The 72,089-nt window shown below is 44.0% G+C and overlaps 1 protein-coding gene, 1 long non-coding RNA gene and 1 pseudogene across 2 annotated transcripts; 1 reads left to right on the forward strand and 2 right to left on the reverse strand.

Annotated features, from left to right (window-relative positions):
- Positions 1 to 2,521: 2,521 nt before the first annotated feature.
- Positions 2,522 to 38,996, reverse strand: LOC146175535 (uncharacterized). Its single transcript, XR_014701422.1, has 4 exons — positions 38,921 to 38,996; positions 9,207 to 9,309; positions 6,759 to 6,881; positions 2,522 to 3,688 (listed from the first exon to the last, which is right to left on the reverse strand). It is a non-coding gene; the product is annotated as an uncharacterized LOC146175535 (long non-coding RNA).
- LOC146175536 (cytochrome P450 3A8-like) lies at positions 6,449 to 32,595 on the forward strand. The gene is made up of 6 exons (XM_084581925.1): positions 6,449 to 6,505; positions 11,188 to 11,377; positions 14,718 to 14,926; positions 19,757 to 19,942; positions 26,700 to 26,957; positions 31,735 to 32,595. The coding sequence occupies exons 2-6, from the start codon at positions 11,275 to 11,277 to the stop codon at positions 32,317 to 32,319; spliced, it is 1,341 nt and encodes a 446-aa protein (XP_084438051.1). The 5' UTR covers positions 6,449 to 6,505; positions 11,188 to 11,274; the 3' UTR covers positions 32,320 to 32,595.
- On the reverse strand, positions 34,792 to 35,686 carry LOC146175537 (uncharacterized; annotated as a pseudogene).
- Positions 38,997 to 72,089: the final 33,093 nt, after the last annotated feature.

Raw genomic sequence — 72,089 nt, forward strand, 5'->3', positions numbered from 1 at the left:
GCCGAGTAGCCTTGAACCGACGGGTACGAAGCTACTTGGGCACGCTCGAGCGTTTCACTCTGTGCAAGTGCCGCTGCTCAAGTTCTCGCTGTCCTCTCTGGCATTCTGCCCGGACGCCTGCCTGCCGTTTCTCACGTCATTCTTGAATCTGTGGCTGTATTTGCCGAAGTCACGCAAACTCACAAAATCGGAAGATTTTGCCAACAATATATCTTCGAACAAATGTGAGTCGCCCTTCAGCGCCATTTTTTTCTGGCTAATTTTTCGCGTCTTCTGAGCGATTTGCAAAGAAAAGAAAAAAAAAGAACGAAACTTTTATGTCCTCCCTAAAGTTAACTAATACAGTGTATATGAAGAGAGCTAAACCTGATTTGTGAACTACTTCAGAGATTTTTCAATATTGCCAATAATTGTTTTCATGGTGCGGAAAAATGAAAGAATAGCACATCTCCTTAAACATTTCCTTGAATATAGTTCACAAACGGCAGCATTGCTGACCTCTCTCTTACAAACATTAGGAAAATCGTACATTTAATGAATATACCTCTCTTTCTTCACCACGTACGGCACTAGCAAATCAGAATATTTTGTCAACACTAAATAATTCGGACAATGTCTCAATCACCTTCAGCGCTGCATTTGCTGGATTGAAGCTTTCGCTAGTTCTCAATATTAACAGAAAACGCACAAATTAAGATCTCGATAAATTTATCTTGTTGAGATTATATGGAAGCAGTGAAGTGCTAAATCGGGACTCGTGGGAAAATTCTGTGATGTACCAGTAGTGGCTAATGTTTTTTTTTTTTTTTTTTTTCCTTGTGCGAAAGAGGAAACGAACATGAAAACTCTCAGAATCGCTTCCCTTTTTTTGGAAAAATGACGCACTAGTAGCAGTATTGAGGAGCTCTTTAGTACAATCACTAGGACTATTATTTCATTTATTGTTTATTCACCAATACTTAGGTATTGACTGCGAGGCAGAAATAAATGAGAGAAAACGTCTCCTGACTATGACTCCGCAGGGCACAGCAGCAGTAATGTATTAGTAAAAAGAACATATTACATGCATAGAGTAGAATAAACTACTCCAAGAAGCATTAAGAAACGCTCATAACATGACATAAATGGAAACTAAATAAGTTTGAATTTCGGCTCATAAAGTGGGAATATCATTTCTTTAAGAATGCAAGACCAAATTAAAGTAATACAGGTCGAAAAACGACTGACCAAAACCCATATATTTAATCTGTGTACCTCACTTTCCGCAGCACCTACGGCACTACTCTGGTTGATTTAGAAAATTTGTCGATGAGGATTGGCGCGAGACGAGATATACGGTGAAAGGGAATCTCTGCTCCATGTTCGAAGTAGCATAGCCGGTCCAAGAGTCTTGCGAAAGAGAGAAAAGGAAGTCTGAACCATCTCGAAGGTCGCAGGAAAGTCTCACTAGCAGAACTTCACTGGCAAAACACATATACGGGTGATGTCTATTCACTTACACCTCTCATGAAAAGGAGTACGGCGTAGCAAATTGGGCCAGTGAAGCAAACGACGCGGAGGAGAGACTGCCCATTCACCCTTGAAACAGAACAAAGGGATATGCACTGTTACCACCACATTTACCCCGTTATAGTAATAAATCACGCCGGCTAGCACGGTAAACTACCCTTGGCTTTACACAATCACCATGATCGCTTCTGCTCGTGAGGTCGCCATGAAGCGTCCAAATCGCACGCCCTCTAAATCTGTCTCACTTCGCATGCATCAGAATAGGTGCGAGAAAGGAGGAATCAGGCGATCTTGAATGCTATTGGGAGACCATGATCGAGGTATGGGCTTTTGGTACTCTGCGAAGCAATGTTCGAAACCCAGATAGTTCATTTTTGAGCCGCATCATGTGGTTCGGAATGCATTCCCGCTGCTCCAGATCTCCTAAAGGGAAGACGATCTTCGGCATCGGTGGCATCGTTCAAAGCGTGAAAGAAAAAAGTATGCCAGTCATTTCCTATCAGCATTACGATGTAGCCGTTCCTTGAGCATCGTTCAGGTTTGCGGCATATCATTTATACTCTTCGCACTAGGCATCCAGACGCTAGTCAAGTTGGAAGAGTTTGCGATAGAGTTAGGAACCTACGACACGTGTACTACTTCTAATTGTATGCCGTTAATTGCAAGTGCAGGTGTCCACCGAGAAGGGAGGCAGATGCTGTGCCTTCCTAACAATCTAAACAAAAATGTAAACAATTGTGGAATTAGCACAATCGTAGTTTCTTAAGGCGAAGCTTGATCATCCTCTTAACTATTTGTTGTCGTTGCTATTTGCTAACTTCGAACTGAAAAATCAAATTGGTAATCGCTCATGGGTGCATCACTAATTCAAGAACGTTGTCGACTTGGCTTAGTGCAAGCGGTGCTGACAACTGTCACCATTTTTACTTTGACTCCGTTTTGCTCTCATTTGCATCTCTCATATTTCCTACTTTTTCTGTAGTTAAACCTGCCTTAAACGAAACTGAGTGAAATAATGCCGGTAGGCATTACTGAGACTATAAAACAAGGAAACATGGACCGCCAAAACTCGACAGCGAGGAAACAAGCATCACTGTGCGCCAGGTTGCAATGTTGGCCCCTACTAACGACAGACTAGAATGCGGTTACGCAGGGACAAATCGCAAAAACAAATGCACAGAATGCATTTTCGACTTGAGATAAAGGCTCAGAAAGTCGCCATCACTGCCTGCGCTTGGATTTGAAATCAATGCATTCATTGTTTACGCAGACAGTTTGACTAACATTACTACTATAACTTTTAGCAAATTTAACTTTTCGGCACACCTTATTAAGCATGACTCTCCATGAACACCCTGAGCTATCCTTCTTTCTCCTGAACTTCATGACCAAAATTTTCAGTGCACAAACAATATCCTTTCAATTTCATACTACGCTATGCCCACCTGCAGACTAATTTCTCTGAACAAAGTGTTACCCGCCCCCACACGTGTTTTTATTGTTATTTGTTCGCCTCTGTTAGTTTTGGTCCTGACGCACCTTAACAGGATAATGAGAGACCGCGTGGGGTGGGAGTGACGTGAAAGCCAAATGGAGAAGCTTATATACTAATCGACGCACAAAGCACAAGAGAGAAGCGGGCAGCGGTCACGGCCAGTAACCACTTGGATTACGAGTTAGGCGATCTAACCGGGGCAAGCATTCCTCATCCTGCCTGTTACAGCAAAAAATTAAGAAAGAAAAAACAAAGTCGAATGTTTGCCTGCGCATCGGCAGCGTATCTATTCTCCGGTTCCTTCCTTGTAATCCCCGAGCCAGTCAGCCAACCGACCACCGCCATCAAATGTTCCCTGAAGTGTCGTCAGATCCGCCTCGAGTGCCTTTTGCAATCATAAATCTTTCTCGTTAGGCAACTTGTATGAGCGTCATGTACTTCGCTCGAAAGCTTTCACAATTGGGCGAAACAAAAAAGAAAATAAACACACGATGTTTCCCTTCACTGCTTTTAGCACGCTTTTATGAAAATGTTCACATATTTTTCAACTGCTGCCTGGCTCGTTTTACATTTGCATTTGCATTTTACAGCTTGCACTTGTGCAGACGTCTCGCCGACGAGAACTTTCCTCCACTCGGTGTGGTCTTGGCGTCACTGTCTCGCGACAGCACTTCCTTCCTTCAGCTCCGCATAAAAAAAAAAAAGAAAGAAAAAAAAAAGAAAAGAAAAAATAAAATAAAAACATCTGGTTACTTCAGAAACACAAGTTTGCTGACAAGCGGCAAACATTAGGTGGCCCCGGAAACGAATCAGAGCAAGATCCTTTTTTTTTTTTCTATCCCTGCCAGTGTATTCATGTTGTTTTCTGGAATAGTTTTTAACGTGAACCCACCCGAAACGCATTTGGAAGGAGTGATAGATAAGTCGTGTCTTGAATCGCTTTGTCTTTCACCTAAAGAAAACGAGGTGCCCGCCTTAGTTAAAGACGCCCTCAACCCTCGTTGAGCTCTCTAGCCCAAGATATTTGTCACGCCAGCCAAGTTAGTTTTACTGTGTAAGCTCCACGTATCATTTAGGGCGGTTTACTTAGCCCGGATTAATAAGGTATGTGGGCACACGGCTGGGCCGTCGGTTTATTCCCCAGTGGACGTCAGTGACGTCTGATATTTTAGCATTGGCCTTTTGTAAGCAATTCATTTCTAGCATATTAATTTTAACGACTTTGATTATATTCGTTTTATTCCTTGAATAATAGATTTTGCAACAACTCAGAATTTTTCTCTTCAAATAATCTGGGTTAGCTTTAATGTTGCTGGTGAAAGGAAGTCCTACTTGTTGAGAAGGGTAACATTATTGGAGGATGACATTGCAATCACTGGTTTATGAAGTTAAGCTGCCCATTGCTTCGCTGATCGCCCTATATGCCTCCCTCCCTGAAAAAAAAATTTAATAAAAGCTTTGCTTTTTACAGAACGCACTACCATTGCTCAGTGATATGCACTTTATTTTCTCTGGCTTCTGCGAAAAGAAAGGCGCCCGGTGTCTTTTAAGTCTGGTGGCTGTTGTTTGTTTTTCGCATTGGGTTCATTCATTCACAAAATGCCTGCTAGCAAGAGATATGTGTTTTCCTTCCTTTTAAGGTTGCCCTAGTGGTTGTTTTCTTGAATGGAGACCTGCATGCCTATATTTGGTTCCCCTCGCGGCTCGTGACGCCGTAACAAATATGCTCACTTTACAGTCTGACATTTTACAAAAGCGTGAAACCAGCACCATATTATACTCTTTAGTTAAAACTCGATTTCCCGAAGTTCAGAGAAGCCGCGCAATAATTCGTTAAATAGGGAATTTCGTTATATCGAGGGAACATTCCTTAGTCATTTAATCCGAAAAAAATTTGATTATTATAAGGTGCAGCGGCGTCAAGAAAGTACCGCGGCATAATATTTGCGAAGCGTAAATTCGATGAAAATGAAATTCCGTTTTTAAAGCACGCAACCGCGCAACTTATAAGAATGACCAGGAAAGTGTGTACTGTTACGTCTTTCGAATTGTAATAGCAGCAACTTCCCACTATTATATGTTGCTACATTGAAATTGGGGCATGCGTAGACAAGAGACACCGACAGCAAGCGCGTATGGAAATAAGCAACGGATATTTTGTCGGCAAGAAGGGTTCCAAGGGTCTGCAAACTTCTTTCCTGGCAAAGAAGTGTGAATTTACTGGGAAAAAAACGTCTAGTTTGTGAGCAAGAACTGCATGGAAATTTCGTGTGTTCCTTCGACAGATTGTCGCAGCAGATCAAGGGCATCGAAAACTTTACCCGGTGTCAGCAAGCAGCACCGCTGCCGACATCGGGACAACAGACGCGCTTCTTAAGGTTTGCAAAATCTCCTGAATTCTGATCAATTCTCCTATTTTGCACTACGCAGTTTGGGAAATGCGGGACGAAGCTTCTCCACGAGTTACCGTTCGCTCGCAGTCAATAGATTTTTGGGCGCTTTCATAAAATGCACCACAAATATAATATTCGACCTTTATTTTTCCCCAAAGAGTTCGTTAAATCGGGACAGAGATTGGTTTCCTAATTTTCTTCTTGTGGCAATAATATGACCATGAGCTGTTCATGCAACTTTGTGTTTTGAAAACTAATTTCTGACCGTATGGCCGTGCTTGCAGATAACGTAACATGACAATGACTCGATGAGTTTCTGTGCAGTCAGTTGTATTTCGTTCTTTGAGACAATTTTAGTACATTGTTTTTCTGATATTTCTGAATTACATTGTCGCCAAATAATAACGAGGTATAAGGTCATACAGGAAATGTGAATATAATGTTCTGTGGGAACGAAAGGTTGCTCATTATATTTAGATAATGGCAATGCAGGCACCATTGCTTTCATGAAATTATAGCGCATTGAAGTTTGTGGTATCCTAAGTGTATCTCTGGGATTCTTGTTAAATTTTGCAATTGTTCAATGAATTATCCATTCAGCAGGTTTTCAATGTTCGTCAGTATGCGCCAAAATTTAAAAGTGGTATTATTTAGATCCCTACACCTCCACAAAGATGGCCCAACCACAAAGAAGCCGCGTTCAGCGTAAAGATGTAGAAATTGAAAGGCACAGGAAAAAAAATTGGACATTTGTAATGACCTTCATTGTTCTTGAGGGTGAGAAAAGGCCTCTCATGACTGGAAAGGTTCTCCGCATTTCAAAACAAATTAACGGAGACTTAGATGTTGGCAGCGAAGACGAACAATGCCGCCTACTTATAAGTGTAGAGAAAAAACTAAGCGCGGTCATTGAGGTGCATCATTATAACAGCAAGAAAGAGCATGTTCCAGTCAGTTTGCTGGCGCTGTAGAAGCTAGCCGAGACGATCGAATGCTAATGACTTGCACAACCGTCCACGTGATAGTTTGCTTCATTTCTTGCCGCAGGATATTCCCGATCCGGTGGCCAGGTAATAGAAAGGGGGAATGCACGTGCCTCTTGAGAAATGTGAGGATTAAACCTGTTTCGCCCTGCATTACTCTAAAGAAACAGTCGCCTGTCCGATGACGTTGTTGCATCCAGTGGTTAAGAACCTGTTAAGATTTCCTCGGCGTGCAATTGAGAAAGCACTCCAAGGCCACATAATATGAATTTAGCTGCGCTCACTCACTATATTTCAGAATCTGTAGAGTCATATGAGGAGCCATTCTATTCCCATCAAGCAGTGTTCCTTACAAGGGTACCCGCCTAATATACTTACCACACTTCATAATGCTTCCGGGCTGGGTGCTTTGTTTTGTGTTAGTATTAATCGTGGGAGTCGTTTTACCCTGGGTGGTCAAAAGAAAGCGCCAACTTCGGATCTTTCGGAGGCTTGGCATTCCTGGACCAGAAGGGAGATTTTTCAGCGGTAATTTGTCTGAACTAAGGGAGGATCAAATCAAGGTGAGTACTTTGATTGACTATCGTCTCTCTGGGTATTACGTGCTGTTTGGTTGCGAGCTTACCAGATTAAGAGTGAAAGAATGATAACTGCTCGTAGAGACAGCCATCAAGTATTACACTTATCTGCAAGGATAACATAGCAGTGAAGTGGGAATTCAAGGCTTGAATATTAAAACAATAGTTGCAGCTAGAAGGGGACTTAAGCAGCGATATCCTTTGTAGCCACTTCTATGAATGATTGACATCAGGGAGATTGAACGGATATTAAAATTGAGCGATATGTTAACGATGTCAAGGTGACAGAGGAGAGAATTGGAATCTTTCTGCATAACGGGACTGATATATCAACCCCATCATACCATATATATATATATATATATATATATATATATATATATATATATATATATATATATATATATATATATATATATAGCATAAGTAAATAGACGTACTTGGTTGCTAGAGGTTACATACAAGTGAAAAATTGCTTCATACTGTTTCCAAGTTTATTTGTAGTCGACGTTTCGGCAGGAGCCCTGCCTTTCTCAAGTCTTGAGAAAGGCAGGGCTCCTGCCGAAACGTCGACTACAAATAAACATGGAAAGAGTATGAAGCAATTTTTCACTTGTATATATATATATATATATATATATATATATATATATATATATATGAGAGTGGGCACTTCTTAGAGACACATTTATTTGTTGTCGACGTTTTGGTCGGAGCCCGACCTTTATCAAGACTGTTACATCACTTGGGAATGCCTTTTTAAAGAGTCACAGCTGCAAAACAAACAAAACAATAAAGCAGCCAGGAGTAAAGACGGTTCACGACAAATTAAAAAAAAAAAAAAAAGAGAGAGACAAAAAGGGGAGGGATAAAATGTGGAAGGAGGGCGGGTTTGAGGACTGGGGGACGCTCGAGACAAGAACAAACAAGAGCGCACGGACAAACGCAGGGCGTGGTGGCTTCTTCGGTCAGTGTAAGGTCAAATTGATGTTGTAGGGGATGTGGCGTGTGCGGTCGCGGGCTTTCGTGAGGGAACACTGCTTAGCACTCGGAGTTGGAGTGAATAGTCACCTCTGAGTCCACTGAACACTAAGCCCGTCGTATTTCGTGTTTGTTTTTTTTTTTTTTTTTTTTTTAGCCGGGCTTCGCAGTGCGGACCACAGAACGGGTCAATAGCAGCGATGTGTGGAATTCGGAAACGCTCCAACCTCTCCCCTCTGGCCTCGCCTTTCATTGCTAAAAAAAAAAGGAAAAAAGGAAAGCGGCCGAGAGACTGTAGCGTGAGCTAGACCTCTGAATCTCTCTTCAATTATCATTTAACCGAAAACTCAGGAGGCTAGAAGTCTTCGGTGATAAGTGAATAATAATTTTGTATAAGAGAGAAACCATTTTAAATAGATTTGAAGATTATTTGGTTTGGGGAGCATGTATAAAGGAAAGGGTCCTAGGTTTCTCGTTAAGAGCCTGTTGAATGGCATTAAATTTGTGAATAAAATAAGATTCACGCTGTTCACGTTCTCGAGTGTTCTTGAAGCCCCCTTGGAGAATAGTTACATTTAGTGAATCGAACGAGTGATGTTCTATATATATACATATATATATATATATATATATATATATATATATATATATATATATATATATATATATATATATATATATATATATATATATATATATATATATATATATATTAGTGTGTGTATATGTATATGTATATGTCAGAACAATGATTGTACAATTGTTCTAGTGCATGCTCCAATCATCTCAAGAAAGTTGCGGCGTTTCTAAGATGGATATTTGAAGAGAAAATGTAGAGTCGTAAACGTATTTACCCACAGTGCTGTAAAGGCTCCTCGCTATTTGCATAAAAGATGGCGAAAACGGCTTGAAGAGCCAGAGATAGTGAACCGTAAAGAAAACGAAAAGGACCACAGCTATTAAAAACTTCTGGAGTTCTGGGGACATAACAAGTATGAATTAATTCGGATAATCAGTAGGCTTGATGTTTGCCAACGTTGTTTTGTATTAGAAACTTACATAAATTTGGAGGTTGAACTGGGGCGGAGGACAGTAGGCAGACCTGCTTTGGGAACGCAGAGAGCCACTAATAACGAGGCCGTACAAGATGATAGGGATCGCCACTATAGAAGCACGTGAAGAAGGAACGCCAGGTGCAATATAAAGAACGGCAAAGGTAAGTTCATTAGAAGTGCTTGGCACCAGTGAGTGTAGGACAGTACCGTACCTCACTCGATGTATGCTCTCGGGGTGAGTAGGTTGTATCCGATGTGCCGTGTCACTGCTCAATTTTAAAGCGGTAGAGTCAATGATCCAGGTCTTCATGAAATCTGGTGGTGTCAGAATTGTGAATAAATCTTTATAACTAAATCTTCCCGGTAGAACCAGCAAAAAAGAATCATTCTTCTTCTCAAAAAGTATGACAACCTTATGACATATACTGCTTTCTTAAATGCAGAAGATGGTCTATTGATCCATTCTTTACAAATGTTGATACCAGACTGGCAAGTACTATAAGCAAACTTGTTAATAAGGTTAGCATAGCGGCTTGTATATGGGGTTTATGTTCGAAAGCAAATCAGGCTATGTATGAGTGGAGGTCCTGAAAATTTCGACCTTTTAGTTTTCTTTATTCTGCCCTGCACTGCGAACAACACGGCTACCTTGACGGTATCGCTACTATCGAGACAGCTGGAGTCGAACCCGAGAGATAATAAAACCCAAACTTTGCAACTTCGCGCTCCTAGCTGCCGCCCCGTGGAAACATTTATTTTAAATACTAGTACTAAACTCCAGTTTTCTTCGGCACAGAAGGAGATTGTAATTTTATATTCTTTAATATACATGCTGGCTGTTTGTAAAAATTTTCGTCTAAAACCGCTCTTTCAAATTAATAATTCATGGAGCGAAGTTCCTCTGATATTGGCACGCTTCTCCAGTTCAGAACTACAAAGTGAAAATGAGGCAGTCTCTCGCGTTGCGGGAGTCTTTCTTTCATGTCATGTGCTCTGCGGCGACGCTCTCGCCGCAGGCGAGCTGCTTTCGAAACGCTGTAAGTGACAGTTGCGACGACGCCAAACTCACCATCCCTACCCCTCACACACAACCTCCTGCCACAGATCGCACTTAGTTGAAATAATGGCATAAATTTAAGGGAATATTAGGCTTTTTAAAGGGAATATAATTTTCTCCTTCTCTAAATTTTCTTTAAAGAGGGTCAGTTTTGAAAGGGAATGATTTTTTTTTTTTTTTTTTACCGTTCTCCTGCTTCTGTAGATTAAATATACATGCCTGATCTTTTGACCAAAACAAAAGGCTCCAAAGTTAACCGTCCCATTGTTATAACATCTATATTGCATGCACCCACACTTAATCGATGACTTTCTCAGATACCTCTTCGTTATCTGAAATCACTCGCCATTCACTGCGTCTATATACAAATTTCACAAGCAGTTCAAAATATCACAAAGAAAAAGCAAACAATCCAAGCTGTGGTGAATGTGGCTCATAGGTGAGAACGTCCGCCACATTTCTATTGGAAGGCTGAGCGTGCATGGACTAGCGGAGAGGTGATTATAGAGGGATAGATGTAATGATAAAACGCGTGTACATGCTAACATAAATACTCTTAAAAATAAGATGTCTCGCTTCCCCGCGCAACCGTTCACTTTATTGTCGCGAATTGAACGTTTGGCATCTCATGTGCTGGATATTCGACTACACCAAACAACGAAACGTGACAAACTGAAAAACATTTTAATACCCCCTTGATGTAGGCAGTCAGCCATTTTTTAATTATCTAAGATACTTTTTTGTAAAATATTTCCGCGGCATTCTTTTCCCTCCTAGCGCTCTCTTTAACCAATCCGCAATGAAGAGCAGCATGTCTGTTCGTTTCTCTGCGAGAAAAAGAATTTGTCTCGATGATAATTGATAATTGTCTCTGCAAATTTTATAATAGATTATAAAATAATTTGCCAGCTACAATCAAGTCCCTAAATTTATGGACTCATTTCCAGTTCTCTACAAATACGGAGGCATTGTGTCGATTCAGACTTGCTTGAATTTGTATCTCACCGGGAAACAAAATGACCCAACCAAACAATTACTTTGCTGGAAATTGAAGATCAATTAGACACATTTGTAGTGCATTTATGACTTCAAAACTTGAAGTTCCGCTATTCTCTTTCTTCTACAATGTCGAGCAGATTACGGGACAATGGATCCAGGAGTACGGAAAGGTGTTCGGCATCTTTATCGGCAACAACCCTTACGTAATAATCACTGAACCAGACATGGTGAGGGAGTGCCTCGTTAAGGAGTGTTCCGTGTTTCGAGATCGATCTCAATGGCCAATGGAACCTGAACCGATGAAGAGCAGCGTCATTTGCCTCAAAGGTAAGAATTTCCCCTAGAATTTTCTTTCTTTGATTATTGTCACTTTCACGGTTTACTCTTTCTGATACCTGTCTTTTTATTCTTCTTGGTACCTGCAAAACTTCTGAAATAGGTCTTACAGCTCCATTCACAAACACTGTGTTAATGCATCGTATCCTTAAAGCAGAGAAAGAATACAGCAAGGTACTGAGAAAAAATGCAGGGTTGATTACGGTACTCCTTAATGCCAAATTTGAGCACAACTATTCACACATTTCTGCGATATATTGAGGCAAATGTTTTCAGAGATGCTCTTATGTATGTATGTATGTATGTATGTATGTATGTATGTATGTATGTATGTATGTATGTATGTATGTATGTATGTATGTATGTATGTATGTATGTATGTATGTATGCATGCATGCATGCATGCATGCATGCATGCATGCATGCATGTATGTATGTATGTATGTATGTATGTATGTATGTATGTATGTATGTATGTATGTATGTATGTATGTATGTATGTATGTATGTATGTATGTATGTATGTATGTATGTATGTATGTATGTATGTATGTATGTATGTATGTATGTATGTATGCATGCATGCATGCATGTATGCATGTGTGCATGTATGCATGTATGTATGTATGTATGTATGTATGTATGTATGTATGTATGTATGTATGTATGTATGTATGTATGTATGTATGTATGTATGTATGTATGTATGTATGCATGCATGCATGCATGCATGCATGCATGCATGCATGTATGTATGTATGTATGTATGTATGTATGTATGTATGTATGTATGTATGTATGTATGTATGTATGTATGTATGTATGTATGTATGTATGTATGTACGTACGTACGTACGTATGTATGTGCAGTTACAAAGCACACTATCATTCTCACAAGCCAAGAAAAATTTCCCCGAAAAAAAAAAAAAGAAATAAGAGCCACGAGTGAGCGGCGCAGAGCTTATGGCTCATCTTTTCTTCTGGGACTTTTTCACTTGTGCTGCCCAGCTTTTTTACTACGGCTTTCGTACAGTTGGAAATACGTCATCCTGACCTTCGGAAAAAGTATTCGTAATATGAAATCCCGAGCAAATGAATTGCTAAGGAATCTGCTATTATTTTCGTTGCTCGAAAGAATGGCTGCCAAAAAGGTGTTCAATTTTTGGACAAATTAGCTACAAAACACGATTTAATTTAACAGAAATTAGTCTGGTTCACATCTGCCATGTTCTCTGGTACAACCCTGCAGTCACAAAAAACAAAATGTGCTAAACGTTGTGCGCTAGCCGAAATCTTCTCATCAAAAACGACCGCCGCCGTACTGCGCTCAACATGCTGCCCCAGAGAGAAATGGCGCCCCCCTGAAAGCGCAGCTGGATATTCATGCAGCCCACACTCAAGATTCGGTTAAAGGCAACATTATTACTCAAACGTAGACGCCTGAACAGCCGTAGCAATAGCTCAGTTAGTGGAAGAACCGGACACGAAATTCGAAGATCGTGGCTTCATTTCCGCTTTGAATTTATTCAATTATTTTAAATCCGTAATATCACCACAGTACTAATTTAAGACAGTTGCACGAATTCTAAAAATCCCCTATGCTTTTATTACCATAGCCGACTATCGAATTCTTCCGGCTTTGGAAGATATGTCATTTTCAACCTTGCAATAAATTAGGATCCCGAATATTTACGTGCCCATTAATGTTAAATTTGAGGTAATGTGAAACGTGTGGAATGTCGCAGCTTCATTCTTTTGATAAGGTTGTGAAATGATGTGCGAATTCACATTTTGAGTGAAGTAAGTACGCCAGAAGGTGGTGTATATTACAAAAATGTCTCCATGGCAATGGGTCTTAGGCTGTATACGTGCACATTGCCTTATCCAGACTCCATCTTCAGCCTGCGGACTCCTGACAACTATAGTTTGCAGTTCCAGGAGTACCACCTTTCGGGATGTTGAAGTACCCATTACCACGCCGTACACTTCTGTGTCCCATCTTTGCCTATAGCTCATTCGATGTAGGAAAGATACGGAATCTCACTAGGCCTTCAAGGAGTTGTATTGCAAAGGAACTGTGAGTTGAGCTAGTTGGTGCTTCATTTTTTAAAAATACACAGCGCAACAAACATAGGACAAGCGAGTAGACGGGAACAGCGCTGACTATCAACTGCATGATTTATTGAAAGAACACGAATATATACAAAAATGCTCTGACAACCAAGTGCGCATGTTCGCAGATAAAACAACATTTCACTTTAACCAGTTTCGTCAAGATATGAGATTTCTCGAGGATGAATGATAACAGATGGGGTGCTTACGCATGTGTCAGAATTCTTGTGAATGAGATAGGCTTCTTTTAATTCTCGTGTTAATTTCTCTCTGTGTTTGTACAACACTGAAGTTTCTTTGAACAGGGGAGTGCAAGGAGGATGCAATGGGGGCTTTTGGCTACATTCCTTGTGCTGTAGTGCCAGGTTCGATGACGGAGCTTTTTCTAGGGAGTTTTCATGTTCTCTTAGCCTTATGTTAAGGCACCTTCCTGACTGACCAATGTAATCTTTTCCGCAAGTAAAAGGCACTCTGTATACCACTCCTTCTGTGCACGGAAGAAAAGCTACATTATATTGTACCTGGCATCCCCCCCGGCCTCCACGTCTTTTTTTGTCTTTTATTTTTCGGTCTACTTTAGCGCAAATGCTGCCTAGTTTTATGGGCGCAGAAAACATGACCTGCACTCCATACCTGTATAAAGAAACTTCAGTGTTGTACAAACACAGAGAGAAATTAACACGAGAATTAAAAGAAGCCTATCTCATTCACAAGAATTCTGACACATGCGTAAGCACCCCATCTGTTATCATTCATCCTCGAGAAATCTCATATCTTGACGAAACTGGTTAAAGTGAAATGTTGTTTTATCTGCGAACATGCGTACTTGGTTGTCAGAGCATTTTTGTATATATTCGTGTTCTTTCAATAAATCATGCAGTTGATAGCGCTGTTCCCGTCTACTCGCTTGTCCTATGTTTTTTGCGCTGTGTATTTTTAAAAAAAAGAGTTGTATTGTTTTGCCGGAGTGCAAAATAGGGCAGTTTAAAGTTATCTCCAGATCTCAGCTCAAATTACAAATTAGGCAGTGTTTGTTCTTTTGCTATGTGCTTCTGTTTCTTTCTGCTGCTTACTCAGTAGCTGTATCGAGCACCAGTGTTTTCTGTATTTGATTTCATTCCGGTGCCCGCCTAAACTAAGCGTACAGCGCTAAAACCAAACCACCGGAGTGCTATTAGGGATCCAATAATCACCAGCATATTTGTCGTGCGTGCTGCAGGGAATGATTGGAAGCGTGTTCGGGGCGTGCTCAACGGCAGCTTCACGGCGGCCAAGATCAAGCTCATGATGCCCACCATGTCCCGCTGTGCACGTGTGACCCTGGAGCTGCTGGACGAGGTGGCGGACACGGGAAAACCCGCCGACATAACAAGCATCGCTAAGGGATGCAGCATAGACGTCATCGCAAAGTGCGCACTCGCCTGGCAGGTGAGAATGTCGGCACAGACGAACTCACTGTCTCGGTATACATCACAGCGGCCATTACAATACTTTCGAAAAGGCAATTCAAATGACAAGATATTTACAGAGCCATATTTTGCACATTTTGACAGAATAACCGGTCTAAAACCGAATAAATATCATGACTGCCATTACAGTCACTGCAAATCCTTCTGAGATAAAGTAGACACCTCGTAAAGATTTTATTGATACCTAAATAAATGCCTAACCATCATACCAACGTGTAAGCTCAAAGAGTTCAATGGCCCCAGTCTGCTTGGTTTACCACATGTAAATAAAATGATTCCGTTTAATCTAGAGCAGAGCAATAAGCACATCGTGCACCACGGCCCCTATTGAGGGACTGCTCTTTTTTTTTAATTATATCCTAGTACAGTTGACCGACATACAGTGCGGCGAACCAAGCAGAAACACGGACGGAGAAAGACAAGTGACAACAGGGCTGTCATTCTCCTCTTCCGTGGCCGTTTTCAACGCGACAGTGTTGATAATGTCCTGCCTCAAAAAGCCTGTGTCGGCAGCAATGGCCAAGAGCGAAAAACCCCGATTGGTCGAGAGGGCTATGACGTCAAAGCAACACGACCTCGCCCGGGAATTTGTAATGCACCACAACGCTCAAGTTTGACGTGACGTCATGTTTAAAAAAGGGGGGAAAATATATTAAGGCGAAAGCCTTTAATGGCTCATCGTTGTCAGCAAAAGTGTCACGCTTTTGCGGCGCTCTGATTGGCTGAGGTGGGGATGACGCCATAGAAGTCTCGACCAATCACAGGGCACTATCGTTTGGCAGGCACTGCCAACTCGGGCCTCTTCTTTCACTTGGGAGGATGATATCAGAATCAGCCTGCCAAGACCCTTAATTGCATTCACGTTATCACTAGGCCACGCAGGCACACTCATACGGCTTGGTTGAAACGGGGCTTTATATGTTGGCTGGTAGCTTACGCTATCAGTCATACCGATTCAGGCATCCGTGTTGCGCCTTTCACTTGGCGCTTCCTCGAACGCCACCCCACACAGCCTACAGAGCAGATGCAGTAAACCCAGGAATCAGCAAAGTTTCAAACAAAGGCTTTCGCCTTATCGCACTTTACTTGTCCAAAGTGCCACAAAATTTTTATTCAGATTAAATATTGCCATGTTAGAAAAATAGAGAGAAAAAAAAAACAGAATAGAAAGGCAAGGAAGTTAACCAGGCGATGCCTAGTATACTACCCTACACGTGGGGATGGGAACAAAGGGAGAAAAAGGAAAGAAACAGCGCCAAGGAAAGGAGACTATCGCATGCCCAGGGATCTATAAGAGCGTAAACTTAAAGTCTTGAACTCAACCCCGGGTCCTTTAAATACTTAAGGAACACCTTCACAGATTTCCTTTTGTGATGAAAGAGTAAGGGGGGGGGGGGGGGGGGGGTAGTGTTAACGCTTTATCACAGGGAGCCCACACTGCGCACTCTTTATCCTGGTTCTCACCGTAGCTTACTAAAGATAACTGATGACAACAACTATTACAATTCTATCCTATGCTGCAGCATCTGTGTCTTGAACTCAAGCTCAAAAGAATCTGTTGTTAGGCTGTGAATTTCCCCCAGATACCACTTGCAATTGCTTGAAAGAATGCACGGTGGTATAACTGCAAAGAGAGTTCAATTCACAATTACTTCAAGTTCAAGTTCAAGTTCAAGTTTATTTCATTTTAGCAAGAAAAGGAGGGGCCAGAACTAAAAGCTGTAAAAACAGCTTGACGGGGTCCTGGCCCCCTTACAAGGTTGGCAGAGCAGCAGACAGGAGAAAAAATCAATTCACATGTTTATAGCTAAACACGTTTATACAAATAAAAAACGGGTAAAACGTTGTACAGTTCCTTCTGTACGAACGAAGGAACGTTATAAAATACAGCACAAAGATACAAGGAAAGAAGTGGGAAAGCATTGCTGATACAGAAAACAATAAAACAATGGTACACAATGATGCAAAAAGAAAAATATATATACAAATTCATGACAGCTCTCCTCGACAATAGAGGCTGACATCGTGGTTCGACACGCAAACTGGGTCAAGTCCGGCAAAATGTAGCCTATTCAACAATTTGGGTACAGTATAATGCAGTGACTGTGTATACGCGTATGTGCGAGGTACTGGAACAAGGTATTTTTCTTTATGTCGAGTTTGTCTGCTTCCAGGATTTTCTTTTATGTCTGCAAGTGAAATTATACAACTGCTATTTGATTTTACGTGAGACTTATAAGTCAATATAAGTCTATACTCAAATAACTGGAACACCGAAAGTATATCATACTTGGAAAAAAGCTCTTTGGTGGGATGGAAATAGGTTACACCAGCGATATACCGGACGGCTCTTTTTTGTAATACATGCAGTTTTGATAAATTAGTTATTCCTGTGGTACACCAAACTAGGCTACAGTACTGGAAAAGGGATAACACGAGAGCATTATATAATAGCAGCTTGATTTTAGGAGGTAGAAGATATCTTATTCGGGCCATGACGCCAACAGCTGATGACACTTTCGATTGAATATGGTCAATATGTTCATTCCAAGTCAGGTGGCTCGAAAATACCACTCCGAGTACTTTTACCGAATCTACAAGTTCAATTTGTTCGGTTCCTAGTCGTATGTTTATGCTACCTGTTAAATGTTTTCCTTTCGGTGAGTAACACACAGCTTTTGTTTTGCTCGTGTTAATTTTCAAGCAATTTGCTTTCACCCAGCGATCCAAGTCAATTAAAGCGCTATTTGCTCGTTCTTCAATGTCGATTTCCGTGATCCCGGACAAGAAGATTGTGGTGTCATCTGCGTAGGAGTTAAAAATTACGCCCTGTGTACAGTGTGCCATATCATTAATATAAATAAGAAATAAAAGCGGCCCGAGTATGCTTCCCTGCGGAACGCCAGTGTAAATAGTTTGCAAAGAAGATTTAACATTATTTATTTCTACGTACTGCTTTCGATTTGTAAGGTATGACTTCAGTAGCGCGTAGGGTGTTCCACGGACACCATATCTGTATAATTTTGAAAGAAGGATGTTATGATTTACCAGGTCAAATGCTTTTGAAAAATCTATGTAGATCCCTAGTACTACATGTTTCTTACTAAATGCTTCTATGATAATTTCTTTTTGCGTTAAAAGGGCTGTTTCTGTTGATCGATGCTTCCTAAAACCGTGCTGATAGTCTAAGAGAAAGTTTTGTCGAGAAAAATATGATGTAATTCTAATGTGCAATATTTTTTCTATGCCTTTAGAAAATACTGGCAGTACCGAGATTGGACGGTAATTTGAGAACACGTTTCGGTCTCCAGATTTATGTACTGGAACCACTCGTGCAATCTGCATTGCCCTAGGAAATACACCTGTAGACAAAATTAAATTATATATAAAAGTGACAACGGGACAGATTAAATCAAGTACGTGCTTTACGGGAAGGAGCTGCACACCGCATGCATCCTCAGTTTTACTGTTTTTGATGGACTGAATACAAAAGGACACCTCGGCACAATCAGTAGGACGGAGAAAAAGCGATTGGCTGCCCATAAACTGGGATAGATACGTGTCCGCGTCATATGCACTATCACTTCCAGAACCGTCGCAGTGGTCAGCCTGCCGTACGAAAAACATATTTAAGGCGTCAGCCAGTGCGCTACCATTAAGTTCCTCTCCTTCATGCATAAATGTATCAGGTATACTTTCTTGAGTGCCAGGACGCAGTAGGGAATTAAGCTTTCGCCAAAGCACATCAGTGCGTTTAGCGCTGTCATCAGAAAACATGTTAACAAAATATGCATTTCTTGCTGCACGTAATCTAGAAGTAAGCCTGTTCCGGTAAGACTTAAATTCAGCAAATATTTCTAAATTCTTATCTTTTGCAAATTTGGCATACAAGGCATTTTTATGTTTAATCATGTTCAGTAGTTCTCCCGTTAGCCAAGGTTTTCGGGCTTGTTTTGGTTTTTTTATTGGTGTTAACGGAAAATTTGCGTCATAGAGAGTTTTGAACACGTCAATGAAATTATCATACGCGGCGTCACTATTTCCTGCTTAATAAACAGAATTCCATGCTTCGTTACCAGTTACTTGTTTGCAGCAGCTCATTACACGAGACAATTATAAGCAATGTCATTCCTACAAAGCCAGTTTCTTTGCAGCTCTCACATATTAATCTTATGACTTATAAGAAGCTCGTAACATTAAAGGGCTCTGACCTTTGTTTACGCGAGGCATATCGCTAATGCACCAATATCTATTTCTTTTACCAATAATGACAGCTCAAACACGAGACCCAGTAGTGCTTGTTGCTGCGTACTATTAGACTACTGAATACCCCTGACACACGCTGGAACCCAGACAGTCCTTGTTTCTGTGTTCTTATCTACCATGCTATCCTTAATATCCAAGGAGACGGAACAAGGGTTGAGATTGGAGTCTCAGTTCACACGCCAACGTTTCAACATAAGGACTTATTTTTGGCTAGGCAAGGAACGTCCTCTTGTCGAAATTTCGGCTTATGGGCTGAGGCTCGCCAGTCAAGCCGTGTTCGGGATTCTTTGTGATTGCCTAGCCATCTTCATCTACTTGTTATATGCAATTTTTAGGCGCTTTTGAGTCGTTTCCACAATTGAGGCAATAAAGCGGCTACCTGAAGTAGCTTGTTCAGAGAAAAAGTATTGTATATTATTTAGTGTTAATTTATGAGTGTTCTTGAAAGTGCACTATTTGTTGCGCGCATAAGACGCAGTTCAGAATAGTCCACACATATAGTGGGACCTTTCTTGCCCCGCAGGTGGACTGTCAGCGGAATCCGCAGAATGAATTACTTCAGCACCTGGAGAAAATCACCGATGGCATTCAAGACTCCGTTGTGGTGCTGGCAGTCTTGTTTCTAGGTCTGGGATCATTCTTGGAGTGGTGCTTCAAGCGCAGCAGTTACGGGAAAATCTTCAATCGCGTCATCGATGACCTCCATGAGGTAATCACTGCACCGCGCCCCGGTGTTTTCTTTTCAGAAACTGACACAATGCGTTTTTTTTTTGTGTGTGTGTGTGTGTTGCGATTGGATTTTGCCGAAAGTCTTCCAACCATCAGTTGCCCGCCTAACATGAATGCAGAAGTATGCCAAACTTGTTTCATTCACGGACTGGCCACAAAGTGGGGCAGATGGGGATCAGTCTTTAGGTTAGTACGAAATGCCGAAATGAAGTTTGCCCAGAATTATGACCAATGTTCATGCACAGATTCATCACACATACTTAAGCGGTTGCTCCATGGCCTGATCGTTACGTATCATTTAATGCACTTATAAACTTTGGCAAGGGTTATCGCGTTGTTAAAGTAATTATAGTTTTAACGTACGCCTTTTTTCGAGTTGCTTATTTTGAATTCGGAGTAACTGCTGTTTTCTACACAATACATAACTAACACAACTTTTCTGTGACTATGGACCAGGTGCACTTCAGCATTAGCTGCACATGTGGCGTTATCTGGGGAGCACCGCGTCAAATGGTGGAGGTTTACCCGTGGCCTCTGCGATCGGCTCTGGTGCAACGGTGCGCTTGCTCACACAGGCCACGATTTTAACCTTATTTATGGAGCCATTCCGAAGCCTCCGGGTCAAATGGCAGAGCTTTAATTAATTCTACACAAACCTAACTACAATAATCGAAAGCATCCTTCGTGGTTTCTCAGGGGATAAGGCACTCGGCTACTCACCCCGAGTACAACGACTGTTTATTGTTAGTGTAGAACCACCACGATAGGTCATAATCAGTCATTGGTCAATCATATCATGGTTCCCTCTCTGTTGGCTGGAGAACTTGAAGAAATCGTAGGGGAGACTCACATGTGATTCTCGCGTAGCAGCGCGAAGAGTTCACGAAAAAGCCGACGACAGATACAGAGGAACGAGCACTGATTTCAAACTTTTCATTTTGCTGAATATGCCACCCTTAAGCACAAGACTAAGCACCAGCAGAAAAAAGGAAAGTTGGGAAGGTAACAAAACAACATAAATTGTACATCATACATGACAGAAACAGCCGCCTACTCAGTGTAAGTGGCGGCCCCCTTACACACCCTTCTTCTGCACGAACAATTTTGATCGCCTTGATAATCTCTCGAATACATTGATTTTTGGGTCGAGTCAGAAGAGCACTTTTTTTTTAACAGAGGCCCACAAGGCTTGTTTCGACGAGTTGTAGACTCATTTCCGCGTGCACGGCCATGCACGCTTAGGCATCTGTAGGTCTTCATAACGTATTGCCGTCCAGAGGACAGCGGCACCCGATATGCATTTATTATGGCGAATTATGTATGACTCCACTTTTTCTATTGCACGGGTTCGTATTGTTGCATAGATTGGAGAGCTTCACCCGAGCAGAGGACGTCGTCGTCCACGCGTTTTTTAACTTTCAGCACGTTGCGAGATTTCTGAAGAATATGTAGCATGACAGCAATTTTCTTGCATCTGTTCGGAGCTATAATGTCTTTTTTCTATAAATGTCAGACTATCTGCAGCCCGCCCTTTGCCATTGAAACCACAACAGATACCACGTATTCCGGTTCAGAAAGCCGTTTAGTTTGTCGTTCAGCATATGCTCAAAGACAGCCTGACACTGCAATCTAAACTGCTTTCTCAAGGGTTCTGAGGCAAAGTTTTGTTTCCAGGAGCAGCCGAAAAATTTGTAGAATACACGTGCCGCCAGGAACCTCAGAAGAGACACCTCTTTAAGCAATAGGAACAGCTGTTCGAATAGCAATTCTAGGAGATCAAGACCCAAATAAAGGTTGTAGAGAGGACGCCGCAGCAATAACATGTAAATTCGATTTCCTAACTGCAGTCAGGCCGCTGTTGCTAAACTAATAAGGAAAGAAATAGAAATTGCAAAGTGATCGAAATGTCTCTCGATAGAGGAGAAGTGATGGTCATAAAATTGCATAACAGAGGCGGAGCCCCCACCCGCGCATTTGCTTGAGAGTTACAATAGCATGGTATAATATATCTTAGCAGGAAGCAAAAGTCAACCCGGGATGTGCCCCGTGCAATTATTGTTGCCACACACAACTCATTGTTGGGTGTTATTGATATGTCAACTAATGGCGCAGTAGAGGTGTGTTAGAGTTGGCGTATTATGTAAACTCGAAGCTATGCACGCAAACTAAAGTTCTTTTTTTTTTTTTCTGGACATATGGTCTTTGTAAGTGCCTACAGTTGTACCCTTACAGTAAGGGCGCTGTGAAATGCTTACAACTTCACCATCTCTTCTTCGCTAGATCTGAATTAGACTTTGTCTCTGAAAGTACGACTTGATCAGGAAATGGAAGCTCCCAACGTTTCCATACACAAAAAGTGCGTTAGAATACGAAAAGAAAACGACCAGCGGCCGCAAACCCAATATGTGTATGTTCGAGGCCACCCGGGACATTTTCTGACGGTTATTGAGAAATGACAGCCCTGCAAAATGCCACTGTGCAGTTACAGGATCGTGCAGGATCACCATGTACAAGATACGATTCAATGTGCCGCTTTATTGTGCAGGATTCGCCTGCACGAATTCGGTTCGAGCTATCATACAGGATCACCATGTATAATGTAGAGGGTATTAAGGCGAAAGCCATAGTTGTCTCTTGGATCGCCAGTCCAGTGCTTTACCACTGCGCCACGCCCCGGATTTCTTTTTTCAACATGGTATTTTTTTTACATGCCATATTATTCGAAGCATCATTCACCGCCACATTCGCAACAAATGCATAGCGGAATGCGGAACTCCGCCTTTCAACTTTCCCCACTTTAGTCGCCAAAATGTCTCGTAATTGTTATTCTTCTCCCGATAAGAATACTACCTGCCTCAAATCTTTCCACATGATGCGAAACCAATCTTTATTGAAATAAATGAGTGGACTGCCCTTGGCAAACGTTTCTCAATAAATTTATTGTTTGAATTCGACGGCTGTTGTCAACGTTTGGTGACAAGCCTTGAAAATGCGCTCTGCGGTAGCAAATTATCTGAGCATTGTTCGGTTTCTAGAACGGAAAGACATTTTACGAGCGATTCAATATTTTTTTTTCTTCTGAAAAAAAAATTCCGGCCATAAAAAGGTAAAAAAAAAAGCTTTTTTTTATCCCCAAATCCACATTAGACTATATAAGCGACACCTAACGCCAGGTCCACAATAGGAACGAAAAAGATATCAGACACTTTGGCGGCTAAAATGGTGAAAGGCTAAATCCTGAGTACCGCATTCACCTACGCATTTGTTGCGAATGTGGCGGTCAATGATGCTTCCAGTAAAGAGGGTGACAACTGTTTCACGTTCCTCCCTTCCTTTATGGCATGGTACATGAGTATGCGGAGAATTTGGGACAGGTACTTCGTCTTTTCTATCCTGTAAATCAATTTCAAACCCTGCTGATGCCTGCAATGCCTTCTACTTCGTCTTTTCTATCCTGTAAATCAATTTCAAACGCTGCTGATGCCTGCGATGCCTTCTAGACATCTGGGTCTGCTTCTGTCTGCTCTGCGGTGTGGTGCGGCGTTCGAGGAAGAGGCAAATAAAAGGGAGCACAGACTCCTGGATCGGACGCCCGGTGGGGTCAGCCTTGTGAAGTCGTGATCTGCCGTGACGGTACATCGCGCGCCCCTTGTTGTTGTTGTTGTTGTTGTTGTTGTTGTTGTTGTTGTTGTTGTTGTTGTTGTTGTTGTTGTTGTTGTTGTGGCTGTAGGAAGAAGGAAAAGAAAATGGACGGGCCTGCTACTGGCTCTGTACCTGAGCCACCTCCGCTGCCTGATTGATTTTATATGAAGGGAAAGGCGCGGTAACTGTCTCACTTCTTCTCTGTGGACACCTCAACCGCGACGTAAGGGAAGGGAGGAAGGTGGGAGTGAAAGTGGAAAGAGAGAAAGAGGAGCCGTAGTGAAGGGCTACGGAGTAATTTCGACCACCTGGGGATCTTTAACGTGCGCTGACATCGCACAGCACACGACGCCTCTTCGTTTCGCCTCCATCGAAACGCAGCCGCCGAGGTCGGGTTCGAACCCGGGTACTCCGGCACAGTAGTCGGGCGTCTTACCACTGCACCACCCCGGCGGGGCGCACCTCCGCTGCCTCGTGCACACAGAAAATAGAGGAGAAAGAAAAGGAAGAGGGAGAGAAAGACGCGCGCCGCACAACAGCCGTCGTCCACCACCGAAGCGGTGGCGGGCGCAATGATGGCCTAGAACAGATAAAAATTCGGTGGCAGGCTAGCCCCCGCCGCAAGCGGCGGTGACCAACCTGTCCCAGCCCACTACGAACACAACCAGCATTTCATTGAACGCAAAAACGTTTACCGACGTTCTATAATTTGTCTACAGGAAAGGAAAGAAGCAGAATCTGCCACTCGCGGAGTCTGGCTATCATTCTCAGTGTAGACAAGGGGAGTTATGAAGAGCGTTTCACGATCCGGGGCGTGGCGCAGTGGTAAAGCGCTATGCTAGGGATCCGAGGGATAGAGGTTTGGATTCCCCGGTGGGATACATTTTTTATTGAAGCGAAGAGCTTCACTAGGCTAGTCAACACCGGATCTAGAGTGCGTGTGGTCACTTTGAGCCCACAGCTGCGCATGCGCGAACTCGCCGAGTGATGTCACTAGGGGAGTCGCATGAGCTTGAAGTAAAAAGCTTCGCTACGAGATTCAGAGCCGAGCTTCGCGTGTGCCGTGTTCACAGCCAAGGCCAAATGCGCAGTCCACTCACCAAGCTCTGACAGCGTTGCCTAGCAACGGATAAAAGGTGTGCGACTCCTCCTCATTAAAAAAAATAGTATCCATTAGGAATCGAACCTCCCTCCCTTGGATCCCCAGCCGAGCGCTCTACCGCTGTGCCACGCCCTTTTTTTTTTCCTTTATTTCCGAAGTATACATGAACAACAAATCTTATGCACCGTGAGGATCATAGCGGACTTCCGCGCGACAGATACTGCGATTGGCGCGCAATTTGAAAGTACCAAAGACTAAAATAGTTGTCACTCAATTAGGGTGACGTCAGGGATGTGACGTCACCCATCTGCCGTCAGCTATGAGGACCAAGCGGGAACGAGTGCGCTCCAACGCCGGCGTTCGGCGCTTCTTGCTTTCCGCGAGTGACAGAGACTGCGCCTTTCCTTTCCTGTAAACGAATTATAGAACGCCGGTGAACTTAGACGCGCTCGACATGGAAGCCAAGGAGAGTTTAGCTGCTGACGAACGGCGCAGAAGACTGGAGAAATTAACTTCTGATCCTGAGGTAATCACTGCTTTTCTCTACGTATATCCAGGCATAACAGAGCTAAGACATGTTTATTTCTTTTTTTTAAATATCAGAGTCGCTGCAAAAGCGTAATACTATTGCTGACGACAAAGATGAGCCATTAAAGGCTTTCGCCTTAATAATGTTCTTATCCTCTGCGTGGGACCTCGGCGCCAGATTTCACTCATCCATGTCAATGTCGGCTGCTATTTGGCCGGCAAATTCACCTATATATTTTACCAGCTTTGTTTAATCAAACTTCTTCGGAAAGCTATAAGCTTTCACGTGTTACTCCTTTGGTTCTCTCACAGCTTTTCTAGTTTCTTTCCAATGTTGTTTTCAGCTTAGAGCTGTTCCCTCTTTACCGAATGCTTTTATTTCCGCTCGCTACACAGTAATATACTTTCTCATCCTCTTACCGTTATTGTGGGTGCCACTCAGGAGGGCCGCTGCCACTTTTCTTACTTCGACACCGATTCTCCTTAGGTAATCTGTAAACAAAGTCACTGCACTCCTTTCTTTATCTTTTTTCTGCGCCCTTGCACCTATAAAAGCTGCCAAAAAGGATGAAATTTAGAAGGGTAAATGCTTGGACGTGTTGGTTGATCAACGGAAATAACACAGAGCAAAGACGACAAGCGCAGTGTGTGTATTCTTTCTATGTCCATTACTCTTTTGCACTGTTTCTTTCTACAGTGAACTTTCTTGGTTTTTCTCACTGCAATGTAACATTTAAGGTAATTTTAGGTATCAATGTCGTTTTCGCTTGGCTTTAAAATGACTAACAATGCCATAGCGACGCAGGTGTTCAGCAAATATTTCTTCGGCGTCAAGGTGACCAAGTAAACTAAAGCTACTCTGTCGATGCTCATTACCGTACTAATGGACTCAGCTCCCAAGGAAGCGGGCAGCTGTAAATAAAGGAGCGCATAGTTGACCAACTGCCTGAGTGCTCTGCTAAATGCATGCTCATTGCGGATGGCTATCATGAAACATTATTTTGAAACATTGAGCACTGAGGTGTCAGCGCAGCAAAGGGCTTTCTCAAAAATGTGCCGAAAAGAACGGCATATAATCTGGCCACATCTCTGATTTACCAAATTGGATGAGGTTATGTTCATAAAAAAAATCTTTATTCTCAAGGATCTTTGCTCAATAATATAACAGGTGCAGACTATTTGCTTTAGCTTTGCGTTGAAACTTAGGCGACAGTGGAGCTTACAGAAACGGCGCAAGCTTGATTAGATAAATTCCAGTATAAAACCGAATAGATAACTTACAACTGAACGTATTTCTTTTTTACCTACAGAAAGCGGGGGATCATCGAATACTATATGCGCCGTATAGGCGGTCATGAGCTAAATTCAGCGCATCAAGTTCATCTCCAGCGTTAGACGGTTGCGTGGGCTAGTGAATACGTAAGCTGTCTGACGAATTGCTGTCATCGGCATTTTCTTTCTTCAGGTGATACGTCTGCGCCGAGAGGGCAAGCGACCAGTGGTGCCAGACCTCCTTCAACTAATGCTTGACGCCCAGAAGGTGTCTTCCAAAGGCGGGGAAAACGACAGCCAACCGGCGATTACGGACAAGCAACTTGTGGCTAACGCATTCTTCTCAATGGCGGCGGGCTACGAGACGACGGCCACGATGATGGGGTTCATTCTGTACGAACTGGCCAGGCATCCTGAGGAGCAGGACAGGATCTACGACGAAATGACCGCTGTACGTACAAGACTGGCACTAACGGCCGTTTTCTATTACCTTCGTTCAGGCGAATATTGATCCTACTAAGCGTCTATTTGCAATATCGTGCGCGCACCTATGAACACACAACACAGGTTTCGCCTGCTAGAACAGGGTTCGCATACGCAGATCCAGATGATTTCAATATCAAAGAATATTTCCACTCTATGGTATATACGAGCATTGTAGCTTCTTCTGAGAAATATATGTCATCATCATCAGCCTGATTATACCCACCGCAAGGCGAAGGCCTCTCCCATGTTTCTCCACTTAACCCGGTTCTGTGCTAGCTGCATCCACTTGACCCCTGCGAACTTCTTAACCTCATCCGCCCACCTAACTTTCTGCCGCCCCCTGCTACGCTTTCCTTCCCTTGGAATCCAGTTTGTTACCCTCAGCGACCATCGGTTATCCTCTCTTCGCACTACTTGTCCTGCCCCTGCCCATTTCTTCTTCTTGATTTTTACTAGAATGTCAGTAACTTGAGTTATTTCTCTCACTCTGCACGCTTCCTATCTCTTAATGTTACCCCTGCCATTTTTCGTTTCATAGCCCTCTGATTTGTCCTCAACTTAAGTAGAACCTTCCTGGTTAGCCTCCACGTTTCAGCCCCATAGGTGAGTACAGGTAACATGCAGCTGTTCTATACTTTCCTCTTGAGCGATACCGGTAGGCTGCTAGTCATAATCTGCGAGTGCTAGCAAATGCGCTCCATTCCAATCTTATTCTTCTTGTTATTTCCTTTTCATGATCCGCATCTGCGGTTACTACCTGTCCTAAGTAGACATATTCGCTTACTACTTCCAGTACTTCGCTACCTAATGTAAACTGCTGTTCCTTCCCGAGGCTATTGAATATTGCCTTAGTCTTCTGCATATTAATTTTCAAGCTTACTTTCCTACTTTTTCTGTCTAGGTCATCAATTATTATTTGCAGTTCATCCCCCGAATTACTTAGCAAGGCAATGTCATCAGCAAACCGCAGATTACTGAGATATTCTCCATCTACCCTTATCCCTAACTGCTCCCATTCCAAGTCTCTGAATGCTTCCTCTAAGCAAGCTGTGAATAGTACTGGGAGATCGTGTCTCCTTGCCTAATTCTTTTCTTTATTGGTGAGCGGTGTAACGTATCGGTGAGCGGTGTGACAGGATCGCGCGCAGCAATCAGAGAATACGTGCGGAGTCGCCGCCATGAAGCAAGAAAGAGGGACGCCCTCGCCGTCACGCAGGAAGAGGGGCGGCGAGCATTGGTAAGAGCGCGTGCAGAAATCCGATAACAGGCGCGGTCGCCGCCACGGAGGAAGAGTGGAGCTGAGCTGGGGGGCTGAAAGGGGGGCTGAAAGGGGGACGGGGCTGGTTACGAGGCCGACGCCGACGCCGCGAAAGGCAGGAACGGGCGCCAGAGAGCTGCGCTCTAAAAAGAACAAAGCACCATGTTGACTAGTTGCTTCGCCATGACACGTTCTGAAAGGCACAGTAAGCGAAGTTTAGTAAGCTTGAACAGGTGTTTTGCGGACGAAGGTCGTCGCAAACAGTACCGTCGCGGTGAGTCGTGAAGACTGGGTACCGACGCCAGATCACTGAAAATGCAGCAAACACTTTGTTACGGCGAAGCTAGAGCTTGACCGTAAACACTTTGAACCTCCTCTAATTGAATTAAACAATACCAGAATAGAATTTGCGCAGTCTGTGAAAACTCTCGGCATTTACTTTGCAGCAGATATGTCGTGGAAGGACCATATTAATTACATAGTTCAGAAACTTTGCAGAACAGTTGGTATCATGCGCCGAAATTGCTTTAATTTTCCTACGTCAGTTAACATGTTATTTGACCACTGTTTGTTCTCTTCCATAACCAACTACGGATGTAAGGTGTGGGCAACAACAACAGCTGAAAATATTAGCAAACTCACTGCCTTACAAAAACGTAATATACGCATTGCATGTAAAGTGCCGTATCTCTTCCACACTGCAAGCCTTTTTCATCAACACAACGTTATACAAATGAAGTCCATGTATTAATATAGGCTGTGCTATAAATATAAACTCGCCATCATGAAAACTGATGACTTCTTTCTTACACTTGCTGGGTTAGAGAAAGCAGAACTGTGTATGATGCCCGCGCAGCAGAACCTTGGAATGTTAAGAAATGCCGCACAAACTACGGCAAACAAATGTTGCAGCATACCTTACCGACATTTCTGAACCAGTTGTACTGCTTCTAAAATATAAATTTATCCATTATTTTTCTGAAAGAATTGCCCCAAATGTTCGTGTAGTTCTGTACTGTACAAGTACAATATGTACTGCGTACCGAACGTACATGTTTTCTTTCATGGCGGCAGGGAATAAGCTTAGTCGACATAACTACGGAACCAGCGTGCGGCCGCTGCAGCTTCTAATTGTAATGCAAGCTGTAAGCATGAATACCCGTGAAGAAATTACGAACTTTGACGCCGATAGCCTCCCACGAACAGAGCAGATGCAACTGGTGCGCAGCGTGTTGATTTAAACGAATAACGCAAGAATAAACATACAGCCTATCGGCGCTAGCGAGTTGCTTCATACTTACGAACAACGCTCTATTTCCTCTCGGTATGAACAATCATCCGAGAATGCAATTATGTTTTCAGCGGAATACTTCGTATCTGGTTTGCGTGCGCTCTTTACGAATGAGAAAAATCACCATCCAGTTACTCGACTGAAAGTAGTTGTATGCATCAAATTCTTGAAGCGTTCTGCGTTTAATTTGCTGGGCGAAAACTGCAAATAGATAAAAATTATCATTGCTCATTTCCCCTTGTCAGCAGCAACGCTTCGCTTGTGCATCTTGAATCCACTCTCCGGCTGGTATGGTGCGGATCCGGGCGCATCATGCCGTATACGTAGTTTTTTTTCATGCATTGCTTTTATGCTCCCCACTGAGGTTCACGATATACTCACTAGCACGTGGATAATTCATCTGCCAAACAGGCCCCTGCACATCACAATAACCCGCTTTTTGAAAGGGTTGGCCACAGTGCCGCTCCCGTACATTTTGCGTATACCACGGGGTGGCATACGACTGTACCTTGTTTGTTTGTTTGTTTGTTTGTTTGTTTGTTTGTTTGTTTGTTTGTTTGTTTGTTTGTTTGTTTGTTTGTTTGTTTGTTTGTTTGTTTGTTTGTTTGTTTGTTTGTTTGTTTGTTTGTTTGTTTGTTTGTTTGTTTGTTTGTTTGTTTGTTTGTTTGTTTGTTTGTTTGTTTGTTTGTTTGTAAGCATGGTGGAGGTCTGTAGACAGGAACACCTGGTTTAGTGAGCAATTTCGCTCAGCGTATGAAGGAAAAGTGGGCAGGTAGTGGCCACTGGGAGATGAAGGCGACGTCTTCAGTCTCACAATCTCGGCATCTGAACCCTGCCTCTTAAATGACTTTTTTTTTTCGCAGTTCAAAGGTCGCATGGCGTTTAGCTTCTTGCTCATTTTATGCGTTGTAGCGAGGCGGACTCGACACAATTCCTCCTGTGGCTTGTACCGACAAGTGACCGGTAGCACTATGCTGCCCTCTTCTTTGATGGCACCGTCTCTCCTCCCCTACCTCTAAAAACGTCCCCTGCGAGGTGTCAAGTGCTGTGAAGGGATTAGGTATACAATTGGAAGCGCGAAAAGATATGCGTTAATTCAAAGTACCATCCTTAGATGTAGTCGCAAGTTGGCGTACAACTTGACTAAGGATGCATTTTAAATTGAAAGCGAAGTGGCGAGACAACACTCGGAACGCTGTACGGAGAACAGTTGATGGCCAATTTCGGTACGAAAGAACTTATATATGGCTCCACATGAAGATCCGTTAGTGGTGGCGTACGAGGAAATGGCTCATCAGAGGCGACCTGAGATGGAAAGGCCCTACAACAATTGGATATCCGCTTGTGCATGCGGTCGATCTACTCGCCGCTATAGCAGCTAGAGAACGCCTGTTGCGACAATATTGTTATGGACACCATCGTGTGTTGAGAATACCAGTAACCTCACGCGGACATATCCGCCTAATGGGGCTGGCACGTCTTTCAACATTAAACATTCCGCGGTCATAGCCGGTCAAGGGAGGAAGAATTGTTCCTTCATTCTCTCCCGTTGTTGCAGCACGTATGGTGATTTCACCTCGTGCAATGTTTAGTCTCAGAGTTCACTGTTCGACCCTACCAATGATGTGGTTGTATGGGTCATTGGGATCGCGTGGAGGTGGTAGCCAGTCCTTTTGCATCGTGAACTTGCCATCGGTGTCGGATTGAGATTAGATTAAGCAGAAAAAGAGGCCGCAGACATCTTCGCGCATGATGTGAATGAGCTGTTAAGTTAGCCGATATAGAGTGACTTTGAAAATGAAAAGGTCCTATAATCGAAAAAAGAAATAGATAATAAATAGATCACTCAAAATAATTGCTACTTTTTTTTTTTTTTTGTACGCAAGTTTGCCACAAGGCATACCATAGAAACTCATGTATATTATTTTCCGTAAGGAACCGGAGCAGGCTCCTGCTCTTATCGTTGTCGGTGCGCCATTTAGCGAAGTCCTCTTCCCTGGTTGTAGTTAATCCCACTTCCCGCAGAATCTGTGTCCTTGATGTCCTTGTCCCTAAACAAGTCCACAGCAGATGGCGAACATCCACTTCTTCAGCTGGTGTGGACTTAATCAGCTAAAAAATAATTACGGCTAGAAAAAAAAAAAGATTATACTCGCCCTGCGTTTCAAAGTTGTTTATTTCCATGTTTTTCAGTTGCTCAACAGCCAGACAAGATGCGGAAGCGAGTCGTGTGATTCCAACGGCCACAGTGAATTGAACTATGAACAGCTGCAGAGTCTTCGGCGTTTGGACGCTGTTCTATGCGAGTGTTTGCGAATGTATCCACCCATTGTATCCTTCATCGACAGGAACTGCAACCGCGACATAACCATCAAGGGCTGTCATATACCAGCAGGCATGGGCATTATGGTGCATGTGTGGCACGTTCACCACGACCCCGACTTCTGGCCTGACCCGTATCGGTTCGACCCTGATAGGTTTTATGTGCAGCCTACATCGGATGTTAAGGATCCCAGTGGAGCGTTTTCCAGCACCAGCCGCCACCAGCACCACCCGGGTTCATACCTTCCGTTCGGCCTGGGACCACGGGAGTGCCTTGGACGCCGCTTTGCCATACTTGAACTAAAGATGATGGTGACCAAGATTGTTCAACGCTATCGCCTAGCCCTGCCAGAGGAGGAGGGAAACAAAGGCGGTATCAAGATCAAAGCCCGAGCGTTGCTGATTCACCCAGCGACCGACATCAAGCTACTTGTGCGGAAGCGAAATGCAAACTAACTCATTCGGCAGCGTAAAATGAAGCCAATTGCGAGCCGTCGTCGAAGAAGCTTTCCTTTTATAAATCCAGTATTTGAACAACCCTAGTGCACTATATACAAAATTGCACGCATTTATTTCTATTTTATACCAATGAATAATTATACATTATACGTTTTATATGCCATGAAAAAATCTTCTTGCGATCTTGCGAACAAAATAACTTTACAAGACGTTTAAACAGCATGATGACAACAGTTAGAAATTGAATAAAAAAATTTGAGGTAAACCCAAGGATGAAACAATGCCTTTTTTTTCTACAAAACATAATTTGCGTATATTTCAAGTTTTTTTTATTTTGATGCGTACTGTGTGAATCTCGCAGTTGAACCGGGGACTGAAGGGTATTGGGAAAATTTAATAATGTATTGTTTACCCAATTTTCCTATTATGGCATATGCTACAACGCATCTATTTAAACCGTCGGTCGAATGCAGGCAATTTTCATTTTACATTATACGGCACATAGGCACGGATACCACTGGGTGAACTTGCAAGTATAAACGCCCTAAAACTGAAAGAAAAAAAAGAATTAATATCAAAAATAAACACTAGAGAAGAATTATTTTCGACATACAAAGCAAGCTACACTGATTCGTTTCTTAGGTGTAAAAATTTGGTGTGCGTTATCAGCAGATTTCTTTTTCTTTTTTTCTTTTTTTTTTTTTTGTGCCGTCCAGATAAGCTTCAGAAAATGAAAAACTATTCAGCTCGTGAGGCGGTTATTGTGCGTATGATGTATCCGTTCTGTAAAATCAGCAACAAAACGTAGTGAATTCAAATTACAAAAAAAGTGAAATGTGTGCTGAGTTCACTTTTGAAATTAGTGCCAGGAGCAACGATGAGGGCACGGCCAGCATTTACTGCGCACCTGCGCTCTAGCTCCAAAGGAAGAAATGTGCATGCTATGAGCTCAAATGTTTATTATACAGCCTGATCCCACTTGGAAACACACCAGGAAATTTTATGTTTTTGCAAAAGAATTTCTGTGCGGTTTTTGGCAGGAAATTTGTTGTGACAACAGAACTTTCTGCTGTAACATCAGAATTTTATTTAGTTAAACCAGAAAAGTACTACAGAACTACATAAAAATCTGACGTTTACGACAAAACTACAGAATATTTTTTTTTTTTCATATTTTTGACACTGTTCTATACGCTCGTTCCTCGACTGGGCTGCATTACAAGTACTCCACTGATCCCCTGCAGAGACCTGTCGCTGCACCTGAAAGCGGGGCCGCGCGCACCCGGCAAACGTACACAACCGTTCGCAGCTGAGCAGGGGGCGCTCGCAGGCCGCACGGCTAATCAAATGATTAATCGGAGTGCGACACATGACGAGGAAGGCACGGAGCACATCTCGTTTACAAAGGTCGCACGTAGATGGCTCAACACTCGCCACCACCGCTATTGGCCGGCGGCCTTCCCGACTCAGGAGCATCGGCGCCGCCCAAGCGGGCGCCGGACTCCTTTCAGGCGTAGGTTTCGAGCAACCATACAAGGTTTGCTCGCGTTCACAACACAGGGTCCACTGCCGTAGCCGGGGAATCCGAAGGAAAAAAAGTATACACCTGCCACTGCCCGAGTCAATGGCCGTCTCCCCATTCGCTTCCCGTGAGTGGCCTCTCGGCAAGCTTATCACATCAGCAGTTGGTGGTCCAATCGGGATGAGCGACCGACACGGGAAGAACGCAACAGACACCAACAGTTCTTGGAAGAGCTCCATTCAGGAAGGGTCAGCAGCGCTGCTGTCATACTCTCCCATTTGCACTGACCCCCCAGGGGCCTCTAGCTAGCAAAACAGCTCCACCTCCACAGCTCCACTCCAAGGTGGCGGCTTGTAATCGTTTCCGCCGTTACAATTGACAATCTGTATAGAAATACCTACCTTACATGCCAGAGCTTTCCTTTTTACTGAGCCCCTGGAATAGTGGCTGAAACCCTAGCGAATGGAAATAAATGCCAGGGTAAACACAGTGAGCAGGTGTAACAGCTCAACAGGGAGCTGCCTTCATTGCGCCACCATTTGACGTTCAGGATAATATATGCCTGATTCATCATCCGAGGTGAAATCAGTGCTCGTGAAAGCATCTTAGCAATGTTCCCTAACGCTGTTATGAAAACAATTCGGATTTGAAGTAGCGAAATCCTATGGATGTCACCAAATTCGTAACGTGTCCGCACTCGAGTTTGTATACCCACTTTAAGGCGCCTGTGTGCTGTGTAATGTCATGCACGTTAAACAAGGGGGGTAAAGCGTGTCGAGGAGGTTGTGCTGCACTCGTCTAGCACCATGATGTTACTCCTATGAATTATTTTTGTTTTACTTGCACAAAAAACACGAAAAGGTAGATTCATAAAGCATTGAACTTCATGAAAAAATGTCACATTTTATTTTCTTAGAGCTATAAAATTTAAGTGATATAAAGGCTGATAAAAGCGTAGTAGCGATAGTTTCGTATCGTTTTGTCTGCGCTACCTAGAACTAGAGGGCGCTGGCTTTATGCAGCTGTAGCATGTGAGAAGTAGCATCATGGCTGCGAACACGGTTAGCCGAGGGGTGGAGAGGGTTTACGTTGGAGTGCCGCCGTCGCTTTCGCTCTAGCCAGTAGTAACACTATGGCGCGCAGTGCAAGATAGCAGCGCCGTGGCCCAACTCCGCAGCTTTTCCGGCCGTCGAAGACGTGGTCTCTCCACTTTTGTGCACGATATTACGCTTCCTTCTTCGGCGTTGCTCCTTATCTGCTGCGCGCTGGCTTCTGCCATTTCGGTTGATAGCAAGATTTTTTCTAATTCACTCCTCGTCAGCTGAGGCTTCGCCAGCAACTGTCGACGCACTCCTGCGCTTTGTAGCCCACAATCGATGCCATCTCGCAGCATTCGGTCCAACGTTGCGGCAAAATTGCATGTGTCCGCTGTTTGACGAATGGCAACTATGAAGTCTTCGACAGGTTCTCTTGGCAGCTGGTCATGTGTAAACAATTTGTAAGACTGTGCTATTTCGTTTAGTTACGGAAAAGTGCTTCTGCAACAAAACTACCATTTGGGCGTAAGAAAGTTCGTTCACCTTGCCTGGCGCTTCTACCACTAAGTAAATCCACAGTGTGAGTCGACAGCGCTGCAACCAACAGGGCCCGCTTCTTGTCGTCCGTGACGCCATCGCCTTCAAAGAAGGCTCTCAGTCGCACTTGGTAAGCTGGGCACTTGTCACTCGTTTCGTCAAACTGCGGCAGGCTGGCATATCCTCCCATGGTGGTGAACGTAGCGGAGTACTAAGAGGGCGTTGTCATCCCATCCTCGTCGCCACTATAGAATCTTCACCGTACGCAGCGGTGTTCGGGCCAAGACAAAGTTTATTGCTTTGGAGCGTGTTAATATGGGCGTTGAGCGAAAAGGTTAGGAAAGCAATATGAGGATGAGGAGGAAAGTGGCGATAATTGTTGCCGTACGCTAGCGTGACGCCATAGCGATGTAGCATATATGTTCTGTGTTTTTCGACTCGCTCGCTGTTGTGAACTCTGCATGATCATGTTGCTGCCTCGCTCTTAAGACAATGACAGAAGAACGTCGGCTGGTTTTGGATAAGTTCGAAGATCTTTGAAAACGTTGTTGCATCGCGGTATTGTTTTCATTTTAAAGTGTGAGCACCAATAAGCTCATGGTGCCAAAAGCGTCCGCCCGGCTTGAATATATATGTGGAGTGGCAGTTGGGAGCGCTCAAGCAAAATATGTAGCATAACCATGAATAACTATCACTCCCCCTTTGGTTTAACCACTGCTGATTTTTTATTTAAAACAGCATGTACTGCGCTCACTTTCCCCCATTGAATTCTGGTCACCTTGCTGCTTAGCTTTCTTCTCTTGCTCCTTTGTTCGGCTATTTTGCGCCACGAAGCCTCATATACAGGTATATCCGCCGGCAGCAATTGGCTCAATGAATCATGATGATGCAAGGGGACCAGATATCCATACGTTCAGCAAGGTGGCCAGATATCCATACGTTCTAATGCAATCCGTGTTAGAAAAACTATACTTTAGTTGGAGAGACAGTTGACGGCTCTGGTCTGGCCAGTGGCATGTCGAAATTTGCATGTGTGTCTTGTACGTCGTGTTCAAGCCTCGTCGGCCAGGTGCGCCATATGATGTGAATATAGTATGGACTGCCTTGGTAACATCTGGTTACCGCACATTCACGAAAGACAGCCTCCTGTCAAAAGGAAATACTTTCGACCTCTCTTCGAGGTTCAGCTCAATAGGGCCCATTCGTCTCTCTTTCCTGCTGTTACATCCAAAGCCACGTGCAAGTGTGTATCATGAAATCTGTAATGCTTTCTATTGTTTGTGATATGAAGAAAACTCAGGAATAGTTTTCTAGAAATAAGCTATTTTCCTCTAAAACATAAGCGTTGTGGATGAATTTCAAGTTCTGTAGCAGTCTTCAAAAAGCAATACAAAAACGATGGCAGGAAACTGTGCTTCGACATCAGGGCAATACGATCACGTGTTAAATCTTTGCTTACCTCGCCAACAATTTTACAGGTATGTAGGCTGTGCCAGTATTCATTCTTTTCGCATTCATGTCTGACAATCTGTTATTACCATATCGATGCCTACCACGTTCTGTAGAGCAATGAAGAAAACCCTGAGCTAAAAAAATTTTGAGGGTTAAAATGGCATGAACGAAATAATACAAGCGAAAGCTCCGCTTAAGTCATCGTAATGAAGTCTGACATGCTCTTTGATTAATCTTTATTTTGTTGATTGAAGACCTCACCTGTAAGAGCCATCGGCGGCGTTTCATTTTCGCGGCACCCAGGGACTCATCGCCTGTAGCGCCTATGTTGATCGTACTCCTCGCCCTTGACTCGCTTTTACCGCATCATCTCAGCGTCCCGTTGCTGGTACTCCTTTTCCTAGGCTCGGTTTGGCTGCGCTGAATCGGATACTTGTTCGGTACGAGGATCTCCGTTCGACCGGAGATAACGAGACCGCCTTGTTAGCGCGAACGCTACTCTCTTCGCACGTCTGGCTAGAGATTTACGGCATTGTGTTTATCGATACCTTCGCTGTGCCTCTTCGGAGGAGACGCATAGGCCTGTCCCAAGGAGATATGTTTGCAAATCGTTCACTCTCCATCATTCACACGTACAGCAAAGTTGTCTCATGGGTTTCTTTTTCTAAATCACAAATTGACTCCGGTCTATCCCGTCGGCCCGAGGCATCCTAAGACTTCTCCAAGACACTTTTCTTCCCCAACATCGGCTCGAACCAAAACATCTCTTGGTTGCGATATATAACCGTGCAGCTTTCGGTAGTGTAAGAACTGTACATCACACGCAATGTGGCACCGCAATCGACACAAACCTCCTAAACGTCCTGAAGACCCAACACGGCCTATTTCCGAATAAACAGGAACGTCGGCCTATTCATCCATACTGCTCACACCTTCTGCAACACAAGTTCTCATTTCCCTTCCCGCCACAGTGGTGCAATGGTTAGGGCACTCGACTGCTGTGCCCAAGGATGCGGAATTGAATCTCGGCCACGGCTGCCGGTTATCAATGGGGGAATAAAAGAAAGGAATTCTTGTGATGTGCTGTGTCAGTGCACGTTAAAGAAACCCAGGTTGTTCAATTTCCGAAGCGCTCCACTATGGCGTCTTTCATAGCCTCAATTGATTTGGGATGTTGAACTATATAAACCAAACCATCTGCTTTCTTCCGCCGTGACAACTATATCCGTGCAACCATTGTCGTTCCGTTCGACTCAGATTCACCATATTTCTTTCATTCTCTCCGTAGATAACCTCACTATATGGTACCTAAGCGTCTCCTGCAGAGATTTAAATAAACTGCGGCGGGGTCATCACACCTCACCCTATCCTTCCAGCTACCCACCAACCGGCTTCAGAAAGAGCTAAAGTATTATATCTCCCTTCTACTTACACTGAAGTATTGTTAAGCAGCGGCTCATACCACGAGCACGAAAATGTGACTTTCACCGACATGAAGGATCCAACTCAACTTCGATTAGGCTGTCATTAGAACACGCCGTTCAGTCACCCAGATCGTTAGATCAATAAATAAACGTTCCGCCAACATACGAAATTAACAACCATGCCTTCTACATGCTCTTCAAATTAACAAAGTTTTGTATACTCAGCCATACTTACCGCTTACCTGGCAACGCCTCAGTAAGCAGGCACCTTCCCCTAACACTTCGCACAAAAAAAACTTTCGCCCCTGACTTCCTACCTCGGTCATGACTGGCACCGTTATTGCAATACATTTCTTCTTAGCCCGCACCAGCACACCCAGATTGCAAGATAACCTAACCTAAGTGGAATATAGAACTATTCTACAAGAACTGCGAAGACGCGGCCTAAGTGCCTCCTATTTAATGCAGGAATGTAAAGCCTACATTTTCAGCCCCCAAGGTTCCTGTCCATCAAAAAAGATCGGCCACGCTATGTCGACCGGTTACTATCAAGGGATCTTTAGAAATCCTTTTGTGTGGTTGCAGTAAGTGTTACTTAAAATAATGTCACATTAATAAGTACTCACTGTATATAGTCTTTTTAGTTTCCTACCTCCAATCGTACATTGCAAAGGTACGAAATTGCTACTTTGGAAAACATTCTAGCCCGGTGCCAAGGATGGACTAGTGGCAGCACCTGGCGCAGTTAACGCGCACCGCAATTTTGTTTGATCGCGTTAATGCCCCCAGATGGGGCTATGTGTACTCGTGTATCCACGACCATTCTGCCTTTTGCATACCCCACTGGTAAGCTTCCGCCTGTTTTCTTCAGCTCATATAATGCTCACATAATGGCGTCGTCATCGGCAGAGCCTTCCACGAGTGCTTCTGTCAATGTCTGAGAGAGCTTTCGCCGAGAAAGCGACCGCCTTCGGAAGTGACTGGCGAGAACGCCTACCACGGAAAAAGGCCGGACGCTCTACTCCTCATCTGCGGCGCAATTCAAGTTGTGACAGAGTTGTGACAAACAGAGTGTCAAGGTTAAAACATTATTTTTACATAAAGGAGGGGGGTTGCGAATTCATTCTAATTAAGTGAATACTGCTTATATTAAAAAAATGCTGTGGATATTGGTTTTTCTGCTGGCGACATTGTTTTTGTAAATGTACGTACCTTTCTCAATGTGTTCCTTTACAATATTTATTAATTTTTTACTTAAAATCTGCTCATTAGTTCTCAATAAACCTCGGTGTGTTTGACGCCTGCTCAGTCATAAAACGCATAGCCAAATTTCAATATTCTTGTCTAAGCACTTACTGAGAAACGTTTAACCATCTTCACCCACACCTGACTGGGTACCTGCCCCCTTAAATGGTCCATGAAAAGCTATTTGCTAAAAATATGAAACGTGGACGATCAATAGGTATTCCACCAATCCACTCTGAAGCGCGAAATTATTTAGGCTGCCTGTATTAGCCCCGAACATATGGGTTATCGAAAATAATACGCCTTTTCACCCCTCCCCCCCCTCCCCCCCCCCTCCCGCCGGCGCGCAAGAAGTCAAGTTGCGACGGCGCCCCACCACACCACGCAAAGTTTTAAAACTTAGCTCGAATACTTACAACGCCTACCTCTGTGGATTTCTTGCATTGTAATTTTACCGCGAGTAGCATTTCAGGGGCCCTTGCACGCCGACGCTAAGAAACCGCAGTGGTTGCCCGTCTTCATGCGCGAACTACTTTGGGTCCGAACTGCTAATAACCCACTTCAAGCGACCACAAGAAGTGTGTCTGGTATTGATTATATCTTTGCACAAGTCGATCTAACCAGCATGAACAATGTTCGTTAGTTATCCCATGCCGCGACTCGCCGTCCAGCACGACAGCGCAGCAAAGCACACGTGGCTGAAACCAAGTTTCCTCGAACTCTGTACTTAGTGTATACTAACAGAACATGGGTCAGCATGAATGCATTCCTGCATTGGAATAATCTAGGCGTAGCACGAATTAGATCGCTAAAGTTTTTTTGTTTTTTTTTTAACCTATCGGAGCGCCACGTGATCACAGCCTTAGAGGGGTGATCGGAGCTGCAGCGTCGGCAGCAGCAGCTGTGTAAGTGGCGTGGTATCACTTCTTTTCTTCTGGGGATCATTCGGCGGCACACGGAGAAACTCGCTCGACTAGGCCAGCGAGTTTCGCTTCAAAATGTATTTAAAGGTGACAAACTGCTGAGGATAGAAAGCCAGTGTTTGCCTGGAGTATAAAAAATTGGTGTATACAAAGAAAGAAGCCTATAAAAGGAAAGAGGGCAAAAACAGTCAAAACAAAACAAGAATTCAAAAAAATAAGAGAAACAATGAAATATATACAAAAATATAAACAAAACCAATAAATTACAAACAAGTGAAAAACACCGTCGGTGTATGTGGAACGCTATCCTTAACCTTAAAGGCAGAGCATAAATGTCCCCATAATTTTTCTCAAAAGGACACTCAACACTTTCTCATACACTTTCTCAACACGTTCTCTTCAGTATGCAGTCAACCCCTCTTGCCGCAACTGCCTCTCACCCTATGTCAATTCAGAGAATTGTCATTCTCAGTTCAGCCGACCCAACACTCCTTTTCATGTCCCCCCTTCTACCAAGAGCTTGTGGACGGTGACAAACCAAAATAACGAATAGTTATTTCTGTATTAAATATCATCTGCCGCTATGTAATAAGGTCACTTACGCCATTTATATCTGCCTCCTCAGACCGTTTGGCTAATTACTTCCTCGTGGTCCGGAAAAAGGGCGAGTAAGATGTGCATAGTGGACAGGGGGATAGAGAAATCGGGTAGAATTTATTTAGCCTAAGAAAATTGCTTGAGTCACCATCGCCTGCGCTCGACGAGGCGGGGCAGTGGTATGGAATAGGCGGACGCATCTGGTGAGTGCGCACGGCAAACATAGTTGTGTGCAATTTGAAGTCATTGCGTTATTCACTGAGTTTATATTCTCCTTAACTACTTCAATATTTTTAATGGTCACCTGCCTGCCAATTAGAGACCCCCTCTACGTAGCAGCAATTTGTGATTATCCATGTAGTGGCGCTTGGCGACTCCGTTCGTTCTACTTCGTCGAGGATTATTTGGCCTCTCTGAAATCATCTGCACGCATTTCATGATATGTGCTATGAGCTTAGGCATGGACCATTATTACTATACTTCGACAACGGTTCCCCATGCATATTCTCTGCATACCGTGCCCCTTAATATACAAAAAAAAAAAACGGTCCACTGCACGTGCTTCAACTATCCAAATGGACGCCTCCATTTCGGTTTAAAGGTCTTGTAAGGCGGACTTTAAGACATTGCTAGCAGTCAGAAACACAGTAGAGATTTTCTTGGATTGGTAGCTTTTACTACAGTGTCCTAAAGTTCTAAAAAACTATGGCCATATTCTGCCGAACAGCCACTATTCTCGTCTTCTTCACCAGCCGCTGTGCTTGTCTTCGTCCCTGCAGCATTAATAGTGTTGTGCCATACGATACAGAACATAGTTTTTATATGCAGCTAAACCTAGAGATATGTGCCTTCCCGGCTGTTGTAGAGTGTGCTCGGGGTAGAAAGGTACTTAATAAAAACAACTGGCGCGGCTTGTTTGTACAGTTCAAAATGCTTCAGCCATTAGCGCAAATTGCATGCAATATATGCTTCGGTCGCCGTAGTACAGGGCTTTTCCCTGACTGGTCAACAGTGAGCCACTCGGTGCTTTAATATAAAACGTGGGCATCAATTTCTATGTCGTTTCCAAACAAGTAGCTTGATGTTAGCTTCTGGCCTAATCAGCATTGCTCGTTCCTTGATCTTGAGCCCATCTTTGATTCCCTCCTGCTCTGGTAGGGCTAGACAGTAATGTTGAACGATCTTACTGATCACCATCTTAAGTTCAACCATGGCAAACCGACGTCCAGGGCACTCTCGTGGTCCTAAACCAAACGGAAGGTATGAAGCCGGATGGTAAGGGCGCCGCTTGCTGCTGGAAAATGTTTCGCTCGAGGCTCCAACGCCTTGTGAAGGCTGAACATCAAACCTGTCGGGGTCGAACCGATACGGATCAGGCCAATACTCGGGATCGTGGTGAACATGCCAAACATGCACCATAATGTTGACGCCGGCCTGAATATGTCGGCCTCTGACAGTCACATCACGGTTGCTGTTCCTGGCGAGGAAGGACACAAGAGGTGGATACAGTCGCAAACTCTCGCGTATAACAGCGTCTAAACGTCGAAGGCTATCTAGCTTTCCATAGTTCAACTCGCTTGAGCGGATGGCGTCACAGGGCTCGATGCGGCTTGTTGGCTGGTCTTCGAGTGCCTGAAAAATGTAGAAAGAAATAATTTTGTGGCGTGTGTATCTCGCAAGGTGATTATATTTTTCTTTTGTTCTTGTAAGCCATAGCAATTTAGTTCAAATATTGTAGGCGTGTTCTCTTCGAGTTGCTTCATTAAGCAATTGGTTGATATAGTAAGAGCCAGAAGCTTTTTAAATCCATAACAGTTCGTTTAGAATAGCTGCATTTCCAGGAATCCAGTGTACATGTAAGCATGAAGTGGTTACCCGTTTCGGGCGGCTTTCTCACTTTCGCAGGCGGACGCGTAATTATGGCGTTGTCGGCGGGAGCGGTGAGTCTTCTGGTGCGGCATATATCTCGCAAATTTATTGCTTTCCATAAGACGCTTGCTACCATTCCTTTTAAAGCGAAGGCCTTTCCTGCTCATGCGCGCCGAGTACAGAAAGTGTGATCACAAGGTGTGATCAGTAAACATCCATCGCACTGTCGCTGAAAGAAAAAAAATTGCCATCTGCACCGCGGATAGAACCACTACGCCTAAGGACCATCGCCGAGCGCTCACGCGAACGCGCCCCGCGCCGCGCGGACTCTTCAGAAACATGTAGTTCTCCTTGTCTAGCCTGCCGCCTCCATGGCAATGTAGGTGCTGCCACTGAGCATGCCCATGCGTGTGCCGCAGCGGAGAGCTCAAGCCATAGAGCAAATACACAAACTCTAGAGGGAAAGCTGAGCAGGGAAACGCGCTTCCCACTGGTTCGCCGCCATCATCAACTTTATCATTGTGGCCAGCACAGTTTTTGCTCACTGCGTCAAAAATGAACAAAGGTTTGATCAAAAGTTTTAAAAACCGCTGCCGATAACATAACTGTAGGAAATTTCTGTACATTTTTTCAAGCTTCAAGCATATTATATGATCTTTCAGGCACATTCTTGGTCGTAAAGGAATGATGTAGAACGATTGGAAACCATGTTTGCGAGCAGACGTAGCAGATCAACAGTAAACACACACGAGCACCCTTTGACATTTACTGTATGCAGCAATAGCCATCACGGACAGACCAAGGGCCGTTGCTGTGGAATTCATCACTGTTTTTTTTTTTCTTTTAATATACTGTGGTCGTCTTGCGCCAAAGCAAATTTCTGACGTGTTTTCAGGTGATCGGGCACAGATGAGATGCATGTGTGCTCGACGGACGAAATGCATGCGAAGCGCGTAACAATCGTAGGAATAGCGGGCCTTGTGATAACAACACAGAAGAAGCAGGACACCTATGTGATGTTACAGTAGGCACGCGACGCAACATACCACAAGAAATGCTCCAGACGTGACGATTCTGCCGTTGTTTACAGCACCTACTCAATAGTAGCCGTCGGTTAACTGACCGCCATCTTCCCACGATATACGCTGCCAGCTTCAAACCATCTTTATGTGCCAAATTTAGCAAGTAAAATTCATCTGACAACCAATGAAGAGTATGATAATGGCGACAGTCATGCGGTCACCACTCGAATGCATTGGGTGAACGGGCAGCTTTCCCTCAGGAGTCTTTGTATTAACTCTATGGCTCCAGCAGATGCGTACTCCGCCGCCGTCGCCGCGCTGCGGAGAGGAGGAATGGAGGCATCCGAACAGGGCATGCCGCCAAGGAAAGGTGAGAAAAGATAATGGCAACCGCTCGCATGCACGACCCGCCACACCAGCTGTGCTTACTCACGTGTAATGCGTTGATGGGCGCGCGGTATTCGGTCTCATTTCACACGCGGAAATACAAGGCGGCGCATTGTCTGCATCGTATCTGTAGTCATGGATTCTGATTCTAGTGCCGGGCCGAGTGCAATGACGGTTCTGAGAAGACGCCGCGCCGATTCTAGCAATCCTGTAATCATTGTAGATTAAAGAAATATAAAAGAAACCCCAAAACTAGCACTGTGTTCTGTACCAACAGAGATAATGCGTGACATTCGGTACAAAAGCTTTATACGACTGTCTAAAAAATCTGTCAGATCAGCACCACACTAGAACCGGAACCAAAGGCTTTGGCCTCGCCACTCTTAAACGGTCTTAAGTGCGTCCTCAAGTTTGAGAGCGTGAGTTCTTACTACTTACGTTTCTACATTTCGGGTCCATCCTCGATTCAGGTTAAGCGGTGGGCATATGAGCACTTGGCTAAGCATATCAATCTAGCGTTACGTTACTGCAATCGCGTAAGCACTGTCATGTAAGCTAAGGTGGTGACCAAGAACTCTGGACCATGGTTGCCAAGGTTGCGCGCCATTATAGGTAAGACGTCATTGGCAAATGCACCAGGTCAACCGGACCCAGTGACCTCATCACACCACTTGGCGTCTCGCCCCATGTCTATGGCGTCATCACACAATGGCCACCGTCGAAGCGAGATAGAGAAAACTTTATTTGCAAAAGGACAGCGAGTGAAACCTTCCTTTCAAGACCCGAGTGTCCTGGGCTATCGCTCTGGCCTAGGTTACCAGCCTACGCTGGATCACTAAATCTGAGCATAGCAGAGTGTCCTCCCAATGCGCCTTCGATGCTCTGTGTGTATATACACTCTGTGTGTATGTTCGGGCTTGTACACCCCCATGTGATGTGGTAGGCGCTGGGCCGGTCGTTACACCAAGGGTAGTAACACCATCTTCGTAGTGTTCTGTGAAGATAATACTGTATTGATAGGATGGAGAAAGTGTTGGTCTACAGCTGTTCTCGCCCTTACTGCGCATTTAGCCCCTTATGTGGATGGGATAAAGTCGACGTTGTGCGCGTAAGGGCTGAAGCAGCACACCGTAAGCCGCAGGGACAGGAAGCCTAGTCTTGAGACCGGGCATGGTGGCAGCTTGGTTTATTTGACCATGAGCTAGCCTGTCCGCGACCTCATTACCTTTCAGCTCGCAGAGTCCCTAGACCCAAGTGATCTGGTGCTTGAGCGATTAATTTGTAGCCAAGAAGTGAACTATTTTTGTAGGCATTCTGCCTTGCGAGAAGGAGCCTACAGGCCTCTTGCGTGTCAGTAATAATGTGACGCTCGCGATTGGTTGTGTCTTCGTAGGTAACGGCCAGCACGATGGCCTCAGCGGCCGCTTCTGTAGCAGTACAGAGTAGTATGGAGATGATGGAGACTTCTATGTAAGAAGAGTCCCCCGCCATGGCTGCTGCTGCAGTCGATGTGTGCTTGTAGATAGAGGCATCCACATTGACTGTTTCCGGACTACGTCCCACTGGGCGCCTAAAATAGCTCACTCGGTCGTTTGTTGCGTCTTTGTTGTGGGCTGGAGACATGTTCTCTGTGTGAGGGGCAGCATGCACTCTTGCCCGGTACGAAACAGAAGTATTAGTAGTTGACTGAACGGCTTGGAGGTCAGCCGGATAGGCAACGCGCTCCAGAACAAGTCGGCCTGTCTCTGTTGACTGAGGGCGTCCCCTCTGGGACAGGAAAGCGTTTTGAATTTCTTCAAATGTGCTGTGCAGTCCAAGAGCTTTCGAGTTGACGTTAGAGGTGTATGGGGGGAGACCTAGCGCGTTCTTGTAAGCGGCACCTATCTTTTTCGTACCAGTGTGAGGTAGGGGAGTTCATTGGAGAGGTAACTGATGACAAGTGCCTGCATCAGACGGATCATGTCTTCCGCATGCCTTTTCTATTTTTGACCACCTAGCGGATCATTTTAAAGATCTGCTGTTTTGTATTCTTGAGGAGGTGGAGTGCGTGGTTGACCCTTCTATCGCTCTGGAGGATGTTGAGGTTGCCTGGTGATATGTAGTGGTATCATGTGTGCGGATGGCTTCGGATTTATCAGAGGAGCATCGGAGCCCGCATCGAAAGGCCTGTTTTCACGCAAGTTGCTGCCACTTGAAGAGTTTATTTCTGGCCTAGAGTGCCAGTGGTTGTCCAGATTGTAATGCCATCAGCTATGACGTCATCACACTATGTGACTACCACGCAAATCCAACAGGTGACACGATACAATAACGAATAATGTGTGCCGTACGTCATGACAAGTTCCCCCTCATTCGTGTGCGGCCACAGCGCCAGCAGTTACCCCTTATGCTGTCGTTCCGCTTTATTTACCAATCTATGATGTCGTTTCGCTATATTTACTTATTACCAACCAGCAAAAAGAAGCTATACTGCGACAAAAACAGCTATGGGGTTTAACAGGCGGCAGGGCGAAAACAAAGTGATCAGCTCCATGTGGTAATGGTGTCGGCCTAATCGTCTGAAAAGGGAAGCCTAATCATACGCACATACACGCACAAGTAGCAAACATACACGTGCATGGGCATACGAAATGCCCGCACACGTACGGGAACCCACGCACGCGAGCCAGGTGGCACCTTAACTCACACCCCTTTCTTATCCGTTCTCCTACACCAAGTTCATCTTTAATATCCATCTGGTCTGTACCAATATGCTGCCAGCACAGGTGCCGAGATTACGCCACTTAAGCCACGATTGAAGGGCGACCCGCCCTTGTGCCACAAAGGGTCAGTGCGATCGCAAATGATTCGGTGTATTATGGAACGAAGAATTACTAGTCGAGTTGAGGCCCAGGTTTTGTGAGAGATTTGCACCAACGACCTTTGATCGTTGAAACAATAATCGGGGCGACCTTTGGAGCGTCGGTGTGGTGGTTGGGGTTGTGGCCAAAATTTATTAATTACTTTGTACAAGGAGCGTTTGAGCCCAGGCTCTAAGGGCCCAAGTCCTCAGAAATCTAGGTGAACTCCCATTCCGTGGTCCCAGTGGCATCTAACGCGGCTAGTTCATGGCAACTGAGCATTGCCGCCTCCCAGGTTTCCCTAGAGCGGTTATTGATGAAATATTGGGAATGGTGGGTATTGGAAGGCAGGCCTAGACCACGTGGAAAATGTCCGAGAAGGTCGCTGGCCGAAGCAGTGGTAGCAGAGGGACGCCACTTCATCGCATTGTGCTGACCACGTTAGCAGCCGAATTTCGGACGTAAGGCAGAGTTCTGCTCAGTATCAGCGTTAAATAAAGCGAAGGAAATTGTAAAATAAAATTAGAAGTATCTTCGTTAATAATTTAAACCGTAGTTCAAAAACATTTCGAAAAATGAAAAAATCCATTCTAAAGATCTTCAATAGAACACCTACAAAGGCGGTGGCGGTATTCTCGGAGAGAAGCTCCATTTCTCGCATGCAGGCCTGAAAGTCAAATGACGCTTGGAAATGACTTCTACGGCGCGGTGCTGATGTACACGAAAAAAGTGTGAAAGATACTACGTCTTCCCTTCCTGTAAACCATTTCATTAGAGGTCATCTGGAGGTCAAGCCCGGGTTGTAAAAAATGTCAAGGGAGCGCTTGAGTCATCTTATGTGCAGCAAGGCGAATGCATTTTGGCCACCCCGTGCTCTAATCCTCGGAACACCTGATTCCTCGACAGAGAGAGAGACAGAGACCCTCTATTCCTCTATACTATCTCTAGAATGAGTGGATGAAAGTAGAGAGTGAGAGATAGAGTCTATCTGCTCTCTCTCTCTTTCTCTCTAGAAAGAAAGAAAGAGTATCTCTTCTTCTCTAATATTGTACAGAGAGTGGCAGGCTGTTTGGAGCGCCAACTTGAGGAGCAACAAGTGTACATGTTTCAGTCTTTTTAGCGCCATTTACTTCAGTGCGAGATCCAAAGCCATAAAATTTTTCGACCGACTAAAGATGCCAACAACAACTGTTATACAATTTATCTATTGCAGTTATTTAGGGCAGCGTCTAATACAAATAAAGGAGGGGGAAGAAACATCTGGATATTAGTATGCAGACACTCTGGTGTGCTCAACCCCGCTATGGCTAATGTAAGACCCACAGCGGCATTGATCCAGGAAACCCATTTGGCTAGCGCTAATTTGCCCGACAAAAGCCCGCATTTATGTTGCGTCACCTATCATTCTTTAAAAAAATCTGAAAACTGCACAAACGAGTTTCTATCCCCGCTAATGTACACAAATAACAAATCTGACGGCTGCCTCCATAGGTCGCACATAGCCGGTTTTTTGTAAAGAGTGTTAGAAAAAAGGTTTAATAAAACCTTCATGCTAGATCTGCTTCAGTCTGGAACTTCATCAAACTAAATGCATTGTTTAGCGGACACGTTGCACCTTTATAACTGTGTGACACTCTTGCTCCGATTCTATTACGATGCGTGCAGCCTTCGCCTGAGAAAAATAGCGATCAAAGTACTGCATCTTGCAAACTTTCTGATATTCTGCGACTCGCAAACGCCACCTGCCGAAGGCAACCGAGCAGTGATAAATACACAGAGTAATAAACCTTCGCTAAAGGCTCTTGCATAGACTACGTAAGCGATACATTTCGAAGGCGCTGTTTTAGAGCCTCTCACAGCAAACGAATTGTAAGGTGGACCCATGCTAATTCAGGATTCTGGGCCATGTTCTAGCAGCCTCTATTGCACGACAACTATTTGCAAGCGATACTGTAACTACGCAGCGTGAGCAATACTTCCCGAGACCCAAGGTACGTTGAAGAGGCCGTTAATTTCGGCCGTGTACGCACCGTGGTCAGTTCCTGGTAAATCCTCTCTTGCTCAGCGGGATGCCTGGCCAGTTCGTAAAGAATGAAACCTAGCGTTGTGGCCGTCGTTTCGTAGCCAGCCGCCAGAGCGAAGAACGCGTTACCTACAAGCTGCGTGTCCGTAATCATTCCAGGTCTCGGGCCATCACTCTTTTCCTCTATGGAGGAGATCTTCTGGGCGTCAAGCATGAGCTGCAATGGATCTGCCACCGCTGGTCGCTCGCCCTCTCTGCGCAGACGTATTACCTGAAAATCGCAAAATGATGACATAGATTTTACTACATAGCTCTTGCAGTCAACAGCCTTACACCACAAGCTGAGGCTGAAGATAAAATTGACAAATTGAACTGCGCTCCAGCCAGCCATCACGAATAAAATTTGGTTCCCCACTTGATACAGTAAAATAATAAAAATACCTCCCGTATTTTCAGGCAACAGTGTCTTCTCTGTCTTTATTGTTCCACTAAAGTGAGTGGTGCTTTTACTTTTTTGCACGTTCCCCTGACCGCTGATATTAGCTAAGCTGAAGCAAATAGTAAGTATAGTAACATGACACTGGATAGAAAAGAAGGAAGAGCAGCAAATTATAAGAAAGCTCATTTTTTCGAACATAACCGTACTATTTAGGAAAAATCTCAGTCGTAAAAAGATTGTCATTTACTAGGCCGCATTTTTTTTTTTTAAGACAGAGGCCGTCGGGCGGCAAATTGTCCTTGTGAGTTTCTTTTGAGATTCTGAGCAGGAGAATCAATGCGTGAGTAAAAGCAACGAAAGTCTGATCACCTTACCGCTGCGGAGCTAAGTGAATGAAAACAAATTGCTGTGCTGCGAGCTAAAATGGGAGGGTTAGAGAAATAATGAGTAGCCGAGACGTGAAAACAAGCGATTGAAATGAAAGTCGATGACATCTAAAAGCCCAGGAGAGTAACAGTGCCAAAGTTTATTATGTGCTCCAGAGGAGCTTTACTCCATAACCTTGGTAAAAAGTTTTATTAGTCTCAGAGTGGAGCAGTCGTTAACATTGAAATTGGCATAAGCAGTCGGGTGCAACCAGCCTACAAAAAACATAAGAACAACACTCCTTGGTATGTGTAACGAAGCAAGCGTAGCGCTGCGCTTACGATATCTAAGAACCTGTCAGCTAATGACCTGGAATATGGGGATAAAAACAGAGCATTTCAACATATGGCCAGCATTTTCCCTCGAATCAAATCACTAAATCCTAGATTTCGTCGCTTGTGCTTTAGGAGTGTGAAATGAACTTTCAAATCATTTGCTCCCATAAGGCTCATTCTGAAGGTTTTTCGTTAAAACGTCACGAGAGGAGCAAAGTGCTCAAATTCATTTATTGAGAAAATTTTCCTTGAAGAGGTGTTGCGCTTTACTCGAAAGGAGATAGGTCACTCTACGGGGAACCGTGTGAAGTACACAATAGTTTTTAGTTTCATTCAAATTATGCACAACATATTACTTTTAAACGTACACTCTAGTTTTTTGCACAAATGAACACCAGCTGACACCGGCACAGCTTCATCTTTCAGCTCCACTGTGCCTCAAGAACAGCTAGAAAAGTGCGTCGTTTGACTTATATTGGCCGTTACACTTGCTTCCCTTTTCGTTTTCTTCTTCCGAGGAAGGGCTTGTCTTAACACATTCGTTGTCTACTTTTCCTCACCGATCCTTACTGTCGGAACCATAGGCTATTAGGTAAGGCTAAGGTGGACATTTTTGTTCGAACTTCCAAACTGCCATTGTTCAGACGCTAAAATACCATTCATCGATGCCATGTTTATCAAAAACATACTTTCGTGGTACCTTTCTTCAGCTTAGAGAAGGCCCTTAAATACATCATCAATCATTCATATAAACCAATTACACTTAACAATGACAAATATGTTGTATACGGCAACAGTCATTACTGGGGTCATACCGATTTATCTTGTCCCCCCCTCCCCCCCCTTCCTCCCGAAGAAACTACTGCATGGTGGTATTGGAACATTACAACCGAATGTGCTGGCCAGGATGACACCTCCTTTGCCATAAAATTTTAAACCCTCTCATCTCCTGCATCGACAGAGATTTCTTTAACTTCGCGATTTCCCGTTGCTCCCTTCTTACTTTACGATCACTGGCCAGAGTGGAATAAAACTTTCGTTTAGTTCTTCTCGTAGCCACGTCCTCTTAACATGCCTTCCTCATGAACTCCTAGGATTGCAGACAGAAGTGCGGTTCTTATCGCTTAGTGAACTGCCTCCACTCGGTGCCCTCGTGGGAGCGTTATTCTTCAAAATATTCGGGTACATCTGGAAACACAAATAATGTGTGGTATCTAATACAATTGTATTTTATGTATGGTACTACAATCAAGGTGGAAAAAGTTATTAGTGTTTTAAGCTCCGCCTTCGAGGGTATTACGAGATAGTGTAGGCTACTAGCCCACAAATAAAGCCCCGTTTTAACATGCCGTACGAGCGTGTCTGCTTGGCCTATGGGTAAAGGGAATGTCAGTGTCCTGGCAGGTTTATTTTAATATCCTCTTCCCTTGGGAAATGAGCGCCCCAGGTTGGCAGGTAATTTATGACAACCCTACTTAAAGGTAGTGATCTGCCATGTCAGCTGCCGGGGTTATGCTCGTTACATTTTGATCACGACGCCAACGCAGAAAGACGGCAGCCGAATAGAGATTTTTGGAGAATGGGGCCTTGAAAAAACTATCACTTGAAAACGCTTCGCAAGGGTTCCGTTTTGCCTGGTGATGAGAATGATTACGGAGTTGTTTAGATGCTCGGACAAGTATCACTGGTTGCCTCACATTTAAGCTGACTGAACTTGTCAGTCGAAGCGACTGTCAAGTTAAAGTGGTTGAAAAGATGGGGTGTCAATTGCAGGCCAACTTGCCGATGCACCGTTCTGCCTCTGACGTCGTTTATCTTACAATTCGTCTAAAAGGTTTTACATTTCGAATATGACCTAATCATAAGCTTGATTTCAACACTTTGCCAGCTTTTGTAACGTGACTTCCTCTTCTCCAATTCCTTCATCGTAGTTACCAGGGCGTCAACATGAAACTCGAAAATAGAAGCCTGGGCGAGTTGGTATGTATACATTCTAAAACAGCGCAAAAGAACAGGGACGAGAGAACAAAACGTACAACACGAGCGCTGACTTACAACTGATTTATTGAACATAAGTGAGCAATATATAAGAAGAAAACTAAGAAGAAACAAAAACTTCTGAAGCAGGTAAATATACAAGGCAGGCAATGTGAAGGAGTTCGTGATAATAAGGATAATCAGAAACAGAAGGTCGCAGTCATTCCGTACTGCCACGCCTTGTCCCATAAGCTCAAAAAGATTATGAATCGGGCTAAAGTAAAAGTAGTGTTTTCCGCACCAGAAAAGTTGGCTAACATTTGCCATCGGGTCAACCATCCTACCAAGACCGTAAGCACCTGCAGGACCAATCATAAAATGCAATTCATCCCATGTGAAAACGAAGTCATCTATTCAATCCCCTTAACATGTGGTGACAAATACATCGGACAGACAGGAAGATGCATCAATGATCGTTTGCGAGAACACAACAAAGATGTGCAAAAAGGTGACAAAGGACATATCGCAGACCATATCAAAAACTGCAGCGAATGTCTACCAGATTTTCAACAATGCAGAGTCATAGGACATCACGCTGATCAACTGACTAGGGAAGTGATTGAGGCTTTTAACATAAAAACTAATAAATACACCTGTGTCAGTGCTCCGTCTGTGCTTCTGTCCGACAAAGAAATAAGGTTTCTATCTGCAGGACTTTGATCGCCATCGTTTAACTCGCGGTTAAAGTTTAATCAGTTTTTAGCAGTAACCTGTCAATTTTATGCATTCCATTCCTTTTGTATATTTTATCAATTTTATCATGTTTCAATCTTCGCTTTTATTGTTTTTATGGCTCTTTACACCTTGTCACATTAACTGCTTCCCATCTTTCGAATGTATCTGTTCACTTCAATCATCTCTTTTTAGATTATATCTTCCTTTACCCTCATCAACCTACCACGCTCTTATCGCTTTTACGGCCCCCTACACCGTGTTTGACGTCGACTACTTCTGGTTTTATCACCCAGTTTTCTTCTTATATATTGCTCACTTATGTTCAATAAATCAGTTGTAAGTCAGCGCTCGTGTTGTACGTTTTGTTCTCTCGTCCCTGTTCTTTTGCGCTGTTTTAGAATGAAACTCGAGCCCCACTCAGTCATCAGGCAGGCGTCTAAGCGACTTTCGCTAACCCGTGATCCCTGTTTCATGTAAGTGAGTGCGACAGAGGTAGTATATGGCGCCGAACCGCATTAGAATACGGAGGCAAACCAAACGAAATTTCATGATTTTAGTAGTTCAGCTCCTGGGGCTTAAATATTGCGCTGCACAAAGATATTCGCAGCACCACCTCGAGATTCCTCGACCGGCAATCTGGTAGCTGTAGTCATCACTGGACATGGTACATTCATGACTGAAAGCGGCATGCGTACTCGGCATACACATATTAAAGACGAAACAGCTAGCAATTGTTCCTGCCATGGCTACCATGGCGGGATCCTCGGCAGATACCATAGTCAGCAACTAAACATTGCAGATACGCAATTACAACCTTGGGAACAATCTCTTCACAAGCAGCGCGCGATTTGAACCTCCCCCCCCCCCCCCCCCCCACACCATGGCGCACTCGCCTGATTTGGACGCCTGCTCATGCCTCCGTTGCAGGTATGAGGTGGCAAGAACTGCCTCGGCGAGCTGAGTCGTGCAGCCCACCTGCTATATACTCCGGCAATGGCAGGTTGTGTTTACAAAACTCCTGCAGCATTACAGAATTGCCAGACTTAGATTCCCTCCGCATATGAAACGCTCTCCAAACGCCAGACCAAAACATGCCGTAAACTTCAAACTAACAGCTACCCAAATCGTCAATTACATACCTTATATTCAGAAGACGTCTATTCAGACGGATGCAAAAATTGTGATACCAAGATCTGGAGCTGTTCACAGTTGTTGGTTGGTTGGTTCACAGGAAGGGAAAGGCGCAGTATCGGTCACACTTGCTCTGTGGACACCTGAACCGCGCCGTAAGGGAAGAGAGGAAGGTGGGAGTGAAAGTGGATAGAGAGAGAGGGGAGCCGTAGTGGAGGGCTACGCTTTTCACAATCCCTAATCGCGAACCATGACTATATGTGAGACTCACTCTGATCACTGGAAAAGCCTACTTCTCAGCCCTCATCCGGGAACAGTCGAGCTGATCCACCTGGCAGAAAACGCCACCACTGCCCAACGGATAGCGTCCGTCATTTAAGCAGGAGGCGCCCATTCTGGTCTCTGCTTTCTATGCACTGGTAATGAAATTCCGCCACCACCACCACCACGAAGTACGAGCGCGCTGTGCTGTTTCCTACGCCGATAATAAACCGATGATACTGGTGTCTAATCTAGACTGGGAAAGAGGCAGTGCTTATTTTTCACTCCAGGTAACACGAGTGAATAACGGCGGTATAGCGTGGGTCCTTGCAGTGCCTGCATTAAGGGAACGTGGGTTCTACATTCCAGTCTGCACCAGCCGAGACTTACTTTTAGCGATGTTACACACGGCCAAACACCATGGCGTCTTGCTAGTTGAGTGAAGCAGAGAGTAAACCGCGTCCAACACTATGTATCGAGAGAGCGGCAGCCGCGTGCCACGTGTAGTGATTTTATGCGAAGCATATTGCTAGAGGTAAACCACAGCCCTTCGTGACGGTTACACGCCGTGCAAAGAATGTGGAATGCTACGTCACACCACGTGATACGCTGACGTCACGACAGAGGAGAGACGGAGGTCCAGCTCGCGCCGTCGGCTGCGGTTGCACGCCGTGCGGACCACGTGGTATGGTGACGTCACACCACGTGATACGCTGACGTCACGACAGAGGAGAGACGGGGGTCCAGTAACGACCGTTGGTGCACGTCAAGCCGGCTGGACACGGGTAGTTTACGGGGAGGCTCTCCCATACGACCGTGTTGTTGCCGAAGAAATCAAAATCGTTTATTCCTTTAGCACGTCGGGGTTCTAAGAGCTTTTGCTTTTGCGTACATATTTGCATAGTGGCAATCGAGTATCGTTGGCCTGGGGGACGACATGTTCGTTGTGCGTGTCGGTAACACAGTTAGATTAGAGATGAACGAGTCATGCTATTACCTAGTTTTATGCGATGGGAAAACATTGTGCATTCCAAGTTTAAACCGTGTAAAAGCACGTGTAACCAAGGAAAGAAAAGTTTAGCCAAGTGTAACCATGGAAAGCCGAGTTTAGCAATCAATATGCTTCGCATCTGACCAAGGTTAACCAAGCTAAGCCTCAGCCATTTTTGTCCATGAGATAAATTTTGAGTGCAGTGTTGCGCGAAGAAGCTCGCTTCTTCGGGTTCCACGGGTTCCTGAAGAGCAGTGCGTTTTTCGCTCAAGAGAAGTAAGCGTAGTAGTGCTGTTTTGTGCAGCTGGACGTTTTCTGTGCGTTCAAGCGCTACGGTAACGCAGTGACATGCTGTCACTACTCATAGTCGCAACAAAATCGACATCCCTTTTTTTACTGCTGCTGCCACCAGTCAGGCAAGACCGAATTCCACCCTCCGAAAAACGACGAAATTTCGGATTATTCTCCTGGTATTCTGAGGAAATAAACATGATTCTCAATTCTTGAACTGTAAATGCTGAATCACCCACAATTAAAAACAAAAGCTTTGTTATTTATGCCTATGCATTTCTTTATTGTCCCTGGATATAAGCATGGTTAGCAACAAAGAAGAGTTTGAAATTTAGATAATGGCTCTTCATATCAATGTTTATGCACTGCCGTCTACGGAAGATTTGTTTGAAGAATCTTGCCTGTCCAGCGCATTAAACCAATATATTTCATGGGATTAGCCAGGAGATGTAAAAGCTGTGAACCGGCACTCTATATCAAGGTCAAGTATTTGTATGATGTTGTTCATGAGTGAGCAATGAGGAGTAGAGAGTTAGAATGGCTAATATCTGAAACAACCTCGTTTATAGCCTAAAAGAGCATGGTTTTAGGCCACTTGGTGAAACATTGTATAAAGAACAAAGCCTCTGTACCCGACTACGAGTGGAGAGGAGCAGCATTTCCTAGAACACGCTGAATATCTTTTAAAGCATATTATTTGCGGGATCGTAAAACGAGTAATCAACGCACTAATCTGCGGTTTTCTACAGCCGTTCTGTATTTTTCTACTTCGTTCTCTCCATCGCATTCAAGCGTGCGTGCAACCACACTTCGTCTTTATCACAATAATAATAATAACAAATCAGCTGTGTTTAACGATATGCATGCTATCACTAAACCTTTATCTGATGACAGTCACGTTAGGCACTTGATTATTATCGTATCTGCTTACGACCCTTGTGCCTCTACGATGCCAACTTGAATTACTTCGAATAGTTCTACCTTTATATATATATACTTTTCTAGAAACTACATTCATCACGCTTTACAACATGAGTATTTTCACATCATATCAGAGATCATCTGCGCATATTCTTGGGTGCCAAAAATATTGGTTTGCTTTGGTTTGTGGGGCTTAACGTCCCAAGGCAACTAAGCTTTTGAGAGACGCCGTAGTGGAGGACTCCAAAACTTTCGACCACCTGGGGTTCTTTAACGTACATTTACATCGCACAGCACACGGGCGCCTTCCTTGTCGCCTCTATCGAAATGCGGCCGCCGAGGCCGGGATTCGACCCCGCATCCTGGGGAACAGTAGTAAAGCGGCATAACCACTCCGCCACCCCGGCGGGGCGTCAAACATATTCAAAATGTGATTAGCTAGTTAGTTATATGGCGTTTTGTGGAGCAAAAGCAACTGGGGCTATATGGTGCCTCAAACACAAGGTTAGATTAAGAAGTCATCCTAACTACAGAGTGTTTAAACGCAGTGCAGAATGACACATCTTAATATGTTATCACTATTTTTCTTTAATTGAGCCTGAAGCACATCGTGCTCCGCAGCTAAAAATCTTTGCCCCTGTGCCTTTCACAGGATTTCTGTCGCTGTAGTAGACAGGAAACGTATGCCTTTTATGCGCTGAAGGGTGGACAGGTCAGTCGGAGTAACAGCTTCCGCCCCGCAGGAAACTCCTCAATTGTAGCATACGTGCGTCCGCGTTTAACTAGAAATCCGCCACAACGACATCGCACGCATTGAATATGCATGCAGGGCTTATTAAAATTACTAATCAAGACATTTGTGTACCCGTGAAGAATGCTTAAAAAGTGCGTTTTCAAGCTGTTTACTATTGTTATGCTTACTTTAATCACTGCATTAAAATTGCACGTTCAGGACATTAGGCTAGGTTTTAAACTACTTGACAGATTTTACCGTTGATATATTTTATCATTCTGGCCAAGGTTCTTCCTCTCTTCTTGCATAACGCTAAAACTAAACGCCTTTTACACGACGCTGCGACCAGTCTGGGATTTAAAAACAAAACAAACTTAGTAGACGTCTATATTCATACCAGACGTACCACCCTTGGCCGGAGTTCCTTCCGGAAAGTCACGCTTGAAATAAAAGACGACATACAACGAATATGCACCCTGCATCAGTTTGTGAAAAGGTCTAGAAACATAACACTGGAGCGTCGCGCAGTGATTGTATACCTTACGCAGGTCGTCGACGATATGCGTAAATAAGCGCCCGTATCTGCAATACTGGAAGCACCACTCCATGGCGACTCGCAGAGGTGGAAAGCTGGCCGCCAGCGCAAACACGGAGTTCTCAAGGTCCGAGATGATTTGCTCCAAGCGCAAGAGCAATGCATTCTCCGGGTTACGCTGACAGTCCACCTGCGGTGCAAGTAAGTTCTCACTGCATGTACCAACTATTATGAATTGTCATTTACGCGCACACGAAATTGGCCATTTAAAAAAAGAGCAGACTAAGAATTACATAATTTCTGAACTCTCGATTGGAGGTAGCTACAATAGGTTATACAGTGACGGAAACGAACGGACAGCGCTAAAAGGCAGGACGATAAATAGGAACAGAAATGCATGCGCTGTCTGTGTTCGTGCATGTGTTAGTGCTACTCAGTCGTATCCGCAACACTAACCACGAATTTGGAGGTCCGGCACGGTTAAGTACATAAGACAAAGTACACTTATTGGATTATCTGAAAGGCCAGTGCCTTCGGTGGCGGATGGGTATGAGGCAGGACACAAGATCTCATAACTTTGAGTCATACAGACGTTTGATAATTTTTCAAAAAAACATGCCGCCAGCATTTCTTGCAGTGGGAAATGTAAGGATACAAGACTGGGCTTAAGTCTGGTTAAGAGCAGAAATAGCAAAAGTCACTTCACAGAACTGTTTTCACTAAATGCATCGTCATTTTTATCCCTACTATTATCATCATAGTCATCATCATTACGAACGCTACTATAATCATTATCAGCTAAATATTATCATTACTGTACATCATCACCATCATTTTTCATCGCTATATCATCATTTCGCTTGTCGCTAAATGCAACGTCATTATCATCGCTGCTACAGGGACATCGTTATCATCATTATCACTATCAATAACAGCACCGTAATTTGACATAGAGACGGCAGGATCGCTAGACAAGGAGAATTTAGGTACGTTTCTCACGTGCCTGACGTGGCCTAATTGGTTAGCGCGTTCGACTAGTGGTCGAAGGGGTAGGTGTTTACATTGGTGTTGCTTTTTGGTGCTCTATAGTAATGTTTTGCCAACCATTCCAGTTATTTGTATTTAGGGGAGTAAAAGCTGACACCCATAATTCTGTCGTAATTTTAAGTGCTCTGAGCGAACGATTGCGATGGCCGTGCGGATAACACTCGCCAGTTCGTTTGCCGCTGGCTATATGTCCTACCTGCCAGGTGAAAGCGCACTGTGTGATGGCGTCCAAGCTGTAGCCCTGAGCGATACGCGTTATATCTGCTAGTTTTCCTGTGTCCGCCACCTCTTCCAATGCCTCCAGGGCCCCGGTAGCACAGCGGGACATGGTAGGCGCCATGAGCTTGATTTTGGTCGTCGTGAAGCTGCTGCTGAGAACACCTCGCATACGCTTCCACTCCTCTCCTGCGAAACACGCGGCAAGAAGGTCGGCACTTATTACGCTCATCCTCTGGCACAATTGTTCCACCGTGTCCCCGTCGGTTTCTACGGAACTTGTGGACAAATCAAATATTTGAGAACACAGGTATTCGATACAACATTAGAGCAAGCAGCGGAAAAGGCAGAGGTAATCCACAAAGCACCTAATACTGCCCTCTTATCGAAATATGCGCTGAGTGCGGGTTAGCGCATTAAACCATCCAATTTTCCTATTTTGTACACAGCTGCGATCAAGCAAATCCTTGTAGGTCTAGTGAAATATTCAATGACTCACAGCACACACGAACACTGTTGTAATGGACATTCGAAAATTCCGAAAGCTTGATATACAAACCACACTCCTTAGCAGTTTGCCCTTTGAGGCTACTCTGTGGAAGCGGAATGCTATTCAGAACCATGGAGACATTTCTACAATTTACTCCACCTTTCTCATGCAGCTTTATTTGCGTCAAAAGCTCACTTCTCATTCAAGTGCATAAATTTCTCAAAAGAATGAAGCTGTCGCATTCTTTATTACAGAACATTTCACTTACATCTGCTCAATATTTCTGCTGCTCATTTTCTGAGGCAAGGCGACAATGTCCTGCAATGCCGGCAGTATTTTTCTATTTCCTCTGCGCTCAATTGACTGATGGAGGACCTCGTTTGTATAACGGGGTTACACGCATTCAAGTGTTTGTCAGATCATTTTCATAAGGAAATATTTTCGCAAAAATGTCCGAAATATCCGATTCACTTTATATTATGACATGTTTTAGCCTCACCCTGATTGCGCTTGCAAGGAGCAATCAAGCGAAATACGGGTTGTGACCTCATGGAAAAAATATAATGGAAAATACGCCATCATCTGGACAGCAAATATATCGAGCATAGTATTTAGCCCAGCAGGCTCCAAACACCATCAAGATTCAATTCAAGTGACATGTGCATAAATCTTCAACATTAGGTTCTACAAACGCCGGCCCAGACACATTCCTTGCCACAGAAATTGGCACTCGCAGCCCCTTATAATAAAAAGACCAGGAATATATCAACTCCCAGCTTACTTGCCCCAAGACCCCCAATACCTGCTTACTTCATGCAATTTTGCTTGTGGCCAAAACACCTGTACTTGACTTTTCATCAGCTGGGACGAATATTTTTGTGCCTGATTTTTAGATGTAGAAGTATCTCCACAGAGAATTCACATTTTGAATATATCTATTCTATCTGCATGTTTTTGCACCTTCTTTCCTGAAACAACTCCCGTAAAACAAAGACGTGCATAACTGTGTTATTTTGATGTGTACTGCAATCGTGAGCACTGTAGTCCTCGTAAACAACTGGATGCAGGCACAGACAAAACATATACTATAGACCGCAAAGTACGTTATAAATACAAGGTTCAAATAAACGATGTCACTGCCGAAAACCTCTAAGCAAAATTTTAATGCATTTTTCTTCATGGATTCAAAGTTGCGCTTTACTAGATTCTAGCTAGCCTTCTGAAGCAAGCACCACAATAGTGCTAGGCTCATGACATTCCGCTACTTGGCATCTACGTGTAATTTCTACGCTAATTTCTTCTGCAGATGAGGTAGAGTAGTCCGAGTACCCTGCTTGTACAAGATGGGTGAGGACTTCCTACATCGTTGCCTCCATTTATCCCCTATTTCCCAGCATGCATAAGCGTTCCAGCGTTCTTGCACTTGGCTTCTCCAGAGTAAAATGATTGGCAAAAAAGGAGCTTTTCTCCTTGAAGGCCACGAACTCTTGGCATGAGGATTATAGGCTTTGTTCTCAACGTCCTACAAGTTAATTTATCAAAGTTATGATAAACGTAGCTGCCTTATCAAGCAACGATAAAAAAGTTCCTTACGAACGGCTAAATTTTCGAACAAATATCAGCAAATGTAGCTAATTGTGCAAAATTCTGAGCCTGTACACCGGCACTTCGAATTTCACTTCGCTTTCGGTTCGAGGTAGGGTTTCAAACTGCGAATTCAGGCTGAAATATTTGAAATAAGTAAGCGGAAATCTCATTGGAAGCTCAATTTAAAATTCCGGGACCACTTAAGAGGGCAATGCGATAGCTATGCATTCTGGATTCTTTGCGCACCGAAGAACGTTTTGCAAAGACTACATGTAATGCACAGCCCGAGAAAACGTCACTTAAACACGAGAAGTTAAAGCGTTCCCGCGATGGGGGCACAGTGCTTTCCTGCCCTGACTAGAAAAGCAAGCTCACGCTGCCTCGAGACTGAAATCAACTCGCGGCGTAGTCGTGTCCATTTTGATATTAATGCGAAAGCATTTCTTGCCTAATGAGGGGTATGCGGGGCCTGTCTGAAGAGTAGTGTTCTGCAACTTTATTGAATCCCCGTTTAAAAAATTCTCCCGCCTCAAGCGAAGGCTCATTTGCGCTGACACTGCGCAGAGAGCTTGCGCGTTGTTGTCCCCTTTTTTGCGAGGTAAGTTTGATCATGGTGCTTACTTGGTTTGGCCGCGCATGATGAGAAACCAGTACCGTCTGCGACGAGACTGAGGAGCAAAAAACGCAAACGCAAATTTTCCGCCCAAGGGCAGCAGCGGGGCCATCTAGCACCATTACAGGAACGTGCCATGCATGCCTCGGCGCTTTTGAACCACGGTGGTTTCCTCCAGCGACGCCAGATGACGACACAGCTACATTTTGCTAGAAACTCTGCGCTGGAGTTTTTTGCTCCCCAGTCTCGTCGCAGACTGTTCTGGTATCTCATCATGTGCGGCCAAAGCAACTAAACACCATGGTAAAACTTACCTCTTGCAGAAGGGGACAACTCGCAAACTTTGTGCGCTGTTTCAGCGCAAATGAGCCGCCGGATGAGGCGGGAGAATTTTCCAAACGGGGGTTCGATAAAGTTGCAGAACGCTGTATCTGACCAGAGCCTATGAATATGGATTGTCAATCATTAACAAGAAAACTAGTTTCAGGGACAGAAAGAGACAATGCAGATAGAGGCTTCGAGTTCGAAACTATGGTCATTGGTTAACTTCTAGTAAAGGTTGTGTGCTCGAGTCTCTGGAAAGGTCAATGTGTTCTACGTCCAATGAAGGTCATATGTTCAGTTATTGTGCATGGATATAGCTCCAGTAAACCTTGTGGAATCGGGTCCCAAAGGAAGTCATAGATTTGTTTACAAAGAAGGTCTTGGGTTCCAAATTCAAAGAAGGTCGTGGTCTCGAGTCCCAAAGAAGGTTATGGGTTCGAGTCGCAAAGAAGGTCGTGGGTTGTAGGCTCAAGTGTCCAAGTAGGGAAATAAATTTGAGTTCCATAAAGGCCCCCGGTCTGTGTATTACAGAAAGTCATGGCTTCAAGTCCCTAGCTCAGCAGTATAAGAGAAATGCTTTCGGATCATTGCGCTTGAGCAGGTTGAAGTGAACCCGTGGAATTTATTTTTTTCAAGGTCACAGGATAAACTTTTTAGCAAAGCAGAAGTTCTGAAAATAGTGCTTTAGAGCCATGCTTTTTTATTCACGACGCACGTTTACTACTCCTTAATTAGTTTGGCAATCAGCCCTGCTTGATATGTTAACTTTTTGATGGGCTCTGATTCAATTTCTTTTCCGTTGAAATTGGCAAAATAATTTTATTTTTTACTTAAATATTACCAGCTGGAAGGTAGCATCGAGAAATGGCGTACCGCTTTGCAGAAGCAACGCCTAGGCAGTTAGCCAAATATCGCCGACGCAACATCTTTTTAAACACCTCATTTTCTTCAATGCCAAACATAATCTCAAAAATATCTCTCATAGCATAATTTTGGTCAAGACGAAGGAAAAAAATATTAGGTTACTTTTAACTGCGCTTTTGAACATAGTTACTTATTTTTGCCTATACGGGTGTCACAGGTAACTTGCGCACAGCAATAGTCGTGAATTAAATTGTAGGTAAGCAGCCCAGGTAGCATATGTTAACAGCAGTCTTGTACCCTATAGCTTCTTTGTTCAAAAATGAATCGTTTTGCTAGAATTTTGTTAATTTAGTAATATTAACTTTAGACTGTAAATTTTATTTCATAAACTTAAGTAACCTCCCATATTGAAAGATTCGGTCATCATCGCGAGCATCTTCCTGCCCAGACTCAGGGAAACCTGGCAAAATACAAGTACCACTAAAAGAACTAAAGCATTCGCGCTCCACGCTACAGCTGGTTCTAGTCGCGGTGTCTAAATTAATAATTATTTCCACTAGTGGGGCTCCGTGACGTCGAGGCTGCAAAAGCCTGATGTTGGCAGAGGCTGCCGGGCCCTCACCAGCTTGTCTATGCCCGTGGCGGTACAAAACGTCGCTAGTACAAAGCACTTTCCGAGGACGAAGAAAAGGTCAATGTCGGAAAGATAAGTATGTGACGTTTCATTGGACACTTAGCGATGAAATATAACAGTTATAATGATTGATTGGCTCTTTTGTCTGTGTCTTCTTAAAGCAACTTTCTGGAACAGGAATCTGTCATTGTTTTAAACTACACCTGCGAGACGAATTTCACACTTTATGTAAAAACAAATCAGGCTCAATGAACCGTTGAGTGACAGCAAGCAAAGAAGAAACGTTGGAAGTTTACCTTTGAGGCAAATAAGGCTGCTCTTTATGGGTTCACACTCCAGTGGCAATGAAGATCGGTCTCGAAACACGGCACACTCCTTCACGAGGCACTCCTTGATCATGTCTGGGTCGATGAGCATTATGTAAGGCTCCTGGCCAATAAATACGCCGAACACTTTTCCGTATTCCTGGATCCATTTTCCCATAACCTGTGGAGTAGTTTCGTAGAAAGAATGCGCTTACCTTCAGTCTTCGGATGATAGGGAAAACAGTACGAAGTCGCCTATCGCATTTGTTCTTCGCGGTTGAGGTACAAGAGCGGCTATAGTGAAAGCATTTTTTCCATATTTTTAAAACACTGGAAGTGGGTCTCTGTTTTCGTCGACCAATTTATAGGCGGAAAATTAATTCAGTGCATATCAATCTAGAAATCTGTTTTGGTCCAGAATACCAATCAGGCATGATGCTTTGCTTTGAGGATGGGTTATGGGGCAGTGTAGGCGACATCACAGCTGCATAAATAGTTAGCAAGAAAACACAAAAAAGTGACTGATTTTGCATACACAAAGAATGTACGAAAATGGGTTTCCAGATTTTTCAAGAACTGCTATATCCTTCACTTAAGGTACTCAAACGTTCAGTAGACAAGAATACACTGAACCTTGGCGAGGTGGCGAGGGAACAAAGCATTTTATTGTTATAAGCGTACTTTTGAATGTCTCCATCTCTTACCCACTACACGTTCGCTGCGTCCTGCACAGAAGCACTTGATTTCCGGAGATGCAAACCATTCACGCAAAGTTGAATGTGTACCGGTGGAGACAAAAGTAAACCGAACACGCTATTTCCTTCTAAAATGTTTCACACGTTCCTTAATTGAAACTGGTAGATATGGTATGTGAAGCCGCTAGTAGACACCAGTGCGCTTTTACTTGGCGAAAATAGTGTGCTTTATCTGCAATGTAAAAGTTGTTATGTTAATTTGAACGGAAAAGCGGGCTCCATGCACTTATGTCCGCACCTATTCGCTTTTTCGGAGGAACGCAATCACAAAAACGGGCTGCCATCAATTTATACACAACAAACGCAAAGGGGAACGCTTCAGTATTTGCGGCGTTTCACTGTAACATGAATACACATAACTAAAGTTTTATATAAACTTTAGTTTATATAAAAGTGTTAATATAAATAAAGTTTTGATATAAACGTGAAGATAAAATTTGTTATGTGTGCTTTCAAACTGGAAGCAGCAACCTTGCGGAAATTAATATTCTATGCGAAACGGAACGATAAATTATTTAGCATAAAGTGTTTTTGTCTGCTGTTGCCGGTGATCTTGAGAATCGGAGTTGCAGCGTGAGACACGGGAAAAGATAGGCGGGCGCAACATAGAGCTGACCTGCGTCTTTATCTCTCGTACCATCTGTCACGCTTTAACTATGGAAGATCATCATCCGCTCGTCCAGTACCTTGCTTTACTTGACCTTGAAGTGACGCCGAGCCAAAACAAGTAACCAACATCAGGGCACTGATAGGCCATCACCCTGACACTAATTTACGCTCATCCGGACTCCCAGATGCATGAGTACCGATTCAGATTTAATAAGACAAATTCTCTTGCAAAGCCCTCGTATAGGAACGGCATTTGTCCGCTGCCTGAAATGTGGCTTCAAGACCACCGAAACGTCTCGTACGAATTTTGTCAATATTGGCATCCAACTTAATCTTAGTATGGTCATTTCAGTGGTGTCCTTCAGGTTTAGGTGGGCTATATTTATTTATTTATTTATTTATTTATTTATTTATTTATTTATTTATTTATTTATTTATTTATTTATTTATTTATTTATTTATTTATTTATTTATTTATTATGGCGAATTCAGGGTCGACCCTCAAGTCAGGTGCGTCATGCCGAACATTTCGCTCCCTGTACTCCCAAAATTTGACTTCAACCTAATTCGACCAAAATAGGTGTCCAACCTACTTTGACTATGTCCAACTGAGTGATCATTACCATATTCAGGTCGGTCACCCCTGAAATTTGGTCCCTAGACACTTAATATTTTACTTTTTTTCTAATTTGACTAGAAATGATGTCCAGCCTAATTTGGCCATTGCGAACTCAGTGGTGACTCACAAAAATAAGAGGACCACCGCAACACTTGGCCCTCTGAGCTCTCAAAATCTGAACTCGTCCGAATTAGAATAAATTGGTGTCAAACCTTATATGACTACGGCCAGATTGGCAAGGACGTCTAAATTTACGTAGGCCATCTCGAGGCTTGGTCCCTCTGCTCGAAAAATTTAACTTCGTCCCTATTTAACCACACATGATGTACAATCTATTTTGACTACTGCCAATTAAATGGTGCATGGCTTCCAAAATTAAGTGTGCCATCCTGAACATCTGGACCTCTTAACCTATAAAATTTCGCCTCGTCTCAATTTTACCAAAATTTCTGCCCGCAACCGAATTTAAGTATGACTAGTTCAATGATGGCCGGCAAATTTAGGTGAGCCAACCACGAAATTTTCACTCTGGACTCGCCGATATTTTATCACGTCCGTATTTGACAAAAATTTGTGTTCAGTCTCATTTCAGTATCGGATATTCTGTGGAGGCTTTCCAGCCCAGGTGGGCGACCCCCAAAATTTGACTTCATCCGAATTCGACCCAAACTGGTGCCAAATCTAATTTCAGCTTGGTCAACTTAGTACTAATTTGCAAAAATTCAGGTGCGCCACAACAAAATTTTGATCTCTAGACCCCAAAATTTGCCTTCGTTCACGTTTGACCTCAATTTGTGTCCAACCTAGTTAAACTTTGACCCACTCGGCGGTGACTGCATAATTTCGGCAGCCCAGGCCAAAAATGTGGTGTGTTTACGCACTTACCGCGCATGAAAGCAATGGGGTCTGATGAAAGGAGAATTAGGAAGTGTCTTGAGGAAAACATTGCTTTAAATGTCACCACCGAAGTCTGCTCGCGCCTGCCGAAACTCCATGATTGTGCGGCCGCTCACGATTGTGACACGGCTGCAACGGCGGCCGTGGCCATTTCTTGATTGTCGACTCTCGCTGCCATAGACCAACTATAAAAGCAAGGCTTTGCTGTACATTTGAAAATACGCCTCTCCTATCGAACTTCTCAATGCAATATGTCATAATGTTTCATAGACATCACTCTGGTATTGCATAAAAAGCGCCGCATTTGGCACATGCGGCTATCAAACATTCTTGTGCGAGCGAGCAGTGAACCTAAAAAAATTTATCTCTCTCTCTCTCTCTTTCTATATATATATATATATGTGTGTGTGTGTGTGTGTGTGTGTGCGTGTGCGTGTGCGTGTGCGTGTGCGTGTGCGTGTGCGCGTGCGCGTGCGCGTGCGCGTGCGTGTGCGTGTGCGTGTGCGTGTGTGTGTGTGTGTGTGTGTGTGTGTGTGTGTGTGTGTGTGTGTGTGTGTGTGTGTGTGTGTGTGTGTGTGTGTGTGTGTGTGTGTGTGTGTGTGTGTGTGTGTGTGTGTGTGTGTGTGTGTGTGTGTGTGTGTGTGTGTGTGTGTGTGTGTGTGTGTGTGTGTGTGTGTGTGTGTGTGTGTGTGTGTGTGTGTGTGTGTGTGTGTGTGTGTGTGTGTGTGTGTGTGTGTGTGTGTGTGTGTGTGTGTGTGTGTGTGTGTGTGTGTGTGTGTGTGTGTGTGTGTGTGTGTGTGTGTGTGTGTGTGTGTGTGTGTGTGTGTGTGTGTGTGTGTGTGTGTGTGTGTGTGTGTGTGTGTGTGTGTGTGTGTGTGTGTGTGTGTGTGTGTGTGTGTGTGTGTGTGTGTGTGTGTGTGTGTGTGTGTGTGTGTGTGTGTGTGTGTGTGTGTGTGTGTGTGTGTGTGTGTGTGTGTGTGTGTGTGTGTGTGTGTGTGTGTGTGTGTGTGTGTGTGTGTGTGTGTGTGTGTGTGTGTGTGTGTGTGTGTGTGTGTGTGTGTGTGTGTGTGTGTGTGTGTGTGTGTGTGTGTGTGTGTGTGTGTGTGTGTGTGTGTGTGTGTGTGTGTGTGTGTGTGTGTGTGTGTGTGTGTGTGTGTGTGTGTGTGTGTGTGTGTGTGTGTGTGTGTGTGTGTGTGTGTGTGTGTGTGTGTGTGTGTGTGTGTGTGTGTGTGTGTGTGTGTGTGTGTGTGTGTGTGTGTGTGTGTGTGTGTGTGTGTGTGTGTGTGTGTGTGTGTGTGTGTGTGTGTGTGTGTGTGTGTGTGTGTGTGTGCGCGTGCAGACATACAGCGTGTCCCTTCTAACATGGACCAAGATTATAAAAAAACGTACGGGTAGCCATGGCACAGTGAAACCAATTCAGAGCTGTTCAGACTCGCCTATGCTAACCTTCGATATTTTTTAGTTCCCTAAAGTTAATAATTAAATAGTGAAGACCAATTAGGTATTTTGCGATTATTCGCTTCAGAGAAACAGAGTCAAGTTGCACCACAGGAAACATGCATTACTCGTGTAAGAGGCGCTCTGCGACTTGAATGAAGAACAGGTTTAAGGGGTGTGACGGAAATGACACAAAAATCTGTTACGTATTTTGTATTTTTTTTATATATATTTCAGGATATAGACCACCGCTCCTCATACAAAAGGAAGGGGTGGATTCCACATTAACCCACACTAACATGCCTATATCACAATACATTTAAGACGAATTCGCTTCAACATTTTTCGCAAAGAAGAAATCACTTCTGCAGCAACTGTGAAGAAAGCTGAGAGGTTAGCTATTTCATAAACCATTCTGGAGAACGGGAGTGCAGAGAAAAATAAATTATGTTGGTTGGTTTCATACTTCTGTGCGTAAATTGTAGTAACACCGACGTGAACTGTTTGTTGACAGAACCGCGGTTATAGGTCGTGGCCTACTGGGAGGGTTCCACAAGTGGATAGAGATCAACAGAAGCTACTCAGACCAATAGACATGCGCGTGCAGTCGCCTCTACGGCTAGAAGAAGCCAAATGAAAAAAAAAAAAATTAGCTGTTTTGGCGAAGCATATAAATAGACAGGGCGCGCAAGGGAAATAAAGAAAAGGTGTTGATATGAAAGTGGTATCCGTAGCTGCTAGTTTGAGAAATTTAATCACCGGAACAATTTTAGCACACTGCTTCTACACTTGGCAGTCACAATTCCTTCGGAGCTGCTCAGTCGAGTATTTGGTTTCTTCCTACGACAACACCTTTGTCAATTTCTCCCTCTTATCATCGTGAACGCGCAGCCGCCAGTTGGTAGCCTAACAAAAACAGCATTGACTACGCACATCAATAACAGCCGATCGAAGTACTCACCTTGATTTGGTCCGCAAGAAGTTCGGAGACATTACCGCCAAACAAACTCCCCTTGGGACCAGGAATCCCGAGCCTTCGAAAGAGCCCTAGCTGACGCTTCCTCTTGATCACCCAACGCAGGGCGACCGCTACTAGTAATGATAGCAGAATACCAAGCGCCATACCGGGAAACATACCGATGCGAAGTGACAACAGTAAGCGAGAACTCTTGGAAAGTTCAGTCTTCGCTGAGACAGCGTACCTTGTGACACTCAGTTTGCAATACTGAAATCGAATATGGGTACGCAGCCCAATTGAAATGGTATGTAATTTTAAAACGCTTTCTCTCTAGAACACAGCGAGGATTGCAACAGGTTCTTAGTCCCCGAATGAAACAAGATTACCTGATTGGCAACATTTCCCTTTCAGCAATGCAACGCGAAGCTATTTAGCCTTGTCGTTTTTCAAGATAAGCAAGTACTTTCTCAAGGTCTTACCCGGCCATCAACTCGTGGATATTCTGAGGTAAGAAATAAAAAGCATAATAAATAATCGGTGCGTGACAGCCGTTTTAATTCAAAAGCATCGGTGCTCTCTAACGTTATACTAAATTTAGCCCCGTCAAACCACTGCGAAATTTTTGCCTTTCTTTAGCGAAGAGATAAAGCATATATGATTTATTTCTTGTTGACGCAAACACAACATGCTGGTTGAAGCATATTTTATTTCAAGGGAGAGCAAGTGCGTCAGCAAGACTTCTCTTGCTCTTTCAAGCTAAGAGATTTCTTTTTTGAGTGACTTTTTGTGTAGCAGATGAACCCAGGGGTTGTTTCACGCGAAGGCTTCGTTTTCGTCACGTTTGTTTTTGTCTGGGCCTTGGAGTAAAGGTTTAGGCTGAGTTGTGAGTCAGCGCTTGTCCTGTAGGTTTCTTTTATCTTGTCTTGTGTCTTCCTGTTCGCGCTGTTTATATTAGCAATGGATCTTTCTTTTGTTTTCTCAAGTTTCTGCTCACATACTTTCCAGTTGTTCATATGTGCTTCTATAGTCCTCTGAACTGTTTCCCAGGCGACCTTGATCAACCTTTAACCTAGAAAAGTTTCCCGTATATTTAAGATTTCTCAGAACTGTATTAGTTTCATTTAATTGTCATTCTTCTACACTGACATTGTAGCGCTACACTGCATATTAAATCACCGCATAGAAGCGTCTCCTATTTATTTATTTTTAATTTCAGTGCAAGGTGGACATCAAGCAGAGAAGACTAGCGACATAATTTTGAAGGAAGCATGAAATATCCCACACGTGAACGATACGATAACCTAATGCTTTCAAATAATAATGAGGACAAATGATCAAACCAGGTCCGAGAAAAATGTAGACAAACATTTTGGTGCCTTCCTTGGTATACACAACTTTTTGGACAGTGCTGATTTTGAGCACATTTTAAACTGGAAACTCTAATCCCTATCTTGAAACTCTCGAGCTCGTCGAGTTTTGACGAATGGATTTAAGCTCTTCACGAGCTTCAACCTCGTTTATTTCTAGTTAATCCTATGAGTGGGCATAAGAATATTTTCTTCATGAGGCCGCATCTCGCCTTCCTCAACACCTCCCGAGCTCACCGGGCGTCAGGGAACGATCTTCAAGGCTTTGCAAGGTCTAACTCATACTCGGACTTCGTCGTTTTGCTGTTGATTTATTCAGACCACATGTAGTACTTTCCCACTAAAAAGAGTCCATCGCAGCGCAGAGGATTCACATCAGTCAGATCCGAAACAGAATACTCTTACTCAGTAGCCGAGCGTCTGAAACACTGAGCCAACGCGGAGAGTGCTTTCTCTCGTTAAATACGGCTGGTGTGTAATCTGCTTAACCCCCCTCCACGCTTCTCCCCCCCCCCCCCCCCTCGCCTTTTTTTTTTTTTTTTGTTGTTGTTGTATGAGTTCAAAAAAAAAAAATGAGCACCTCCGGGGCGATTACAAATGTCCCGGAAGGTAATTACGGGACATTTTGGAAAGATCTGTTTCTTGGGATGGAGTCCATGAGAAGTGACGAATGCTGTTATGAGCCGGTGAGACTTCGCTAAACTCCTGGACAGGTTTTTCTGGCTATGCAGCCAAGGCTACGGGTGTAGAGCTTCCATCAAGGTGTTACTACACCATTTATTCCTAGCACATCTGCCCTCAGTTACAGAGACGATTTCAGTTCCACCCTTGCTTGAAATTACAGTTTTCCAGCCGCCAACGATGCAGTGCCAACGACGCAGTCGACTTTCTGTTGAATATTTAAGGCCTAAGTGAGCGTAAATTAGTGGTTAATGAATATCCCCGCCGCGTAAGTTGCCGAAACAAGCACATTGCGAAAGTGTGCAGAAGCCGGCGTGTAAACGCCGCAAAAGCAGCCGACGTACTCTTGCAGTTGGTTCAGCCATCCCGTTTGCTCGACGTACTGCAGTGATCTTAAAATGGGCTATATTAACGTTTTACACGTTCGTCTTGTAGTACACTCGTGATATATTGTTAACGTCAATATTTCAGTAATGGTACAATATTCCAGAGTGTGCTTCGTGAAACGTACCAAGGGACTATATTCTGCTGCGCAGTGAGCTGATGCGTTTCGACTATGTAGCTTGACTATGACAGCCAGAAAAACTGTCCGTGAATTAGGAGGTAGAGAGTAAATTGAGAGAGTGTAAAATTCGGCTCCACGTTTCAGAAAGTCAAGGGTCGCATGCGTCTATGTAAGGTCGAGGCGTCCTTTCATCCGATTTTATTCAGGCGTCGGAAATATACAGAACATTGAACAGATTCTTCTTCTTTTTTTTACGAAGACTGCGA

This window comes from Amblyomma maculatum, chromosome 10 (genome assembly GCF_055883805.1).
Source record: "Amblyomma maculatum isolate TAMU_Amacu chromosome 10, ASM5588380v1, whole genome shotgun sequence".
Classification (NCBI taxonomy): domain Eukaryota; kingdom Metazoa; phylum Arthropoda; class Arachnida; order Ixodida; family Ixodidae; genus Amblyomma; species Amblyomma maculatum.

Bases quoted from the DNA above. Each gene is read 5' to 3' on its own strand.
- LOC146175536 (XM_084581925.1), top strand. From the start codon at position 11,275: ATGGTGAGGGAGTGCCTCGTTAAGGAGTGTTCCGTGTTTCGAGATCGA. The intron at 11,378-14,717 runs GTAAGAATTTCC...TGCGTGCTGCAG, and splicing joins CAGCGTCATTTGCCTCAAAG to GGAATGATTGGAAGCGTGTT. The intron at 26,958-31,734 runs GTACGTACAAGA...CATGTTTTTCAG, and splicing joins TCTACGACGAAATGACCGCT to TTGCTCAACAGCCAGACAAG.